We start from the raw sequence: 72,089 nt of genomic DNA on the forward strand, positions 1-72,089 counted from the left end.
ACATAAACAAGGTCAACGTCTCTTGCCAAAACCTTCTCTCTGACAAAATGGTAGTGGACCTCTATATGCTTCGTGCGAGCATGAAAAATTACGCTTGGAGTTGAATAATAGCACCACATCACCTTCTTCAAATATCTTGAACTTAGAGTTTTTGTCCATTTGAAGCTTCCTTCTCCATTGAAACACTTCTATTGTCCATGCATTAAACAAGCTCTTTTCATCCAACATTAGGAGGTTGTTTAATTACGTGCTTTTTAGATTCTTTCAAAGTCAGCCCCTCTGCTTTTTAGATTCTTCCAAAGTCATCCCCTCTGTTTACATCAATCTTAAGACTTGTGGCACTAGGAATTCCATGGACACCATTGCCTCCAACCCATACACCATACTAAAGGATGTCAGCCCTATGGTGTTCTTGTAAGTTGTTCTTAATTAACTTTATGTTCCAATCTGTGTAGTTTTTTCTCATGGTCTTGATAAGAATTCCTTTAGGATCCGATTAGTACTCTTCTTGACCATTGGCATGTGCTACGGGCAGTGCTAGTACATTGTTGACTTCTTGTGCTAGTGGCCTATGCTAGTACATTGTTTTCTTGTGTATTACCATGTGCTACTTTTTAGCTTCTTGATCACCTCATTTAAAAAAATGAGTTTCTTTGTCACAAGTTTGATCGGACATCCAAATCTTGTTATGATTACTTCATGGAGAAACTTCTTGTGCTAGTGGCCTATGCTAGTACATTGTTTTCTTGTGTATTACCATGTGCTACTTTTTAGCTTCTTGATCACCTCATTTAAAAAAATGAGTTTCTTTGTCACAAGTTTGATCGGACATCCAAATCTTGTTATGATTACTTCATGGAGAAATTTGGCTACAAAAGATGTCCTGCAATATTTCATTACCTTTGCTTCCACCCAATTAGTGCAATAGTCCATTGCCACCAAGATATACTTATTGCCTATACTATCCTTTGGGCTACTAGTTCGAACCGACCTAAATCTAGTCCTTATTTCTAGAATGGTTCAAGAGGCAATACCAGATTGTGTGGCATTCTATCTAAAGCATCTAGTTGTCATGTTCTTTGGCATGTCACATTCTTTTGCAAACTTGTGAGAATCCTTAATTGTTGTTGGCCACTATATTCCTATCTAGAACACTTTCTTGCTCATCGTTTCTCTTTAAAAATGCCCTCCCATTAACTCCTTTGGTGCACTTTAACACCCGCATCATGTCTGCCTCCTAGTGATTCTCTTGGGGTTGATTTAAGAACCTACTAAGGAGTTGTGTGACCAAATATCACCATGAACGAAGGATTAGATTATTCAAAAAATGAGTCTCTTAGTCACGAGTTACTAAACATCCAAATTTTATCATGATTCCTTCATATAAGAATTTACCTACAAATGATGCCTTTTAATCTTTCATTGCCTTTACTTCTACCAAATTAGTGCAATAGTCCATTATCACCAAGATATACTTGTTACCTATCCTTTAGGTTACTTGGTTTAAAAATGGACCTATAAAGTCTAGTCCTTGTTTCTAGAATGGTTCAAGAGAAATAGCTAGAGAAGTATACGGCACGAAAAAAGTTGCATATAGTTGTTCCTAATAAGAGCAATGGAGGAAAGACTCAATTGGTTGGTAAAGGCAAACATATGGACTGCACACTTGACCAGTTAGTAATTTTATTGCAAAAAATGACATTTACACTCGAGAACGTTGTTAGAAACTTTTACAAATCAATGGTAGATTGAGATCATAGTAGTATCACCCATTTTTTCCAAATATTTGCATAGAAAATATATCTAAAATTACTTTTGTTTTTCTTAAAGTATTAAAGAACTTCGATATGGACCTTACTTTGTAGCACATTTTGGAGGCTCATGGACCTTACTTTGTGAAAGAGAGAAGCTTAGACCTTACTTTGGGAAAGAGAAAAGCTTAGACATATGGACATAGAACAATCTCATTGGCAAGCTTGATGTGGTTTTTAAAAAGAAACATCACATGGAGATAGAATACAAGATGTTAATCCAATGAGGCAACTTATTTAGTGGTAGTAAAGAAGAATAGAAATTAGGTATAAACAAAAGGTGTTAAATCTACTCTTGATAAATCACATGCAGATCCAAGATATGTTGTTAATAATCACCATTTATAAATCAAGAGATAAATTTAGAGCTCAAGTATCATCACATGCAAATCTAAGAAATGTTATGAATAATCACCATTTATAAATCAAGTTCTAAATTTGGAGCTCAAGTAGCATCATAAAATCTTAGCTTTATGAAACTTATTCATCTAGGTAATTACATAAAGTTTAAACACTAATGGTATGTTGGTAAAAAACTTATATATCTAAAGGCAACTACATAAAGTTGAAGTGCCAAGATAATGATGAAGTTCTCTAAGGTCTTTCATCTCATATTCCATTGCTAATTGTTTCTTAATAGTATCTAAACTTTCCAAGTTGCTACAAATGAGTAAGAGATCATGAACATACAAAATGATGAGTACTTATCTTCATGCTTTATGTAGAGTAGAATATGCAGCCATGTTGTGAAAACCATGAGTTGTGAGAAACTTTTAAATTTCATTGTATCATGCCCTTGTTGGAGACCATGTTGTGACTTTTTAAACTTACATACATTGTTTAGAAAGGTGGTACCAACATAGCCATGGGACTATTGCATACACTTCCTCTGGTAATTCTCCATTCAAAAAAATAACTATTATTTAAACCTATTGTCCTCAAGCACTTTGCTTCATCTCTCAACATCGATCCACCGATCTTTGAGCAAAGCATTAATTGACTAGCCTCAATCTATTTGATCCTTGCCAATTTGTTAGCAAACTAATTAGGGTTCTGGCACTCTCACCACCTTAAGAAGATTCATCATCCTCAAGTATGTTGCCTCTTGCAACTATAGTACTTCTCCACAAACAAAAGGAAGATCCATCCATCTTGGCCTAGCATTACTACCACTATCAATAATAATCGTGACCTCTCTAAATCATTTGTTTTAATACACCCACACTAGGAATAAAAACTTCAATAGGTCTTCTTAACCTTCTAAATGGTATCTTCAATCTACCTGACCTTTCAAAGCTTGATCCTTAGCAACATTTTAAACTCAATAATAAATTTTAATGTACCAAATGATAGTTGTGATTGATTGCATTCTTCAACCCTTTAAACAAAGGTCTTTAAATGATAGTTGTGATTGATTGAATTCTCTGACCCCTTAAACAAGGGTTAGTAATACAAAATCCATGCCCTTAAATCATTTTCAATTTACATGTCTAGTTTGTCATCTGGCAAATAAACATATTCATACCAAATGTCCACTTGACAAAGGACCAATCCATTACCAATTGCTAATCTTTCAATTCTGGTAAAAATTAAGTTTCTTGGTCTTTATAGATCCACAAACTAACCATTTTGGCTACTATATCCTCTTGTTGTTGGGTCTCCACTCTCAAGCAACTTTCTCATACACAAAAACACCAATTTCTCACACAATCTCACTCTATGACAAGAGTTCTTGACTTTCCAAACTTTCACAAAGTTGTACATGGTAAACATACCTATAAAAATTATTATTTTTTTATGCATATGCGAGTTCACAACCATTAACTATTAAGGAATCCTATTGGCAGTTGCTTGCTAGCGTGTCAAAGGTCCAACCAACACACACACATATTTGGGCGTCTAATACACCTCAGCTGCCTAAAGTGCTTGTAGACGTTTTGGGCGGTCAGATAGATTAGGCTTCACTAATCCCTTTGTTCTGATCTACACATCGTCTCTGCTCTGTAGAGAAATGAGGACGCGCTTGTTGTAAAGCAACCACTGGAGGACACTTGGGCGCTGCTCGTTTGCCACCGCCTTCTTCCTAGCACATAGCATCCACTACCACTCGGTGGGCTGCGCTTGCTGGAACCAGATCTCCATGGACTCTGTGTGACTGCTTGCTACTGCAACCCCACTCCCTTGCAGTGAGATAGCCACCTGCAAGGTTGGCTACTGCGACAGAAGAAAATGTCCATGCACTCACCATTGGGCTCTTTCACCCAACTTGGCTCAAACCCACAAACCTAGCATTCCGAAGTGCCTTAGACTGGCACTCACTCAAAAAGTGACATTGTGTATCCTCGTGTTGCCAGCATACATTTTGCTTCATCATTAGGGCAGCTGTAACGGTGGTAGAGGCTAGTGTGCAGCAAGAGAGCCTCCCCAAATGAAGAGGGAGGGCTCCAATTTGTAGATTTGGGACTCCCATTAGTGAAAATGGAAAGAGCAGGCTATGATGACAAGTGGAGAGCCACACAATAGCTAAAGTGACGAGTGTGAGGCCACTTGTCTCACTTTGGTCCACTTTTTGTCACATGTCCCTATCTAAGAGATGGGTCCTTCCATAAACTTAATCTCTAAAAATATCCCAACTAGTAGCCCATTTGTCATAGGTACTTTGGCAACTCTTGGTATTTGCTCGATTCCAGACGTAATGACACGAACAGAATTTCCATTCGAGTCACGCCAAAAATAGCAACTCTCCTAAATTTTAGGAGTGTAATCCTTTGTATTTGAGGACAATGCCCCATTCTCAAAGCATGTACTTTCCAAATATTAAGATGCCATGGAGTCCACTAGACCCCTTTTATACTTGGAAATGTCCAGACTGATGATATAAAGTGGACCCCTCTCCAAAGAGAATACCAAAATCCTTGGTAGCTTGCAAGTACCGCAACACGCGGAGTGCTGCCTTCCAGTGAACGTCCAAAGGTGGCTACAAGAAAGCACTAAGAGTTCCCACCACAAATGCACAATCAGGCCATGTGTTGAGCAACCATATCAAGGAACCAACCAATTTCATGTACTCTGCCATTGGATCGGATCCAGAAGAGGAGATGCTAGGATCCATGGAGGAAGTGATGGGCTTACAATCTATCATCCTGAAAGCCTCTAATAACTTTGTAACATACCACTACTGAGAAATGAATATGCCATCTAAGCGCTGAAAATTCTCCAATGCAAGAAAGAAGTGAAGCAACACGAGATACGTCATCTCAAATTCCTTACCAAGGACAACCTTTGTCTAAGCAATGTGCGTTGTATTGTGATGATCAAGTCGTCCACATAGAGAATAACAAGGGTATATAACCCTTTCTCGAAAAGATGTAGAGATTTGTATCAGTCGCCGACCGCTTGAAACCCTTATGTTGAAAGAATGCATCAATCTTCTCATACCAAGCCCTAAGAGCTTGTTTTAAACCATACAAGGCTTCCTTTTTCAGCCTATAGACCATACCTTTGGAGCCAGGAGCCTAAAATCTCGGAGGCTATTCCACATAAACTTCCTCCTTTAGCTCCCCGTTGAGAAATGCCAACTTGACATCCATCTGAAAGATGGGCCAATGAGAGTGTGCAACAAGAGCAAGAACTGTCCATATGGTCGCCATTCGAGCAGTCGCTGCAAAAGTATCATCAAAATCCACACCAGTTTTCTGAGAATAGCCTTTGGCCACAAACCTGGCCTTGTGCTTATCCAGAGTCCAATCCGATCTGTACTTGGTCTTCTAGACACATTTGACACCAATCACCTTCCGCTTTGCCAGTCTAGGAACCAGCTCCCAAGTCTGATTCCGTTCAATAGAGTCAAACTATGGTTCCATGGCCTACTTCCAAGTCAGTTTGGAGAGCACCTTCCTAATATGAGTAGGTTCCTAGTCCTTCTGGATACGTGACATCAATGCATAATTGACACACACGTTCTCCAGAGGTGATGTCGTGGTATGCAGCCGCTCCGATCGACAAGGACTCCCTCCTGTAGGTGAAGACAACCGTGTTACCTCTGAGTCCTACAATGTTTGGTACAAGCAAGCAATTGGGAATACAAGATCTTCCCTCAGAAGTCGAACCCTGCTCCTGAGATGTAGCTTGCGCTGGAGCATCCACCGAAATCTCCTCCTCATCATTGTTGGATGATTCCTCCAGCCTGAGATGTTGGAGGATGTGCCGGTTCAATTCGAGGAAGAGGAACAAGAGGATCCAACGAGGAACCAAGGAGAGGCTGAGTCAAATCAGCCCCTGATGATGAAGAAACCCCCTCTGCACTGAAAGATGAAGTCTCATCAACCACCACATCTCTTCTAACGGTGATCTTCGAAATTGCACGATTGTAGAGCCGATAACCTTTGGATTCTAAGCTGTAACCAACCAAAATATGATGCTTGACTTAGCGTCCAGCTTCCCCCTATCACCATCGGGTACATGAACGAATGTATATGACCCAAAAACCCGAAAGTGTGAAACCAAGGGTTTTCTTCCTAGGTAGGCTTGAAAGGGGGTCTGTCTTGGAACAATAGGAGTAGGCGATTGAGAGAATGTGAACAGCAGTACCAATTGTCTCCGCCCAAAGCTTTTGAGGAAGACTCCGATGTTCCAACGTTGTCCGAGCCATCTCAATCACTGTTTGGTCCACCACGCTATTCTCTAAAGGAGTGCCTATGTTGGCAAACTCCCGTTGAATACCATGGAGGTCACAATACTGGTTAAACTAGGGAGAAGTAAACTCGCCTCCTTTGTTGGCTCGTAATGTCAAGACAGAGTGTCTCAATTGTTTCTCCACCAAGGTTCCACATGTTTCTCGAAAGTTTCATCTTGGATTTGGGAAAATAGGCCAGGTATACATGCTAAAATCATCAACCAAGAGAAAAACATAATTGGCAGAACCAAGAGACGGAGTGCACATCGTGCTGCACAAAAATAAACCACTCGCCATGCAGCCTTCTTTGGAAGTGTACTCGATGTTGTTTCCCTTTAAGACGAGTGACAAGGACCCTCACGTGTGCTAACATCTCACAACCCATCCACCGACTGCTCCCGAAAAGCCTTCCGCAAGGCCTACAAATGAAGATGTCTAAATCTAGCATGCCAAAGATCGCCTATGCGGGTACCTATGTGAGAGTACAGAGCTGTGAGTTTGTAGAGGCCATGGTCCTCTATGCCTTGCCATAGGATCCTGTCAATAAGAGGGTCACGAATGACCATAGAGTCCTCCATAAATTCCACCTTAGTGCCTGATTTGCAAATCTCATGTACAGAAAGGAGATGGAATCCTAAATCTGACACATATAGCACTCTCGAGGTGTACTTCCTCCATTGCTATCCGGAATGAGGGGCATTGTCCCTTCACCAAGAATGGGGACAGTAGAGGTATCTCCAATGGTAACTCCGCCGCGACGTTGCTGCAATGCATCAAGCCAATCCTTATGATAAGTCATGTGTTGTGTGGCACCGCTATCCAAAATCCACTACGGTGAGTGGGAACAAGAAGGAAAAGCCTATTCCACCACTGGATGGGGAGTATCGGACTCGAGATCAATCAGGGTGACGAAAGCTAACTCCTCCACAACTATGGCAGATGAGCTTGCCCCTTTGTCCTTTGACTTCCCTTCCATTCCGCATGCGACTCCGGCATTGTGGCCATAAGTGCCCCTGTTTGGAACAATAATCACAAACCTTCTGGTTGCCATAAGAATTAGGAGCTAAAAATCCCTTCGGTTTAGCATCCTTGGAGTCCTTAGAGGGAGGTGCCCCACCTTTGCCTTTGTAAGGCAGCCCCCCTCTCTATCCAATGAAAGCCTAGTTACCTTTCTTTGAAGAAGAATCCTTGAATCTGCTGTCCTGATCAAGGACCATAGGCACCAGCTCATCCCAAGTAATGGTTTTTATCCGTCCTAAGGTAAGAAGTGAAGAATAGAAGCTCTCATATTTTGGGGGCACCTGAGCAAGTAGCCAGATGGCCGTATCCTCACTGGAAATCTCCTTCCCGCACCCAAAAATCTCATATTACAGTGACTCCAGTTTATTGATGTGATCCCGCAGGGAAGTAGAATCAATGGGCAAAAGCTTCAACATTTGAAGCTCCAGGGAAACTCTCTTCATGGGTGTCTTCCGGTCATAGATGTCGGAGAGTTTCTTCCAAGCAACATGTGCATGGGTATCCCGTTTGATGTGAGCAATGACCGAGGCTTGAGAGTTCAGAAGGATGAATGACCGAGCATGGACTTTAAGCCAATCCAATAGAGCAACTTCGTGCGTAAGGGTATCCCTCGTGTCCTCGTCCTCTACAGCGTCCGGGTTAGGTTGGAGGACCGGGCAAGTGATGAACTCCAAAAGATCGTATGTCTCCAAGACTGCTTCCACCATGACTTTCCAGATGTCATAGTTTGTGCCATCCAACTTTGCATCTGAAGGAAAAGTCAGAAGAGTGGGTATCTAAACCGCCCGAGGTTGAATGAGTGCCATGATATACCCCCTTTGAAAAACACAGACACCAAAACAGCCCAAGAGCTGCTCTCTACACTCATATGGAGGGTGGGCAGGATAGGAAACGAGTGGAGAGGAGAAAAAAATGCAAAGAATGCAGATCTGCCCCTCCGAGATGAAAACGCAAGTGTGAAACACTGCAGGCAGCCGTCAGGTTTCACGTGAAAACGCAAAAAAAATCAGCACCAATCAGCCTCCAATCAGTGATCCCAAGTCTAGATGCCTCTGCTCTAATGCCATGTCAAAGGGTAGCGGAAAGATGTAGATGAATGACAAAACGCTGAAGCACCGAGTGAGATGAGAGAAAACAGCAAAACACTGATGCACTAATCCTCAAAAAAAAGATGGATACAACCAGCCCATAGGCGAGGAGTGGACTCCGTAGGCAGAGGGCTGAAGGGTGCTCACCAGATGACCAAAAAGCAATGATGAAAGTGATGGGGGAGGGCAGCAAATACATACTCTCCATATGAGCTGGCCAACTCCCTCGTAAACTCCTACACGACCTGAAAAATGGTGAAAGTAAGGCATAAATGCCAAAAAGGGTGGGCAGCCCACATCAGAGGCCCAAGAAAAAATAGGGGAAAATAGGGGGGGTGCTTGAGAAGGAGAAGGGCTCCCGTAGACACCAAAATAGTCACCAACAACAGGAGATGATATATGCTAACACTCATATGCTTGAAGAAGTAATATTACCTTAACTGACTCCCCTTGCTAGCCTCAACTAAAACAAAAGCACTTCATCATACAACACAAGATTCACAAACAAAAACCAAGACCAACAAAAAGTAGCTATACCCGGAAGGGTCAGACCTTGCTAACCCTTTTTCTTTGCATGGGAGAAAATCACTTGAATGAAGCTGAACCCAAGGTTGGCGTATCACCTATGACATTTAAGCACTTCCTTTCCGCCTGGTGCTTGGAGGTAATCTCTTCACAAGCAAGTAGCAATCTGGGGGTTCAATATCAATGTAATAATTCTTTATTTTTTCAGTCATTTCAAATCCAAACTTCTGGTAGAAAGCAATGGCTTCCTCATTGTTCGTTTGGACGTGTAAGTAAATATCTTCAATGGACATATCCAGCTGGCAAAGGTCCAAGATGTGCTTCATCAGCTTTGATCCTGCAGTCATCATAGGATAGGGTCAAGAACCAAATTATAGACATTATGTATTCATATAAGGAGAAAGGTGGGAAACGAATTGCAGTATCAAAACTTGAATTCTTACTGTATGTACTTTCTCTCTCCCTCATTGTATCATAGTAGCATTGTACACTAGCACTTATATGCCTGTTTTTTCTTTCAGCTCAAGTAGGTTTTTTTTTCCCCATGATTCAGGACTAGCATATAGGGACCTATATAAGGCGCTCTTTAGTCCCTTGAATAAATCATTTCATTCTTTCATCATTCAACAATGAAACAATGTAGTCTCCATGTGTGCTTGGGTCCTAGGACTTACACATCTTTAGCAAGAGCACTTCATTGTGCTACAGTCCAACAACAGAAGAAGTCATCTTCAGCCATCAGTCCCACATCCTCTCAGCAGATCTAGGTGTGCATATTGCTCCCAAAGTGGCTTCTATGTTCTCCTCAAACCGTATAAGGGTTCAGCTGACGTTTGGTCTAATTCGTCCTTGCATTTGGTATTCCACACTCAATCATCGTCAAGTAAGTTTCTTGTAAAGTTCTCCAAAGTAATAAAGCAAATACTCTTGCTTGTGGGAGGGGGCCCTTAAGTGGGTAGTTGGGACCCAATCTGGTGTCAACACTCTTATATCTACAGCCCTATCTCCTATGTGTAAAGATAAAAGTGGATTGCTTAAGCTCACTAAAAGAAAAGGTATAAAGAAGGCCTAGCTTCATGTTACACAATCATACCGGTTGCATGCTACAAACTAGACATGTACCATGAGGAGGCACCACAAGACATGGGAGACGGACATGTGGACTTTATGGAGGCAGCCATAGTGTAGTAGATGGCAGGTGGCCATCAAAAAACTTATGACTAATAGTCATGGATATTTTTGTGGCCTTTATGACCGGCAACAATAGAGTATTCTGTCATAGGCACTTGCCATGTGTCATTGCCCCAGTGTGTATTATGTCTAAAGATAAGGCTCTAAAGCCTATAAAAGGCACTATACACTTTGAAGCTAATGACATCAATCAATAGAAGATATTATTGAGTCATGCAATAACTCTCTCTTGCTTGAGTAGTCTGTGCACGCCTCTGCTGTATGCCCACCCACCTGCACGCCTCTGCCCGCCTCTGTGTGCACACCTGTAGGCTGCCTCGCTGCCCTGTGCGCAGGCCACCTCGCTGCTCTGCTCTGCCCGCCTCTCTGCTCCACCCACCTGCACGCCTCTGCCCGCCTCTGTGCGCACCTCTGTAGGCTGCCTCGCTGCCCTGTGCGCAGGCCACCTCGCTGCTCTGCTCTGCCCGCCGCTGTAGGCTGCCTCGCTGCCCCATGCGCAGGCCCTTGCTCCCTTTTTCCCACCCACCCTTGCTCATGGATATTTTTGTGGCCTTTATGACCGGCAACAATAGAGTAGCTGGTAAGTAGACATCATGAGCCTATAGCAGTAGCTACATTTACAGTGCAATATGGAAGATTGCCATATGTGAGTGGCCATGGACATGGACTCTTGGGTGATAGTCCATGGGTTGCGTGCTAAGCTCTTCGACCATAGACCACCAATTGTGGCAGGCCGAGGGATGTGTTGGTCATGGACCACCAATTGAGTTAGACCAAAATATGGCTTGATTGTATTGGATATTCAAAGCTTCGTATGTGTGACCCAACTCTTGTATGAGTTTATGTATCTAGTGTCCACATATGTGTGAAAGAGTCCTTAGATGGCTTAGTGTGCTTATGTGTGTGAACGACCTCTTCTAGTTGTTTTATGTGTGGATATGGCAAGCAATGATGTCATAGGCACTTGCCATGTGTCATTGTGTCATGTGCACAGTGTGTATCTACCGTGTGCTATACGCATGCAAGACTAGTTTCGAGGCTTGGGGAAGCTTGGAACTAGGCAGGCTGATTGACGAGCTGAGTTAGGGAAATACTAACGGGCGGGCACCCAAGTATGGACGGGCGGGCGTCCAAGTATGGACGCCCGATGACCAGCTAAGAGCCTATAAAAGGGTGGCCAAGGTTAGTTATTGGGATATAGAGAATCTCGCGAGTTTGTGAGAGCTCTATGGTCTTGGAGCCTGGATCTAGTGCAGACGTGCACCTGCTTTATGCACCCGAGGCCGGCAACAATCTGGAGGCCTGCGAGGGCAGCTTCGTGGCGGTATGGGACGTCGCGAGGAGGAGAGTCTATGATGTGGATGATTTGAGAGGAAGGAAAGCTCATTGGACAGAGTTAATGCAAGATTTTGATTTTGAGATCCGTTATCGGAAAGGGTCCATGAATAGTATTGCAGATGCGCTTAGTCGGATTAGAGAGGTGAATACTTTGTCGTTCATCGAGATTTCTACTGACTTATTTCAGCCATTGAGAGGGCTTTGCAGGACTGATAGTTATTTTGGTCCATTTTGGCAGAAGATCCAGGACGGGAGCTTATTGATTGACCAAGACTCGATGACTGAGCAGTCTACCATTCAGGCTGCAGGAGGCCAGTGGATGATTCGGAATGGTTTACTGTTCCGTAATGGCAAAATTTGTGTACCACAGATCTCGGACATTAGGTCCAAGATTCTGAAGGAGTGTCACGACGCCCCTTCTGCTGGACACCCTGGGGTACACAGGACACTATTGTTAGTGAAACACACTTTTTATTGACCGAAGATGAAAGGATATGTAGAAGATTATGTTCTCAAGTGTCAGATTTGTCAAGCAAATAAAGCTGAACGCTTTAGACAGGCTGGGTTGTTGCATCCTTTGCAAATCCCAGGTAATAAATGGGAAAGTATTTCCATGGATTTTATTACCGGATTGCCAAGAACACATCAAGGCCACGATTCTATTTGGGTTGTGGTAGATCGCTTGACAAAAATGGCTAGATTTTTACCGACCCGGAAGACTATTACAGCTACGCAATTAGCACGGCAGTTTATCGAGCAATTGTTTAGACTGTACGGGATACCGCAGGACATAGTCAGTGATAGGGACTCTAAGTTTACGAGTGATTTTTGGAAACTTGTTTTTGAGAAGTTAGAAACAACTTTGAATTTGAGTTCCTCTGATCATCCTCAATCTGATGGCCAGACTGAAAGAGTGAATCAAATTTTGGAGGATATGCTTCGAGCATATGTATCCAAAAGACAGAGTTCATGGGAGGATTATCTTCCTATGTTAGAATTTGCATATAACAATACTAAGCATACGAGTACAGGGTTTAGTCCTTTCATGCTTATGTATGGTTTTCAACCAAGATCACCTGTTACCGTAGGATTCTCAGGACTTCAGCATGATGCAGCACGTGATTTTTTGCAAGATATGCAGGAAATGTTACAAGTTGCGAAGGAATCTATTAGAAGTGCTCAAGACCGAGACAGGTTTTATTCTAATAGACATCGTTCACCGAGAGAGTTCTCTGAAGGAACGATGGTGTATTTGCGAGTTCCAAAAGATTCCGAGACTTTACGGACAGGTAGATCTCCGAAATTATCCCCTAGATACTGTGGACCATTTCATGTTACACGACGGATTGGTTCAGTTGCATATGAATTGGATTTGCCTTCTCATGTGAAAGTTCATCCTGTATTTCATGTCAGTAGACTTAAGGAAGTACTGGGTGGAGCAGATCAGTTAGTTACTCCTCAAGAAATTATAGATGTCGAGGACATGACATTTGTTCCGCACGAACCTGACAAGATTCTTGGATTTCGTGAACGCAGATTGCGTAATACGCTTATCACAGAATACAAGATCAAGTGGAAGCATTGTGTTGAGGAGGACGCTACATGGGAGACATTGACTACTCTTCAGAGAGATTACCTTGGCTTTTTAGTGAGCTCAAGAGTGAGCTCTTAGAGGAAGGGGAGTATGTCATGTGCACAGTGTGTATCTACCGTGTGCTATACGCATGCAAGACTAGTTTCGAGGCTTGGGGAAGCTTGGAACTAGGCAGGCTGATTGACGAGCTGAGTTAGGGAAATACTAACGGGCGGGCACCCAAGTATGGACGAGCGAGCGGCCAAGTGTGGACGCCCGATGACCGGCCAAGAGCCTATAAAAGGGTGGCCAAGGTTAGTTATTGGGATATAGAGAATCTCGCGAGTTTATGAGAGCTCTATGGTCTTGGAGCCTAGATCTAGTGCAGACGTGCACCTGCTTTATGCAGCCGAGGCCGGCAGCAATCTCGAGGCCCGCGAGGGCAGCTTCGTGGCGGTATGGGACGTCGCGAGGAGGAGATTGGTCGGTACGTCATCCTAGTTAGCTCAGCTCGTGGCTCGGTGGGGACAGCCAAGACTGTGGGCTTGCCCACGGCTGTCATGTTTGGGAGGTGAGTCAGGCCTGCACCCCCTTGCTTGTTTGTTCGTTCGTTTGTTTGCAAGATTCGAGTGTCGAACCATGATCGATCACGAGGGGATCCGTGGGGATTTGACACATTGCCCCAGTGTGTATTATGTCTAAAGATAAGGCTCTAAAGCCTATAAAAGGCACTATACACTTTAAAGCTAATGACATCAATCAATAGAAGATATTATTGAGTCATGCAATAACTCTCTCTCGCTTGAGTACTCTCTCTCTCTCTCTCTCTCTATATATATATAGTGTACCCCGTACTCCACTCACCTCCATAGCGTACCCCCCCCCCACCCCCCCTCACTATATTCACACCCTATAAGGGTTTCTGTTTACCTTCCAGTTCCAGTTTCATTTTCTAGGTGCCAGTAGTATCATCTTTATTTTTCATTTTCTGGTTTTTTATCCAGACATTGTATCAGATCCACCATGATGTAACTTTTTGGTCTCATAGGTCATTATGGCCTTTTGAAGACGTTAATATAACATTTCATTTCATTTCATCATCTCTCTCTCTCTCTCTCTCTCTCTCTCTCTCTCTCTCTATCTATCTATCTATCTATCTATCTATCTATCTATGCACGCCTCTGCTCTATGCCCACCCACCTGCACACCTCTGCAAGCTGCCTCGCTGCCCTGTGCGCGGGCCACCTCTCTGCTCTGCCCGCCTCTGTGCGCACCTCTGTAGGCTGCCTCGCTGCCCTGTGCGCAGGCCACCTCGCTGCTCTGCTCTGCCCGCCGTTGTAGGCTGCCTCGCTGCCCCGTGCGCGGGCCCTTGCTCCTTTTTTCCCACCCCACCCTTGCTCAGGCCCCCAAGGCAGCAACTAGTAGGGGAAAACATGTCGCAACCCCTGGAGGGGAAACAGGATGGTGAGACAACCTTTCACACCCCCACAAAGGCACCAAATGCCTACCGCAGAAGACTGAGGGAAGGAATCATGTCCCCTGACTCACGAAGGATTACGAAGATGGCCCGACAAGATGAGGCCCTTTATGAGGAGATACAGCTTCACATAAGGACAGAGATGAACACCATGCGACAGGAGCTTGAAAAGGAATGGACCGAGCATATGCATGCCCAAAGGAAAGTGATATACGAAACACTGAAGGAAGAGATATATGTCCAATTGACGGGAGAAATGCAAGCCCAAGTACGGGTTGAGATGGAATTAGCCCAAGCCTTGATGGACACGGAAATGAAAAAAGTGATGTAGAAATGGAAGGATGACATGCTCCGAGAGATTGGCACAACAGTTGCATCGTACGAAGGCACTTTGAAGACATGTATGGCTGACTGCGAAAAAGACATCACACACTTTGGAATCATGTAAGGCAAAAGTGGCTATAGGTGAGAAGGAAATGCATTCATGGGCTGAAATTGCCAGTGCCACAAAGAAACAAATTGAGGAAGTCAACCCGTGGATTGAAGTAGTAAAAAAACAGAAGGATACACCAATCAATAAAGTAGAGGTGATGAATGCTACATTGGAAGAGGAAGCCAAGAGACGGGCACGTGCCTTACATGTACGTGTAGTTGGGTGGGAAGATTTAGGGAAATCCCCAAGAGGATGCAAAAGCTCTTGCAACAAAAATTGGAGCCACTGATGTACCCATTACCGGAGCATGGCGAGTAGGCAGAGATGAAACCAAGGCGAAGATATTGATCATCAGGTTTGGTGACTTGGAGAAGAAGAAGGCCTTCCTCTCCAAAAGGATGGCCCTTAAGGGGGAAAAGATTTATTTGGATGAGGACCTTACACCGGCACAGATAGCACACCGGAAGGAACACATGCCGCGTGTGCTTGAGGCAAGAAAAGAGGGGAAATGGACGGTATACAGAGATGGCCGAGTCATCATTACGGAGAGGAGGCCCGCTTGACGGTGCGCCGCCTATGAGACCATGCGATTCACAGTGTGGAATTGCAACGGAGCCCTTAGAACAGATGCAGGATACTTTGAGGATACTTTCAGACACAGTGATATTGCTATGTATACGGATGTTATGAAAAATGGGGAAGAGACAAGGATAAAACTGAAACTGAAATGAGAGCATAACTAGAAGGAAACACAAACCATAGACATACCTTGAGATGAGTGTAGACAAGACACAAGATTGATACTTTCATTGATGTGACACCCACAATATATAGGTGAGAAGTACAAGATAGAGTAGACTGACTTATGGGACAATTATAGAGATGCCACATGGCACACACTTAAGACTAGACAAATGTAGACTAGAGAAATAGTACACCTAGTGTGCACTTATTTCCAACAACGGAGACCCATCAGTGCACAAACAAAGAGGATTCCTGACATACGGGGTTATAGATGGGAACACTGGAACTCTAAAGGGGGAGCGAGCACAATGGACTACTTGATGGGATCTCCTTCATTGATACCTGATGTGCAGGGTTTCACAATTTCCAGTAGGCCCATTGGCATAGCAGCCGATCATGCATACCCGAGTTTCACACTAGTAGGTAGATCCCTGAGAGATGGGCCAGCCACTCATCTACCTAGGTACCCGAGATATCAGTTTACACGTGAGACAATTGGGGTTTACCAAGATGCAGTATCCGATGGCTTGTTCGCTTTAGACCCGCATAGCCCTCTGGACGAGATCACAAGAGGATTGGCAGGTGTACTACATGCATCCGCCTCATATGCGTTTCCCTGCACTATGATCCCTTCCACCCACCCCCGCAGCACTGCCCCACAGAACAGTTGGTATGATGATGAGTGTCGTGAGACACGAGCACAGCTACAGCGTGAGATTGCCATTGGGTCTCACACGCATACACAAGCCACGATGATCTTTCGGCACCTTGTGCAGAGGAAGAAACGAGCCTATCTGGCTAAGCTAGAGGAGGAGATCTACCAACTCTTCCTGGGGAAGGACAGCAAGAGGGCATGGAAGATGTTTCAGGAGAGACAGCCTGGTACTCCGATTACTGCACCTGAGGCATGGCATACTTATGCTAGAGAGCTATATGATGCACCAGGACAGCCCCCCACCCCCCCTCCAGCTAGCATTACCTTTTTTACTATGCGGATGGTGCTAGATGTGATAGACAGGTTATAGAATGGAAAGCCACAGGATCATGATGGGCTAGTTGGAGAGCACTTCTCATATGCACGAGACACTTTGGCTCCGCTCATCGTACATGTGTTTAATCGTGCCATTTGTGAGGGTTTCCCGACAAGCTGGACAGAGCATATCATTGTACCACTCTTTAAGAGTGGGGACCCCATGGTACCAGGCAACTACAGGACGATCATGACTGGTCATTACTTGGCCAAACTATATGGCTCTATATTGGAGTCAAAGCTGAGCCGATGGGCAAAGAGGCATGGTCATCGAGCACATGGGCAGGCTGGCTTCAGGAGAGGATTTACTACCTTGGATCACATACTGACACTTCGGGCACTTATTGAAGAGGGCAGGGCACAGAAGAGAAGGATATACTGCTGCTTTGTGGACTTCCGCAAAGCCTTCGATACCGTACCATGTGCCAGGCTTATGCACAGATTGCATGACATTGAGGTAGCCGAGGATATGCAGTGGGGGATATATGCTTTGTATGAGTCTGTGATAGGCAGAGTCCGAGCTCCTGGGTGGCAGACTATCTGATAGGGTGACCAGCACGATAGGGGTGAAGCAAGGATGCCTGCTTCGCCCACCCTCTTTGGACTGTACATAGAATGCGGTCTCTGATTATGTAGACAGATTGGGAGGCCCAGGAACATGCTTGGCAAGGGTGTTGATACCCATCTTGTTATATGCTGATGATATTGTTCTAATCTCAGACTCTCCAGAGGGATTACAGAAACACCTAGATGCATTACAGGCTTTCTGTGCGGATAGAGATCTGACAGTGAACCTTGGGAAAACCAAGGTTATGGTGTTTAACACCACACAAGCATGGGTGACGAGATCAGAGCCTCAGTTCACTTTCCGAGGGGAGCCGGTACAGTACGTCAAGTCATATGTCTACTTGGGAGTTACTTTCACAGGACCACGTTTCTCCCTGAAGGAGGCAGCAGCAGCTAGATTACTCGAGGGCATGCAGCCTTGGGGGCACTTGAGAGGCAATGTGCACACATACAATTTCAGGAGCCACGCACCAAATTGTGGCTATTTGATACACTTGTCACACCGACCCTCCTGTACGGAGCTCCAATTTGGGGGCCAAGTATACATCACAGATCTCAGAGAGGGACAGATGAGGGATGGAGGCAAATGGAGAGACCACTGATTATGATGATTGCCCGCATGATTCGGAGCAAATCAATAGTACCACATCAGATTGTTCGGGATGAGCTGGGTGCCCCACCAGTAGTAGCCGAGGCCCTATTCCAGGCAGTTACCTTTTTACAGTGGCTATGGGAGCTCCCTCAACAGAGGTGCTCCCGATTGGCATTGACCTCATCCATACAATTGGCAAAGGATGGAGATACTCATTGTTGGTACGCTCATATGAGATGATGGTTTGACCTACATGGTTTGCGGATAGAGGCACTACCACCCTTTCAGTACAGTTTGGATTGTCCATTTTTGGATCTCACCCGCTCAGAGCAAAACCGCGTGATCAAGATGGATATCATCGATTCATCAGAGTGGACACAGAGAGGACATGGACTAGCCCCCTTGAGCCCTTAGGCACAAAAATGGCTCATTACAAGAGCCATTTTCTACACCTCTCACCAGATGATTTTACCACCCGCCCGGCGTACATGGATGTACACCTATCACATGGGATACGTTGTGCCATTGGACAAATCCGGACCTCTTCACACCAGCTGCGGATAGAGACAGAGCGATATGTGCATCAGATCCTGGATGACTGCATTTGTCAGCTATGCTACCAGGAGGTAGAGACAAATGAACACTACATTTGCCGATGTACAGTCTATTATGAGATCTGAGGGAGATATCACTGCCTGTTCCGAGAGGCTTTGGGACCATTACGCAAGATCATAAAGTTTGAGAATCAGAGATGCCTGGGATTGTTTCTACTTGAGCTCAGGAGACACAGAGAGACCCTCTTAAACCAATCCCGAATTACCCATTGTAGGGCTATCACAAAATTCCTTACAGCTTCTATTTTTCTATTGTTCATGTGTGGCATGTGGAGCCTGACATGACATACATGTATGGCTAGTGTAGCCTGACATGGTGTGTTTGTGTGGCATATGGAGCCTGACATGACAGTACATGTATGGCTGGTGTAGCCTGACATAATAGTACATGTGTGGCTAGTGGGGCCTGACATGGTGTACATGTATGGCCATGGAGCCTGACATGATGAAAGTCTCTGGGACTAGCTATCTTGGAGATCTTGTGTATTTATGTTCTGGGAAGGTTCCGGAAGGATCATGAGCCCTGGACATTTTATCGGATACAACTGAGCAGATGGGTGTTTCTTCCAATATAATTGCACTCGTGTGTGCATGACTTTTATTTTATCTTTGGATGACTTGTCTTGTTTGCCTGGACAATGCCTGAGATTTCTGCCTGTGCTGTCCATGGGGCCGGGAATGCCTAAAAACTCTGTGGACGTGTATGTGCACACCTGTTTGGGACTAACAAGTGGTCTATATGTGTTTTGCACAGGTGGTAAGTATTCCCAAAAACTCAATTTGCAGCTCTATGAGTTCACATGTTAACAATTATGGGTGTGGGTTCACACTCACTTATAAGTGACCGGACAACTTCATGCGCCTGCAGCCGCCTAATGGTACAGCCGCCTCCTCAAGTGCAGCCGGTACAACCGACAACAAATCTGCAGCCGACTGTCATGGTCCTGCCTTGAATCCAACGCAACTGTCAGTGCCACCTATCTCTTGACGAACGCCCCAGCTACATTTAACCGCATGATGATGCGTATTTTCCGGGATTTGATTGGAAAGTGTGTGTTCATATTTCTGGACGACATACTCATATTTTCAGCTACAGTTGAGCAGCATGACATTGATGTGGAGAAAGTCCTTAAGTTGCTGGAAAGCAACGAGCTCTACGTCAATGAAAAGAAGTCAAAATTTTATTACTTGGGATATATAATTAGTGCTGAAGGCATTCGACTTGATCCGGCTAAAGTGGCCGAGATTGTTAACAGGGAAGTACCTCAGACAACCTATGACATTAGATCATTTGTGGGTATATGCCAGGCATATTCCACCCACATCGACAAGTTTTCTGACCTCTTGGCAAATCTCACCGATCTGCTAAAGGGAGTGAAAACAAGAAGGCAAAAGATTCGAATGACTCCACGAGCGTTGGAGGCATTCCAGAACCTCAAGGTGGCTTTGTCAGAAGCGCCTTGTTTAGCACTTGCCTCGTGGGACGAACCATTTCAAGTGATCACCGATGTGAGTAACATCGCAATCGGAGGTGTATTGCAACAGAATGGTCATCTAGTAGCTTACATGTCTCGTAAGTTACTGCCCGTCGAGAAGAACTACTCAGTCTATGATCGTGAACTCCTAGCTGTAATACAGGCCTTGAAACATTGGAAACATTTCTTGTATGGCTGTGACTTCAAGGTTCGCACTGACCATCAGGCATTGCGCTGGATTCAGACGATGCCAAGTGCACAATGGAGTGATCGACAACACCGCTGGAGTTAGATATTCCAACAGTTCGGTGGTATGATTGAGTACCTTCCAGGAAAGGCCAATCCAGTGGCCGATGCTTTGAGCAGGAAGGGACAAGTGTCTATGGTTTAGACCACTAGACTTGACCTTGTTGGTACAGGACTAGAGGACATGAAGCACACGTACTCGTTTAGCAAATTTGTTATGCTTATTCCTTGCAGGGCCAATGTGACTGCCGAGGATGTTGCCCAGTTATTCATTCGGCATTGGTACCCGATTGCCGGGATTCCTAGAACCATAGTGTCAGACCGAGATGCCAAGTTTACCAGTCATTTTTGGAGGGCATTGTTTGATAATTTTGGTACTAAGCTGAATTTTTCCAGTGCATTCCACCCACAGACAGATGGCCAGACAGAGATATACAACCAGTTGACCTTTGATGTGCTGAAGTGTTATGTCCACGATCAGCAAGGTAAGTGGGAATCATATTTGCCTTTAGTTCAAGCTATTTTGAATGACTCTTTTTCTTCAGCTATTGACAGGACTCCATATGAGGCAGCGTTTGGAAGACCTTTCCAATCGTTGTTAACCAGGACTTCGTCTTCAGTACCGGAGACGAACAGAGTGACGGAGTCTTACCAAGAGATCCTAGAGTCAGTAAAAGACAAATTGGCTAAAGCGCAAGAGGCCTACACTCGACAGGCCAATAAAGACAGAAGGGATATGAAGTTTTCGGAAGGAGATTGGGTTTATCTTCGGATAATGAAGCAAAGATTGAAACAGGTGGGCAAGCGATGCCCAAAGTTGTCTTTCAGGAGCTTCGGACCTTTTCCCATCCGGAAAAAGATTAATGAGGTGTCTATGCAGTTAAAGCTACCTCCGAGTTGGACTATGCACGATGTATTTCATGTCAGTTGGTTAAAGCCATATGCAGGTCCACCCCCTTCAGAGGTCAAAGACGAAGCGGAACCAGACATTGTGGATGAAGCAGAAATTACGGTTCCAGAACAGATCCTTCTACACCGTTTCAAGCAAGTCTCAGGCCGAAGACTACGACAGGACCGAGGAACCCATGAAGCGGTATGGCTCAACAAAGAGTTTTTCGAAGACTATCCGGCGTTATTGACAGATTATTTGGAGGCTATGCAGCTTCCGTCAAGTTAAGCAGAAGGGGATGTCACGTGCATCCCGCACTTGGATGCCACGTAGACATTTCTGTACAGAAGGTGAAGGACATGGGATGGTGAACTGGTCCCATGTGAGCCCAGTCCGGGACGAGTCAGCCAGGGATCCATCTCAGTCATCCGAGGTCAGGTGTGCATTGTCCTGCACATGAGTCCAAGGTCAGGTGTGCACTGTCCTGCACATGAAACAGTGCCAGTCCGCGCTGTGAGCCTCCCTCTGGAATGATGTTAGTTGTTTTGTATGTTTGGTCTGCCACCAGATATAAGACAACTGTGTAGATGTAGGTAGGCAGCAGATCTGGACACAGGGAAGGCTTTGGGCCACCCAAAAATGGGGCTAAGCAGCCCCAGGACATGTCCACCAGCCCAAGGAAGGGCTGGGCAAGCTGTCGGCCAGCCCAAGGAGCGGCTGGGCAGGCTGTCGGCCAGCCCAAGAGGGCTTGGCCAAGCAGCCGACTGCCTCTTGGGCCAGCCCAGCAAGTTGGCTAGCCCTTAGGGCAGCCTGGACTGCAGGCGGCCAGTGCCCAGGCACTGCCCAGCAGCGTGCGCTGGACTGGACAGCAGCCCACAGGGGCAGCCAGGGCAGTCCAGTGTGAAACGTGGCACTTTTAGCATTTAATAGTCTTAAAACCAGTCGTGGAGGTACAATAAACCATCCGACTGCCCCTGATGAGAAGTATAAATAGTGGAGGCCATAATCCCAATGATTCATCTCATTATTCACCAAGAGCTCAAGCAAATCAAGGGCTAGACAAGCCAAGGGAATTGCTAAGCAAAGGGGTGGAGAACTAAAGGTCAAGGGCAGGATTTTCCAGCCAAGAAAAGGTCCAAGGTTGCTGTATTTTCTTTCAGATTTCTCATCATTCTAATAAAGCAAATACACCATCCGTGGTGGGGGCCCTAAAGAGGGTAATTGGGACCCAATACTGTGTCCTCTCCATCTCTCCCTCTCTCTCTCTATTTTCTGCACATCTCCTTTCAGTTTGTGCGTTAATTTCCGTTGCGAAAAGAGTGCTGAATTCTGAGTTTTGAAGTTACCGATTCTTCTCCGAAGCTTCCGCATATTACAGGAAATCAGCCCTAGATCTAGGCATCGTCGCCAACGTAGGTATGACGAGGAGGAGGATGTATTAGAACGTCGGGATGCCCGTCATGGCAAGAAGGCCAAAGAGTTCAAATCAGGGGACAAGGACATTAAATTTGAGAGCTATAATGGAAAGTTGGATACTACCAAGGCACTTGCTTTTATAAGTGTCAAATCCCCATAGGATCTCCTCGTAGAACGCTCCTAGTACGAGACTTGAAACCTGCAAACAAATCAAACAAACAAGAAGGGGGTGCAGGCCTGACTCACCTCCCAACCATGACAGCCGTGGGCAAGCCCACCAGACTGGGTTGTCCCCACCGAGCCACAAGCTGAGCTAACTAGATGGACGTACCGACCAATCTCTACCTCGTGACGTCCCATACCGCCACGAAGCTACCCTCGCGGGCCTTGAGACTGCTGCCAGCCTTGGCTACATGAAGCAGGTGCACGTCTGCACTAGATCCAAGCTCCAGACCATAGAGCTCTCACAAAACATGCGAGACTCTATATGACTAATGACTAACCTTGGCCACCCTTTTATAGGCTCTTGGCCGGTCATCGAACATCCACACTTGGGCGCCTGCCCGTCCATACTTGGGTGCCCGCCCGTTAGTCTATCCCTAACTCAGCTCGCCAATCAGCCTGCCTAGCTACAAGCTTCCCCAAACCTCGAAGCTAGTCTTATGTGTGTGTAGCACACGACGGTAGACACACACTGAGCACATGACATACTCCCCTTTCTCTAAGAGTTCACTCCTGAGCTCACTAAAAAGCCAGGGTAATCTCTCTCAAGAGTAGTCAATGTCTCCCATGTAGCATCCTCCTCAACACGATCCTTCCACTTGATCTTGTATTCCGTGTGATAAGCGTATTACGTAATCTTCTTTCACGAAATCCAAGAATCTTTTCAGGTTCATGTGGAACAAATGTCATGTCTTCGACATCTATGATTTCTTGAGGAGTAACTAACTTGTCTGTTCCACCCAGTACTTCCTTAAGTCTACTGACATGAAATACAGGATGAACTTTCACATGAGAAGACAAAACCAATTCATATGCAACTAAACCAATCCGTCGTGTAATACGAAATGGTCCACAGTATCTAGGGGATAATTTCGGAGATCGACCTGTTCGTAGAGTCTCGCAATCTTTCGGAACTCGCAAATACACCATCGTTCCTTCAGAGAACTCTCTGGGTGAACGATGTCTATTAGAATAAAATTTGTCTCGGTCTTGAACACTTCTAATAGATTCCTTCACAACTTGTAACATTTCTTGCATATCTTGCAAAAAATTACGTACTGCATCATGCTGAAGTCTTGAGAATCCCACTTTAACATGTGATCTAGGTTGAAAACCATACATAAGCATGAAAGGACTAAAACCTGTACTCGTATGCTTTGTACTGTTATATGCAAATTCTAACATAGGAAGATAATCTTCCCATGAATTTTGTCTTTTGGATACATATGCTCGAAGCATATCCTCCAAAATCTGATTCACTCTTTCAGTCTGGCCATCAGATTGAGGATGATCTGAAGAACTCAAATTCAAAGTTGTTTCCAACTTCTCAAAAATAAGTTTCCAAAAATCACTCGTAAACTTAGTCCCTATCACTGACTATGTGCTGCGGTAACCCGTACAGTCTAAACAATTGCTCGATAAACTGCCGTGCTAATTGCGTAGTTATAATAGTCTTCCGGGTCGGTAAAAATCTAGCCATTTTTGTCAAGCGATCTACAACAACCCAAATAGAATCATGGCCTTGATGTGTTCTTGGCAATCCAATAATAAAATCCATAGAAATACTTTCCTATTTATTACCTGGGATTTGCAAAGGATGCAACAACCCAACCTGTCTAAAGCGTTTACCATAATTTACTTGATAAACTTGACACTTGAGAACATAATCTTCTGCATACCCTTTCATCTTTGGCCAATAAAAAGTATATTTCACTAACGATAGTGTCCTGTGTACCCCAGGGTGTCCAGCAGAAGGGGCGTCGTGACACTCCTTAAGAATCTTGGACCTAATGTCCGAGATCTGTGGTACACAAATTTTGTCATTACGGAATAGTAAACCATTTCGAATCATCCACTGGCCTCCTGCAGCCTGAATGGTAGACTGCTCAGTCATTGAGTCTTGGTCAATCAATGAGCTCCTGTCCTGGATCTTCTGCCAAAATGAACCAAAATAACTATCAGTCCTGGATCTTCTGCCAAAATGGACCAAAATAACTATCAATCCTGCAAAGCTCTCTCAATAACTAAAATAAGTCAGTAGAAATCTCGGTGAACGACAAAGTATTCACCTCTCTAATTCGACTAAGCGCATCTGCATTAACTCAGCCCAACGAGCTTTCCTTCCTCTCAAATCATTCGCATCACACACATACTTGATTGACTGATGATCAGTCAATACCACAAACTTGGGGCCATATAAATAATGTCTCCAAACCTTGAGAGCGTGAATCACAGCATAAAGCTCTTTCTCAATGGTTGACCAACGAGATTGAGTGTCGTCTAGCTTTTTACTTTCAAAAGCAACAAGTCTACCATCGTGAAATAAAACAGCCCCGATGGCATAGTCACTGGCATTAGTTTCAAGAACATAAGGCCGACTAGGATCGGGTAATGCTAAGATAGGTACTTCCTTGACTTTATCTTTCAAAAGTTTGAAGGCCATATCCAAATCGTTATTCCAAGTGATAGGCTGATTTGACTTACGTCGGTATCGGTAGTGTGAGCTGAGAGTACTCCCGCACAGATTTCCGCCGAAGAAAAACAACAAAACCGAGAAAAGAACGAAGTTGTTTCATTGTTCGTGGTATAGGCCAGTCCAGAACCTTCTGAACTCGGTCATAGTCAATGCTCAATCCATCTCTAGTGATCTTGTATCCCAAGTAAATGATGTCTGTCATAAAAACTCACATTTACTTAACTTAGCATATAGTCGATTCTGTCTTAAAATAGATAAGACAATCATGGGAATCGCTCTTCAACAGGGCAATATTAATTGAAATCGCTCGCTGAAGCTTTCGCTCCCCCCTGCTCGCGCTGCCGCCTGCACGCACACCCCGCTCCCCGCCCTCGCGTCTGCTCCCCCCGCCTCTGCCCCTTCTCTTTAGCGCACGCCGCCCCCCTGCCCATCTCCTTCGCGCCCCCCTGCTCCCTCCCCTTCCTCCGCGACCAGCCCTCTCCGCCTGCCTCCGCCTTCTCCTCTCCCCCTTTTCGCGGGTTTTCCTCCGCCCCCCCTGCCCCTTCGCCTGCCTCCGCCCTCTCCCCTCAGCCTTTTCGGTTTTTCCTTCGCCCTCTCCCCTTCCTCCGCGACCCGCCCCCTCCACCTGCCTCCGCCCTCTCCCCCCCCTCCCTTTCGCATTTCCTCCGCCCCCCCTGCCCTTTCGCCGCCTCTGCCTTCCGCCCCTCCCCGCTCCGTCTTTTGTGCAGCTCAGTTCTTGCAAGACACTCCGTTTTCGCTTCACCTTCGACTAAGCTTCAGACACTGATGGAGACTCCTCCCGCCCCACCTCAGAGGGACTCTTCCACAGCCCCCTCGCCCGCCCCTGAGGATACCCCCATCAAGCTTTCTTTTTCGCCAGAAGAGGAAGCAAGTCTCGCCGCAGAGGTGTAACACCTCCAGGCACATTCCACCATCTGCCGTATAGTCGGCACTCGCCCCAGCAGAGGGGAGATCCAGGATCTTCTCCAGGCCCGCCTTCTTGCAGATGTGGGCAAGATCCTGGACATTCAGCTACTGGGCCGCGGACACTACCAGATTGAGTTCGAGACAGCCCAGAGCGTGGCCCAGGTCCTAGCCATGAGTCCCCTTGACATCAAGGGCGCTCGGGCCTTCTTCAGACCTTGGCAGCATGGCTTTGACCTAGCAGCGGCTAAGCAGGGAGAGCGCCTATTCCATATCACAGTTTGCTTCCGTGGACTCCGCCGCCGCGAGTACCTTCCGCTCCTTTCTAGGATAGGAGCATTGGTGGGCTCGGTGCTTGAGACTGGCCCCACAGCAGCTTCAGTGGTGGCTAGAGCAGCTGGCCTGCCTTCGGTCAGAGTTTTGGTTCCTAACATCTCCTCCCTTCCGAAGGTCATTCAGCGACCTAGAATAGGGGGGGATGGATCGATCAGAGAGTGGAGTTCTCGGGGCTCCCGAACCAGTGTTTTATATACAGGCAGGTCGGCCACCTGGCCAAGGCCTGACCTCGCAGGAGACCCCGACCTTCACCGCAGCAGCAGGCCCCCGATGGCCCGCCCACAGATGCGGCTCGGCAGGCAGCCTCCGGGACGCCTGCTCAACCCACAGAGACCTCGGATTGGCAGCCTGGACAGGGGCGCCGTAGAGGGAGACAGCCACAGCAGCATGCCCAGAGACCGATGCAGCAGCAGTCACAGTCTCAGCATCACTGGGTTCTAGTGAGGAACAGCTTTGCTCCCCTCCAGGAGGAGACCCCAACGCAGACTAAGGATCAGGAGATGCCAGCACCCCCTCCTTCGCCCCCACCCCCCCCTCCCCCGTCCCCCCCTCCCGCCTCGCTTCCACCTTCGCCTCCTCCCGTTCCCGCTCCCGTTTTATCAGCGGCTCCTTCCCCACCCCCTTCTCCCTCCCCCCCCCTCCCCCCCTCCCCCTCCGCTCGCCTCAGCTCCTCGGGAGGCCCTGGCAGTACCCTGGCGCTCACCTGCTGTCCGGCGGGCACTGAGCACCGACCTTGCTCGAGCACCGCAGAGGAGACCTACCATGCCGATTCGGGCTTCACGGATATCCTCTATCCGCAGTCGGCTAAGTAGTCTCGACACTAGACAATGCTCAGAGGCTTTTGACTACTCCTTCACACGGCTTTTTGGAGCGGAGTGCCCCCATGAGCCAACACCCATCAGAGTTCATGTGGTGATACCTCCGGCCCGAGGGGAGGAGGCACTTGATTCAGTGGTGGCCTTCTCCTTCCCTCTCTATGGCACTAGCGACCGGGATTGGACTCTGGATCTCGCTCTTAGCATTCTGAAGACTCAGGCAGTTGAGTTTTCTCACCATGTGAGCGATCTGGAGGTGACAGACGTGATAGGCCGACTCTGGGAGCTGGCTCATTTCTTTGATTCCGGGAATGCGGATGCCTCCAGGGTTCACCACTTGGTGGTTCGCATAGTGGCAGACCTAGCACGCGACCCTGGATATGTATGTATACACGAGGTTGCTCTCTTTGAGCGGGAGGCAGTCGCCATGGGACACAGCCACTGGCGCCTGATCCGAGATTCTTGCAGCACACAGATTCGTAGCCGTTCGGATGGGGACTATTCTCCATCCAAGCCGCTTGCGAAGGCCCGCCGTATTGCTGAGACAGCCTCCACCTCAGCAGGTCATCCATGAGGATCATCTCATGGAATGTACAGGGCCTTGGCGGCGCACACTATGTACGTTATCGTGGTTGCTTGAGGCACGAGCTTCACAGATGCCTGGTTGGGGGCAGTATTGATATTCTGATGATGCAGGAGCACCATTTGAGTGAGAGCAGGATTCGGAGATATGGTTCCGTGATGCCTGGCAGATGGGACACATTTTGGTCTGCAGGGTTTGGCCCCTTGGGTGGGCAGGGAGGAGTATGTATGGTCATTGCGGATGTATGGCGGTAGGCCATTGTGGATCGCGGGGTCATTGTGCCTGGTAGAGCACAGTATGTTATTCTGAGGATGCACGATGAGCTCTTTGGCGTGCTCAATGTCTATGCGCCCAACCATGCTAGTGCCAGAGCAGAGTTATGGACCCTTGTTATAGATGCCTTGCCCGAGGCCGCACATTGGTGTGTCGGAGGAGACTTCAACATGCTTGAGGACCCAGCTCATAGGGTGGGAGGCAGTCATGTTACAGTGCACGGCACGAAGCTTGCAGCTTGGGAGCGATTTTGCATGACACTGCGGATCACTGATGCATGGCAGCATGAGGCTTTCTCCCGCTCTCAGGACAGTCTTAGTTTTCTCGGTCGGATCGCCGGCAGGGAGGGACTAATGTATCACGGATTGATCGCTTCTATGTGGGCGACGCGTTCGGGGAGCGTGGGGGCTCCGTTGGCATTCTCGCTGGCACTTCTTTTTAAGACCATGCGCCAGTTATTTTGACACTTGAGGAGAGGGCATGGGAGACCAGCTTGCAGTTGAGGATCCCAAAGAGGATACTTACAGATTCCAGTCTTTCTGAGGACATTGAGAGGATATGGCATGATAGCCAGAGCTCTGACCTGGATGCAGCAGGCCAGTGTGCCCAGGGACTCATCGAGCTCAGCTCTTTTTTGCACGTTGTAGCCTTGACACGGCTGGGAGAGACACGAGAGCGCGAACGTCGCTTGAGACGTAGCCTTGCTTCGCTCCAACGCCTTCAGGAGCAGCAGCCTACATGTGAGTGGGTGGCGTCCCAGCTCAGCCAGGCACGCCAGGAGGTTAGAGAGGCAGAGGAGCAGAGACATGAGTTCTACTATCATCACCAGGCCTCACAGTGGACGCAGCTTGGTGATAGAGTGACTCGGGAGTTCTTTGAGATTACCGGACACCGCCATGCTCAAGCACGTGTACGCTAGCTCAGGAGACAGGACGGCTCGTTAGCCACTGAGCCCGGGGAGATTAGAGCCATTGCCACTGAGTTCTATAGAGATCTGCTTTCAGCGGAGCCAACCACGGAGGCACGTCATGCTTGCAGACACACTGTGTGGGCCCATGTGCAGAGGAGGGTCACAGATCGTATGCGCACAGTTCTGGGTGAGCCTCTTTAAGAGGATGAGCTTGTTGGGGCTTTGAGGGTCCTTCCGCGCCATAGTTGCCCTGGGGAGGACGGATTGACGCCTGCCTTTTTTATGCACTATTGGGACATTTTGGGGCAAGGCCTCCGCAGGGGCTTTCAGTATGTTTTGGACACTGGGGTGATGCCACAGAGCTTTTCAGAGGGCTTGATCTTTCTTATCCCCAAGGGGGAGGGAGTGTCTGATGATATTCGGCAGTGGAGACCTATTACGATCGTCAATACTGTCTACAAGGTTCTGGCCAAGGCCTTGAGTTTGAGGATCCAGCCCTTCCTTGGGGATTTGATTCATGCTACCCAGACAAGATTCGTCAAGGAGCGCAGTATCCTTGACAACGTTTTCACCTTCTGGGAGGCGACGGCCCGAGCTGAATTTCTCGACGAGGACCTGGTCGTGATGCTTCTCGATTTTGAGAAGGCATACGATAGAGTCGATTGGGGTTTCCTAGAGGGCACTATGCTTCGCCTGGGTTTTGAGCCAGTCTGGATTCGAGGAGTGGCGGCTCTATATTCCACAGCTCGTAGCCAGGTGCTGATGGCAGGAGGACGGGGGCCGAGTTTTGAGTTGACCAGATCAGTCCGTCAAGGGTGCCCTCTCGCCCCGTTTCTTTTTCTCTTCTTTGTTGAGGCTATGAGCATGTATCTGACAGCAGAGGAGGTTGGTTTGAGAGGACTCCAGCTCCCAGTCCGGGGTGAGGACCTGCTCGATTCGGAGTTTGCTGATGCCACGGGATTATTTTTGCATGGCCAGGAGGCCAATCTTCAGAGGGCAGAGCAATCGCTACAGGTTTTTGGTGCAGCTTCGGGAGCTTTGATCAATTGGCGCAAGACAGTGGCCTTTTGGATCAGTAGCACTCCCACTCCGGCATGGAGCCCAGACCCGGGTTTTAGATGGATTTCTCCCGGCACAGCAGTGCGGTATTTGGGATGCCAGATTGGACTTGATTTGTCTCCTGAGCAGCAGATCACCTCGCTTCTTCTGAGCATTCGGAAGAAGCTTTTGTATTGGAGTACAGCTCAGCTATCCTTGGCTGGGAGGGTGGTGGTGACAAATCAGGTGCTTTTAGCGACCATGTGGTACATCATGTCTTGCTGGATCTTCTCGAGCTCTTGCATCAGCCAGGTACAGAGGCTGATCATGAACTTTCTTTGGTCTGGGCCGGACGGTCAGCCAGCCCGGGCTAAGGTTGCTTGGGCACTTATTACTCTTCCGCTGGCCCAGGGGGGCTTGGGCATTATAGATACAGTTGATCAGAGTAGAGCCTTATTGGGGAAGCTTATTGTTCGGGGGCTGCTTCCAAGCGCTGAGCCTCGGAAGGAGCTGCTTTTTCAGCGACTGCAGGCTAGGGCTCCTCCAGCAGGGGGCACTTGGGCACCAAAGATGCGATGGATCTTCATAGAGATGAGGAGGACAGGCCTCAGTAGAGGATGGGAGGACAGATTTGCCTTGAGCATCCTGCGAGCTTAGGAGCTGCTGAGACTGGGGCTTTCTCAGAGACCTACTTGTGATGAGGAGCGGGCCAGACAGCCGCTCATCTGGAGCCCCGCGGTACGCACTGAGCAGGGTCATATGCTAGGTTCTCGGCCTCGTCTAGCCTGGGGACCATTGTCGGCAAGCCCAGCACGCAGTTTTGGAGACTAGCAGGCCTTCTGCAGTCTCCCAGAGGAGGTCTAGGTGGAGAGGCTAAGTCACTTCAGAGGGGGGCTGATTATGAGGGATGACATTCAGGAGGCACTCACTGAGGAGTGGTTCACGCCTTTCGAGCCAACGGCCCCACGGTGGATGGGAGCCTTTACACAGTTGGAGATCCTGATTGTTGTCAGAGCTTGCACTGAGGATGGTAGATGCCTCTACTATGAGATCCAGGATGAGGGCAGACTTCAGAGAGTGGAGGCGGAGTCGCCTTTGGTTGCAGAGTGCATCTTTCAGAGGATACGGGTAGTGGCCGCCGCTTCCCGGAAGTGGCATATTGATCCAGACCCTGCAGATGTGGACTCTGATTGGCGCATTTGGGCATATGCTGCACGCCCGGCTCCAGTGGGACCCTGGCGAGTACGAGTGGCATGATCCTTATGCGTCCCCCGAGGCCACAGAGATTACCTTTTTCCAGTACACTGTTCGGTTGGGGAGGCATATTTTGAATGTGAGGAGGATGGTCTCTCGAGCCACATCGGAGCATTGGCGGCTACAGGGACTCTCACAGGAGTTCCTGGAGGATTTTTGGGCCAGGCTCTGGGCTAGTCGACAGGCACGCAGGATCTCAACTTTCCAGTGGCTGGTTGCCCACAGGGGCTCTGCAGTTGGCACCTGGCTTATCTACAGTGGTCTTCCGACGGCCTGCGTCCGATGCGGCCACCCATTGGAGACACAGAGACACTACCTATGGGACTGTCCACAGGCGCAGCAGATTTGGCTGAGGATGCTGCGCATTTTGGTCCCCCCCTCTCCAGAGGGCATGTATACGTGGGGTGCCGCTGCTTGGTCGACTTCGTCAGGGCCTGCTCTGGGATACGAGACGGAGCAGGACAGCCAAGCCATCAGATTCATTAGGGGCCAGCCTCGCCTTGTTCCTTCACCAGATTTCTCGTCCGCCAACTGGACACAAGAGAGAGATCTACGATGGGAGCTCCTCGGCAGCCTCACCATCTGGTTCACCTGGAGAGCCTGGTGTTTCAGGGCCTTTGAGGGGAGACTGGAGCCACCAGCAGAGACTCTTCGGGGGATTTGGCAGGAGCTGATCCACACCCTGCGAGGACAATATGACCGCATCCGGGGCGACTCGGGGATGCAGCGATCTTGTGGCGCCAGGCCTTCCACACCACTTGGCGCAGCGGCCCCTTCTACACCACTACACGCGGGTACCCCCCGCTGGCATTACCGGCCACCTGTTTGGCTTTTCCCTCGTACTATTGTATGATATAGCTCTCAGTTATTTGTACTGATATTTGTACCTTTTTGCACCTAGGGAGAGTCTCCCTAGCTGCCTTGATTGGATCTCTGCTCTGCCTTCTTATGAGCAGGAGAGTTTTTTTGTAGCCCAGCGGGCGTTTCTTTAACTAATGAAAGGATCTTTTCTCAGAAAAAAAAAAAAAAGATAAGACAATCATGAGGTGTCTTACATGATCCTCAAGACTACAACTATATATCAAAATATCATCCAGGAACACAACCACAAATTTTCCCAAATGTTCACGAAAAAGATTGTTCATCATTTGCTGGAAAGTGACTGGAGCATTGGTTAATCCAAAAGGTAATACGAGAAACTCGTAATGGCCATACCTAGTCCGAAAGGTGGTTCTTTCGACATGCATGTCATGAATACGTATCTAGTGATAGCCAGTACGTAAATCTATCTTCGTGAAATATTTCGCTCCTGCTAACCGGTCAATCAAGTTATCTAATCTAGGGAGAGGATAACGGTTCTTAATTGTCAGCGTGTTCAATCTCTTGTAATCTATACACATTCTCCAGGTGTTGTTGTCATGGCCCTGTGAAATAGGAGCAGGACAAGTGTGGGCATGGTGGTTGCAGAGTCAGAATATTTTATGATTCACATGGGGGGGTGCCCGGACAGTGTTTAAGATGTGTGGATATCCCTAGGTGTGAAGGGGGGAACTAAAAACATTAAGTTTTAATGTTTATTGGAGTTTGCCCCTAGGCCTTAGTGGCCCTAGGAACTTATTAAAGTTGGGGCTCTAGGGATTAATTTGGGGAGGAGTTTTCTCTCTCTTCTCTCTCTCTCTTCCCTTTTTGGGGAATCGTGTAGCAAAAGTGGGAGTTCCTTCATGCGCATGAGGAGAAGCGTGGAAAAGCTCAAGAGGAGGAAGGCTGCTGTTTTGCTGTGTGCTGTTGCTGTTTTTCTGAGTGGAATCAGCCGTACAGCACTGTACGGCCAGAACTGGGCAAACATTCTCTCTCTTTCTCCTCTGTTGCTGGCTGCGCACAGAAACTGCTGCTGGAAACTCTGCGCACAGGCCAGTACAGGCTGTACCAGCAAGTACACAGGCCGTACAGCCCTGTACGACAGCCGTACAGTGTACGTACAGGGCTGACGCATGCTTTTCTGAATTCTGTAGCTTCAGGCGGCGCTTGTCAGGTGGCTGGACAGACCTGAATACACAGGTTCAGGTTGGTACAGGAGTGGACAGCAGGCTGTTTGTGCAAGTACAACGCTTGGCACGTATCCCGAGGCGGTACAGACGGGTACAGTGCTGATTTTCAGATCTGTATTTTCAAGGACAGCATAGGAGTGAGCATCAGGAGGAGGATACAGGCAAGTGCAAGCACACGTGTGAAGCAGGGTTGTGGATTCAAGTGCCTGCAAGCACAGATTGGTGCTGTTGATCAGAATGCTTTGATCTTCTTTGACACAGGTGCTAGAGCCAACTTCATTTCACCAGATTTGGCTGGCCGATTGGGGATTCGCGCAGAGGAGATGGGGCCGTTACATGAGGCTAATATGGCTTGTCCAGGGTATGCAGAACCTGTTACTCCTATTATTGGGAAGCTTCGGCTTCATTTGCAGGGTTATGTGGACAGCGAGGAGTTCTTCATCATGCCTTTGGATGGCTGTGATGTTTTGTTGGGGATGCCATGGTGCCACAGGGTACATGCGGTGGTGGATACTTACAATAGGAAAATTACTCTAACTCATAGAGGAAAAGAGCATGTATTGGATGTAAAACTCAAAGGGGAATCTGTTCCTATTGTATCCGCTTCGGCGATTTCATCAGTAATGAAAAAGCATCTTTCCGCGTACTTGATTTATGTAAAGGATGCACAGGATGATGAGTCTAAGTCTAATTTGTCAATGTTAGATAAGGACAGGGCTGATTTCTTAAGTGGGTTTCAAGACTGTTTTTCCGAGTCATTGCCAGGAGAATTACCTCCTGAGAGGCCAGAAGATCATGCCATAGATCTGATTCCTGGTAGTACTCCACCGAATAGACCGCCGTACCGTGTTAGTGCAGCCCAACAAGAAGAGATTATGAGTCAGGTGCAGGAGCTTCTAAATAAGGGGTTGATTCAGCCTAGCTCATCACCCTTTTGCTCACCTGTGCTCTTAGTGCAGAAGAAGGATGGTTCTTGGCGCATGTGTATTGATTACAGGGCGCTGAACAAGAATACCATCAAGAATCGATTCCCCATACCGAGGATCGATGACATCTTGGACCGCTTACAGGGCTCCACAGTTTTTAGTCGTATTGACTTGAAAAGCGGGTATCATCAGATACGCATTAGACCCGAGGATGTGCATAAGACAGCATTCCAAACCACATTTGGGTTGTATGAGTTCTTGGTTATGCCCTTTGGTTTGACAAATGCGCCTGCCACATTTAACAGAATGATGGACAGGATTTTCAGGCCTCATAGAGAGTTTGTGGGCACATTCTTTGATGATATGATTGTGCATTCACGAACTGAGGAAGAGCATAGAAGGCATTTGGCCATTGTGTTTGCAGAACTCAGAAACCATAGATTGGTGGTTAATGGCAAGAAGAGTGAGTTTTTCTTGCAGGAGATACATTTCTTGGGGCATATTGTGTCTGGTCATGGAGTCCGTATGGATCCAGCAAAGGTTGAAGCAATACTTAACTGGCCAGCTTTGAGGACCGTGCATGATGTACGCAGCTTTCTAGGATTGTGTTCCTATTACAGGCGTTACATACGGCACTTCGCTGAAATTGCTTCGCCTCTTCATGCTTTGACGAAGAAAGCAACTCCGTTTAGATGGGCTGATCGGGAAATTACAGCATTCAAAAAGCTCAAAGAAAAGCTTACTTCGGACCCAGTATTGGTGTTACCGGACCTCCGAAAGGCTTTTGTTGTCCAGTGTGATGCATGTGGAAGTAGCATTGGTGCAGTTCTCATGCAAGAGGGACATGTTATAGCCTATGAGAGTAGAGTTTTGCAAGATGCTGAGAAGCATTTACAGGTGTATGAGAAAGAGATGTTGGCTGTAATTCACGCTCTTTCTACATGGAAACACTACTTGCTTGGGGCTGATTTCACTGTGCAGACAGATCATTAGACCTTGCGTTACTTCCTCACGCAGACTAAGCTTTCAGAGAAGCATATGCGTTGGGCGAACTTTTTGTCAATGTTTCACTTCCAGATTGTACATGTGGAAGGCAAAAAGAATGTAGTGGCAGATGCTTTGTCACGCAAGCCACAGGTCTCTGCAGTTTCACTTGCTTATCATCATGAGCTTGATGAAATGAAAGAGCAGTATGCCCATGATGAGGACTTTGAAAGGTTGTATGATCAAATGTCTGAGGGTCAGCGGCATGAGCATTACACTCTCAGAGATGGGTTTTTATTGATGCATGGCAGACTGTGTGTTACCAGGCCATTGCGACTCAAGGTTATGATTGAAAGTCATGCTCCACCGTATGCAGGTCATAGAGGTATTGACGCCACGGTCAAAGCAGTGGAGACTTTCTTTTATTGGCCAACCTTGAGAAGAGATGTTGATGCCTTTGTGAGGCAATGCATCGTATGTCAGAAGGTAAAGTTTGACCGTCAGAAGACACCTGGGTTATTACAGCCTTTACCTATTACGGATAGACCTTGGGAGAGCATTGCCATGGATTTTGTATTTGATCTTCCACGGACACAAACGGGAAATGATGGCATCTGGACTATCATATGCAGGTTCAGTAAGCAGGCTCATTTCATTCCCGTGAGGAAGACAATTAAAGTGGATCATATGGTGAAGTTGTTCATGGCGAACATCTTCGCTTGCCTACGTCTATCATTAGTGACCGTGATCCACGGATGACGAGTTTGTTTTGGAGAGGGTTGTTTGACAACATGGGTACAACTCTCAAGTTTTCATCGTTATTTCATCCACAGACAGATGGTCAGTCAGAAGAGGCTAACTCGACAGTGTTGGATCTTCTCAAGTGTTATGTGTCAGAGCACAAGCAACAATGGGAAAAGTATCTTCCTTGGGTGGAGTTTGCATATAACAACACTGTACATAGCTCGACAGGCAAGGCGCCTTTTGAGATTGTAGAAGGAGGGAAGAAGGTACCACCCATTTTGCATACAAAGGATAAGATCTTTGAGGCTGATCAGTATGTGGAGAGCTTGGATGAAGCTTATCGGAGAGTTAAGTTGGCCCTCCAGAAAACTCAGCAGAAGCAAAAGAAAGCCACAGACCGTCACAGACGTGACTTACAGTTTGCATTGGGTGATTGGGTTCTTTTGCGCTTTGAAAAGGCTAGACTCAAGAAGATGAAGGGTAAAGAGCGCTTATTCCCTAAGTTGAGTATGCGATATTATGGGCCTTTTCAGGTTTTGGAAAAGATTGGTGAGGTAACCTATCGTTTGAAGTTACCAGATCACTGGAGGATTCACAATGCTTTTCACGTGAGTCTTCTTAGACCTTTCTGTGGGGATGTGCCTGAGGATGTATCAGATGAGGCTCAGCCGAAAGTTGAGGAACTTGATGAGGTTCTGATTCCAGAGCAGATACTGGCACATAAAGAAAGGAAGGTACGAGGTAAAGTTTCCCGTCGCTATCTTGTGAAGTTCAAGAACTATTCACCGATGGATGCGAAGTGGATGGAGGAAGGTGACTTAACAGATTCACCTCAGGTTTTGCAGCTTTATCTCGATGCCTTTGAGTTAGAGCCGACTCTTATTGTGGCTCATTCAGGTTCAGCAGAGCATGGGTCTGGAGCATTACCTGATGCTCAAGAGGGGGGTAGCACCTCCACTCCCTTGATACAGACAGGCTCAGATGACATCTAGAGGTCGCTTGGTGCAGTTTTTATCTCACCCGAAGGTACTGAGGCTGACAGTACATCTGTTTATGGGACTTCTATGATATATGTGTACTAGTCACATGGAGATTTTTGTGGATATGTATGGTTCACAGTGGTATACAACTTGGACTACTACTATGCCATTGGTTTGCAGTGAATATTGATACATGTGTATGGCTCAGAGAGATTGGGACGCTGATCTTGCCATATTGTATATTTCACTTTGGATATTTTGATGCATCACCAGAATGCAATCGAGGACGCTTGCCATTTTTCAAGAGGGGGGTATGTCATGGCCCTGTGAAAATGGAGCAAGACCAGTGTGGGCATGGTGGTTGCAGAGTCAGAATATTTTATGATTCACATGGGGGGGTGCCCGGACAGTGTTTAAGATGTGTGGATATCCCTAGGTGTGAAGGGGGGAACTAAAAACATTAAGTTTTAATGTTTATTGGAGTTTGCCCCTAGGCCTTAGTGGCCCTAGGAACTTATTAAAGTTGGGGCTCTAGGGATTAATTTGGGGAGGAGTTTTCTCTCTCTTCTCTCTCTCTCTTCCCTTTTTGGGGAATCGTGTAGCAAAAGTGGGAGTTCCTTCATGCGCATGAGGAGAAGCGTGGAAAAGCTCAAGAGGAGGAAGGCTGCTGTTTTGCTGTGTGCTGTTGCTGTTTTTCTGAGTGGAATCAACCGTACAGCACTTTACGGCTAGAACTGGGCAAACATTCTCTCTCTTTCTCCTCTGTTGCTGGCTGTGCACAGAAACTGCTGCTGGAAACTCTGCACACAGGCCAGTACAGGCTGTACCAGCAAGTACACAGGCCGTACAGCCCTGTACGACAGCCGTACAGTGTACGGACAGGGCTGACGCATGCTTTTCTGAATTCTGTAGCTTCAGGCGGCGCTTGTCAGGTGGCTGGACAGACCTGAATACACAGGTTCAGGTTGGTACAGGAGTGGACAGCAGGCTGTTTGTGCAAGTACAACGCCTGGCACGTATCCCGAGGCGGTACAGACGGGTACAGTGCTGATTTTCAGATCTGTATTTTCAAGAACAGCATAGGAGTGAGCATCAGGAGGAGGATACAGGCAAGTGCAAGCACACGTGTGAAGCGGGGTTGTGGATTCAAGTGCCTGCAAGCACAGATTGGTGCTGTTGCTTCCTCCAGTGTTGTTTCACGAGCTGAACTTGGTAAGTTCTGTTTCTGTTCATCTATCTCTCTTTCTACTGCTTGATGTCTGTCGCAGATATGTGTTATCTGGCCCCTTGTGAGAGGAGGGGTATGGCAGATTGACAAGGGATTAAGACAGAGATTGGACAGCACATGTATGTTTGAGCTGAGAAGATGTATCATGCACTTGAGTTATGCCAGATGTATGCCCATGGCTGGCCTGCTTAGTGATCTTGGCTGATCAGAGGGAGGCACAGTGTGTTGTTTGAAGACACAGATCTGTGTGCATAGATCCTCTGTGCTTAGAAGGATTTGTGGGCCGTCAGATTGGACTTACAGGTGTAATCTCTTGGCTGGTCTTTGTGTTGTACTCAGCCATCCATATTATTTTAATTGAATAAAGAAATACCGCAAGGGGCGCCAAGCTTTGGGGCCAACAGGTGTCGTTGTGTTTTCAGATTTGGGCACTCTAGCTCCAATCTGTGTTTTGTTTCTCATCTAGACTACAAGTGGACGGGTGATTGCTCCTACCGCACTCTGGTTTTTCTATCAGAGGCCGGTTTCAGTTGTCCTTCTTTCTCCTAAGCAACACAGGTGCACTCCAAGGTGATTTACTTGGACGGATCTGGCCTATCCTCAAATAATCTTCGAGTTGTTTAGCCAACTCATCTTCCTCAACTTGGCTCATCCTGTAAGGTGGAATACTGACAGGATGAGCACCAGGGATCAAATCAATACGATGATCTACTGCCCTTTCAAGAGGTAAACCCGATGGCAGTTCCTTAGGAAATACATCTTGAAACAAATCAAGTATCTTCTGTAATTCTTTGCTTTCAAATACACTTAATTCATTGACATCCATAGAAGGTATAAGAAATGAAGAAAGTGGAATCAATACACAATGGAAAGCAATATACAAAGAAGAATCCATTATATTTCCAAAACCAACAGTATTTACAAGAGGTCCCTAAGAGGGATGTATACAATCACCTAAAATACTATACTGGGTGTTCCTATGTTGAAAAGAAAAAATATGACTAGACCAATCTATCTGGACTTGAAGAGTCTTAAACCACTCAATCCGTAATAACAAGTCTACATGTTCTAGGTGCATAACATAGCATTCCAGAGTATCTTTGTAGTCCTGAATCTGGATTGGTAGCATCTCCACCTTCCGATCCCATACTTGCCGACCCGTAGGTAGGCGTACCTCATAGGTATGATCGTTGGGTGATGTATCAAGACTCTATTTCTGCACAAGTTTGTAGTTAACAAAGTTGTGTGAGCTACCAGGGTCTAGAAGAATGTGGATTCTATGGCCGTTCACTTTTCCATAAACTCGGAGAAGATCATGCAAGCCAAAAACTTTAGAGTTGAACAGACAATCAGAACATGTACTAGGACGAGAAAGTACAATAACTGACGTACCTGTCAAAGATAACTGGTTAGCTGTCTTTGGCTTGGGTCCTGCGTTGGTCTTTGCACCCTTTTGCTTCGGGCACTCATTATGCATGTGTCCTTTTTCTTCGCAGATGAAACAACGTCCCTCCTTCTTGAGCTTCAAAGCCTTAAGGAGTCGTTTCTTCTTTGCTGGTGTCGAACTTGAATTCTTCGAAGGTTGGTCCGAAGACTTTCCTTCAGTCGTGTTAGCCATTGGTGCAGAGAACTTTCTTTTATGCTTATTCCCCTCCTCAGTAACGGGTTTAGACTTGGAAGAGACCATTGTATCATCATAGATACGAGCTGAATGAATGGCCTCGTCCAAAGTTTTGCATTTGTTATTTTTAACCTGTAAACGGTATGAGTCGGGTAAACCGGCTACAAAGAACCCCAAAAGAGTTGTGGGATCCATCTTCGTAGCTTTCCTCTGCAAGTCCCGAAACTTCTGGAGGTAGACCTCCTAAGTGAGGTGCTGCGAGGTCATGGTCAAAGCGGTAAACCGGGCAACAACATCATAATCATCCTCTTTCTTGAGGAATTCCTTCTTGAAGATGTCTTCGAATTGTGTCCAAGTCGTTGGCTTAGGGTTGAGTTCCTTCCACCAAAGCAAAGCTTTGCTTGAGAGGAAACCTGCTGCTAACTGGATCTTTTGTCCATCATCATATGGATGAAACTGAAAATGGACTTGCCACTTATGTAGCCAAGTGTCCACGATCTCCTTGGTATGCTGCTTTTGCTCGCCCCCGAACTGTTCCGGAGTAATGTTGGGGCCTAAAGCAAAGGCCAAGATATCCATACCCGAAAGAGTAGATAGGGTAGTGGTCAAAAGAGAGATGGAGTTCTGCAAAGCTTGCATCTGGACGGCGATTTGTGACTGACGTTCCGAAGAAGAAGCTTCGAGAGCAACTTTGAACTCTTGGAAATCTAATTTTGACACATAATCGTCAAAAAGATCGGCATCAGTATCTTCTGGCCGGCAAGCCTTCGCGTTCAATAAGGGGCTCCAACTCGGATTCTTGGGTCGACATCTTGAAGAGAGCAAGCGGAGAGAAAATTCGATCTTGCACAAGAAAAGTGCGAGAGAACTTGAGAGCTTGAGAGCTTGAAAACTTAAGAGATGTGTGGCAAGAAGCCCACTTAAGGGGTTTATATAATCTTCCCCAAAAGCAACTTCAGCTTTTGCTTTTGTGTGTGTGTGTGTGTGTGTGTGTGTGTGTGTGTGTGTTATATATATTATATATATATATATATATATATATATATATATATATATATATTGTTTTCTTTTAAAAAAACATCTTTAAGCCTTAGGGGGGATCTTTAAACTCTTTAAAAAAAAGTTTAATCCAAAAAAAAAAACGAAAGCAGCCCAAATCGGCGTGAATGCTTTTACTGTTTTTTTTTTCTTCTCCCCTCGTGGATTTAGCGCTGCGGCCTTGCCTTGCTGCCGTCACCTACCGTGCTGCCGGTGCCTGCGCTTCTGCCAGCGCCGCCTTCGCTCAGGTGACCGTGGGCTGCCTGCGCCAGCCTACGCCTGGGCTTGGCCGGCTACCAACCTTGCCTGGGCGCCTGCCTGCGTAGGCCTGGGCGCCTGCCTGCGTAGGCCTGGGCGCCTGCCTACGTAGACCTGGGCACCTTTACGCCTGGCCGTCTGTACACTTGCGCCAGCAACAGCCGGTAGCCCGCGACCAGCACCACCAACGATCACTTCTCGCGCTCTCTCTCTCTCATTCAAACAAAAGCGAACATGCTTTTTTTCTCTCTCTCTCACAACTGTTCATGCGACTGCACAAACACATCCAGCCTTCTTCTTGCAAAGCAAAACAACCCTGCTAAACCACCTACATTCTCATCATGGGTTTCTTTGATGAAAAAAACAACATACTATCTAAAAAAACAGCAGCATGCATAAACAAAACAGCAAGCTTCTTGAACACATACCTTTCTTCGACCTCATCTTCTCTACCTACCGACTTGCTTGTTCACGAGGCACGCTCTGATACCACTGTCAAATCCCCATAGGATCTCCTCGTAGAACGCTCCTAGTACGAGACTCGAAACCTGCAAACAAATCAAACAAACAAGAAGGGAGTGCAGGCCTGACTCACCTCCCAACCATGACAGCCGTGGGCAAGCCCACCAGACTTGGTTGTCCCCACTGAGCCACGAGCTGAGCTAACTAGATGGACGTACCGACCAATCTCTACCTCGTGACGTCCCATACCGCCACGAAGCTACCCTCGCGAACCTTGAGACTGCTGCCGGCCTCAGCTGCATGAAGCAGGTGCACGTCTGCACTAGATCTAGGCTCCAGACCATAGAGCTCTCACAAAACATGCGAGACTCTATATGACTAATGACTAACCTTAGCCACCCTTTTATAGGCTCTTGGCCGGTCATCGGGCGTTCACACTTGGGCGCCCGCCCGTCCATACTTGGGTGTCCGCCCGTTAGTCTATCCCTAACTCAGCTCGCCAATCAGCCTGCCTAGATCCAAGCTTCCCCAAACCTCGAAGCTAGTCTTGTGTGCATGTAGCACACGGTAGACACACACTGAGCACATGACAATAAGACAGTTTGAAATAGCCTTTTGCAATGAGGAATTTACCGAGAAATCTATGCTCAGGCATGTGGATATGCATCTTAAAGAGACTGCAAGTGATTGGTGGATGGCAAAGCTTTTGGATAGGACAGCTGCCCGTACATGGAATGCTTTCAAAGAGCAATTTTATGATCAGTTCCTTCCTCACTTTGAGAAGGATGTACGAAAGGAATGGGATTGGCTAACATAGGATGAAGGCGAATCCGTTTCTTCTTATGTTTCAAAGTTTTGGCGGATTCTTCTCAAGGTCACACCTTTCATGACGATTAGTGAGGACGAGAAGAAAAGAAAGTTTGAGTCATTCAAAAGAGTCTTGCAGTGTACCCCCACAACACTTTACAGGAGCTCATATACTCCGCAATTATTTCTGAGGAGTTGCATGGCAAGGGAGCATCAAAAAGACAAGAATTCAGCTCATACAAAGGAAAATTCAAAGCTAGAAATGAGGAGAAAAAGGGTGAACAGCCACCTAAGTTTATGTCTCATGAGTCCAAGGATGCAAAAGGAGGCTCAGAAAAGAAGCCGTGGGGTAAAAAGGATGATCCTATGCTGTCCAGACAATATATCTTTGATTGCATGAGAGAGGGGAAGTGAGCAAAGATCACATGAAAGCTCAATGCCCCCAAAATCTCAAAAAGAATAATGTGCAGGATGCCAAACCAAGTGTGAATGTTATACCCGATGTTCAGGCCGATGTTCAGGGTAACACTGCACATGAACCAAAGAGCAGGATTTTATGCAAGGTGTGTGGTTAGCACGGAGTATGTGGTAAGAGTTATGGTATACAAGGATTATGGTATACAGGTCTATGGATTCCTGGACTTCTTTTCTAGGGATTTGGATCTATCCTCAGGTTTATGGATTATTCTTTTTGGCTCCCTTTATTTGGGATGCATTGGACTTATGAAACTCATGGTTCACATACCCTGTGTAGTGTTCTCTTGTCCTAAGTGCTCTCTTGAAGATTGTTTCTACCATGTGTGGGTGGAACAATAGAGAGCAGATGGAAGGGAACATGGGCACTTCAAAGGGTAGTGACAAGCACAACATACCCTATGTAGTGTTCTCTTGTCCTACGTGCTCTCTTGAAGATTGTTTCTACCATGTGTGGGTGGAACAATAGAGAGCAGAATCCAGATGGAAGGGAACATGGGCACTTGAGAGGGTAGTGTGAGTTGGTGGCCGAAATGCCTATAAACTATGTGTAGCAGAAATGCTTATGGAACACCAGGCTATCTATGCTTGCGAGTGATTGTTTTATCTTGTTGCTTGAGCCCATCTCTCATCCAAGGTGTGTGGTCAGAGTACCAACACGGAGTGCAAGTGGTAAAGTGGACATGACGCCTAGTTGGCACAAAGCTTATGTCTATGCCCAAGGTCATGTGGACTAATGCCTTGTTGACAGGAGACTTATTTTGTCTCGCCCATTTACTTGGGACATGATTATGATATCTGGACTTATGGAACTGTTTTGTCTCACCCATTTCTTTGGGACATGGATTCTTCAGTTATATTGGATTTTTGAGACTGTTTCATCTCGCCCACTTGATGGGACATGATTATATCTTGAATATATAGCTTGAAGCTTAAAGTTGTGGACAACTTTTAAGAAGCTAGGGAGGATGTCACCAGCCTGGATATTTCCCAATATGAAAGGGGTCTGGTGGACTCCAGGATGTCTAAATATTTGGAAAGTACAAGCTTTGGGAATGGGGGATTATCCTAGAATACAAAGGACCATACTCCTAAAATTTAGGAGAGTTGCTATTTTTGGCCCCCGACTCCAATGGAAATTCTGTTCGCGTCATTACATCTGGAATTGAGCAAATACCAAGAGTTGGCAAAGTGTCTATGACAGAATGTCTACCAGTTGGGATATTTTTAGAGATAAAGTTTATGGAAGGACCCATCTCTTAGATTGGGACATGTGACAACCAAAGTGAGACAAGTGGCCTGACACTTGTTAGAAAGTGGATCAAAGTGAGACAAGTGGCCTCACACTTGTCACTTCAGCTATTGTGTGGCTCTCCACTTGTCATTGTAGCCTTCTCTTGCCATTTTAGCTCATGGGAGGCCCAAATCTATAAAGTGGAGCCCTCTCTCTTCATTAATAGAGGCTCTCTTGCTGCACACTGGCCTCTACCACCGTTACAGGCTACCCTAATGATGGCTACTCTCTCTCTCTTGAAGGCTGCCCATGAAGAATACCGGCTATTGGGGACTGTTTTGGAGGCTTCCATTGCGAAGAAATACTATTTAATCATTTATTATGATTTCCAGCAATTGTACTGGCTATACCAGTCCTTGTACTTGTTGTACTTGCTGTGCCACCCATTGTACCAACTGTACCAGCTTCTGTACTTGTTGTATCAGCCACTGTACCTGTTGTACTAGTCACTGTACATGCTATACCAGCATTTATACTTGTTGTACTTGCTGTACCAGCCACCGTACCGACTATACCAACCACTATACCTGTTGTACCAACCATTGTATCGGCTGTACCAGCCATTGTACCGGCTGAATGGAGAGTTGTACTTGCTGTACCAACTCTATTGCATGAAGACCTGTGGATTTTGGGGAAGAATCAGTAACCACACGGAGGTATATGGATTATGTTGTTGGCTCGACATTTCTACAGCCTATGTTCTGGCTCAGTTGCCTTGTGTTGGGCTATGTTATGGCATTTGTATATGGATAATCCGGCATCTCCCGTGGGGAGAGTAAGGCCCTCAAAGCTTGTACATGATATTATTCTCCTTGGGTAATAAAATACTCCAAGGGGGGGGGGGGGGGGGTCGGCCCATTCCGGCCTCTATGTGGTGTCACATGTGCAAGATCCATTTTCAACATTTGTGGATGTTTTGTCCAGCTTTTATGTTTTATGCAAAGTGATAATGGATATGTGTTAAGGCTGTGGCCATGTTTAAGTGTTTTAATATACATTGACGGTATCAACAAGTGTGTCAAAGGCCCTAGTCCCCCGGGCACCACCGCGAGTTACAACTCCCATCATTGGGAAGCTTCGGATGCAGATTTAGGGATATTTGGATCATGAAGACTTCCTCGTGGCACCACTTATAGGATGTGATGTGTTACTTGGGATGCCTGGGCATTACCGTTTGGATCCCAAGATTTTGCGACATTCAGGATGTGTGTTGATTATAGGGCCCTTAACAAGATTACTATCAAGAACAGGTTTCCGATTCCCCGAATCGATGATATTCTTGATAAATTGAGAGAGCTGCTTGTTTCAGTCGCATTGATCTTAAGAATGGTTACCATCAAATTCGAGTGGTACCTCAAGATGTGCACAAAACGGCTTTTCGAATATCATTTGGATTATATGAGTATTTGGCTGTGCCATTTGGACTTACGAATGCTCCCGCCACTTTCAATAGAATGATCGACAGAATTTTTAGACCTCACTGCAAGTTCATAGAAACTTTCTTTGATGATATTATCATTTCCTCAAAGAGTGAGGCTGAACATAAAGAACATCTTGCCATTGTTTTTGAAGAGCTAAAGAAACATAAGCTTTTCATCAATGGGAAGAAGAGTGAATTCTTCTTGTCAGAAATTCACTATTTAGGACATATTGTTTCCAAGGATGGAGTACGCATGGATCCTGCAAAGATTCAAGCAATCAAGGATTGGCCAGAACTGCAGAACGTGCATCAAGTTAGGAGCTTTATTGGTTTATGCTCGTACTATCGTCAATTCATTCGACACTTTGCTTTCTTAGCTTCACCGTTACATAATCTAACGAAGAAGAAAGTAGCATTCCGTTGGTTAGAACCCGAAAAAACAGCTTTTCAGAAGTTAAAGGATGCCATCATATCAGGGCCAGTTCTTATTATTCCAGATTTGATAGGACTTTTGTGGTCAAGTGCGATGCATGTGGATATTGCTTGGGGACTGTTTTGAACCAAGAGGGACATGCAGTGGTTTTTGAAAGCCGCCGCTTGCAACATGCGAAATTGTATTTGCAGGTTTATGAGAAGTGTTCTTAGCCGTTATTCATGCCCTTCAAACATGGAAGCATTATCTTTTGGGGGGCTGAATTTATGGTAAAAACAGACCACCAGAGTTTACAGCACTTTCTTACACAGCCTAAACTCTCAAAAAAGCATCTAAGGTGGGCGAACTTCTTGTCCATGTTTCATTTTTAGATTTTGCATACCCCGAGCAAGAAGAATTTGGTGGCGGATGCTTTGTCACGCAGGCCACAAGTGCATGCTGTAACTACCGCCTACCACCAGGGCTTATCAGGGATGCCAGAAATGTATGCTTTGGACACAAATTTTCAGCTTATTTGGGCTGATTTGAATCATGGTACTGCTGTCCCATCTTATTCGATTAGAGATGGGTTTTATATGATGCAGAATCGTATTTGTGTAGTGCGTGAATTACGCCAAAAGGTTATGGAAGAGAGTCATGCTCCGCCATTGCTGGTCATCATGGTATTCTGGCTACTACACAGGCTTTGGAAAGATATTTCTTTTGGCCCTCTACGCAGGGATATTGAAGCTTATGTGCGAAAGTGCATAGTGTGTCAGAAAGTCAAGTTTGATAGACACAAGACACATGGTTTGCTTCAGCCTTTACCCATTCCACAGGAACCATGGGAAAGCATTCCTATGGATTTCATTATGGATCTTCCGAAATCGGCACATGGAAATGATGCTATATGGACTATTATAGATCGTTTTAGCAAACAGGAACACTTTATTCTTGTGCGGAAAACAATCAAGCCTGAGCACATGGCAAAGTTGTTCTTAGCTCAGATTTTCAAACATCATGGCATGCCCAAGTCTATTGTGGGGGATAGAGATCCTCGGACTACCAGTTTATTTTGGCGGGCATTGTTTGATAATATGGGCACAAAGTTGAGTTTTTCATCAGCCTATCATCCTCAGACGGATGGTCAGAGTGAAATAGCAAATTCAGTTGTGCTTGATTTGCTCAAATGTTATGTATCTGAGCAGAAGTCAGATTGGGAAAAGTATTTGCCATTGGTTGAATTTGCATACAATAACACAGTGCATTCTTCAACTAATAAGGCTCCATTTGAGATAGTCTATGGCAAGGTGGTGCTTCCACCTATCTTACGAACAAAAGCACATGAGTATGTCCGTGATTTGGATGCTATGGATGCAAAATGGATGGACAAGGATTATTTTGCAGATTATCCGGAACTTCTGAAGGCCTACTTGGAAGCTTTTCAGTTGCGGTCAACTGCTTAAAAGCTGGGGGGGAATGTCAACTACTTGGAAGCTTTTCAGTTGCGGTCAACTGCTTAGAAGCTGGGGGGAATGTCACAAAATTCCTTACAACTTCTATTTTTCTACTGTTCATGTGTGGCAGGTGGAGCCTGACATGACATACATGTATGGCTGGTGTAGCCTGACATGGTGTGTCTATGTGGCACATGGAGCCTAACATGACAGTACATGTATGGCTGGTGTAGCCTGACATGATAGTACATGTGTGGCTTGTGGAGCCTGACATGGTGTACATGTATGGCCATGGAGCCTGACATGATGAAAGTCTCTGGGACTAGCTATCTTGGAGATCTTGTGTATTTATGTTCTGGGAAGGTTCCGGAAGGATCATGAGCCCTGGACATTTTATCGGATACAACTGAGCAGATGGGTGTTTCTTCCTATATAATTGCACTCGTGTGTGCATGACTTTTATTTTATCTTTGGATGACTTGTCTTGTTTACTTGGACAATGCCTGAGATTTCTACCTGTGTTGTACATGGGGCCGGGGACGCTTGGACACCCTGTGGACGTGTATGTGCACACCTGTTTGGGACTGACAGGTGGTCTATATGTGTTTTGCAGGTGGTAAGTATTCCCAAAAACTCAATTTACAGCTTTATGAGTTCACATGTTAATAATTATGGGTGCAAGTTCACACTCACTTATAAGTTCTCCGAACACTATAAGTGACCGGAGAACTTATAAGTGAGTACACATTGAGCAAGACTTATTTAATACACGTGGCGGCCAAAGACCGGGCACTAGACATTATTTGGACCCCCTTCATGTAGGCGCCCCTTTCTAGACCAGAAAAGCACACGTATGGGCTATTTTCAGCAGGGGAGCCTCCATTATTGACAAAAACTCCAGATTGAGGGGTGCTTTTCAGGAGTGCATGAGGGCTGGTCGGCTGGTTTTCAGCCTGTTGGCAAGTTTCTACAGCCATCCATCGCAACTAAAGTTCACCGGATGCATGGGAGAAGCTGGCCGACTCTTGCTGCATGTTCTCCACTGCTGGGCGGCTGATCTACAGCTTGAATAGAGGCTGGACAGAGGTTAAAAACAGGGAGGAAGAGCTGGTCATGGGCTTCTAGACAGTTTTCCTTCCGACCAGAGGTTTGCAGGCTTGTGCACAACTGCTGGTCGCTTTCTTCTGTGGCTATTGAGGGCTGGTTGACTGCTGAAAACAGCCTCTGAGGGCTGGTAGATTTACCCTATGAGCCAGACAGAAAGAAGATGAAGATGTTGAGTTGTCCCGGGCTGATGTGGGAGTGCTATGGGCTGTCCATAGTTGTCCTGCATGTGCTTGAAGCCGGGAATGCTCACTTGTGCTGAGAATTGTCAGCAAATTCTGATTATGTGATGTATTCTTGTTTTCATATTGTATTGGAAGAAACAAGTGCAGCCAGTGGTGAACCTTGGGCACCTGCATAAGTTGTATTGGAAGCAAACTCCTTTTTGGTAATCTAACCATAAAGAGGGAGGGGGGGGGGTCAGCCCATCTTCTGGACCCTAGTGCGGTGTAATGTGCAAAGTTGTCATCTTATTTTATCTGCCATGCATATGTGTATTTTCAGATTTCATGATTGATTAGATTTTTCCATGTTCAGTTGCCCCTTCCGTTTACAAGGGCCCCCTCTTGCAAGCAAGAGTATTTGCTTTATTTCTTCTTCTGGAGAACTATAAACAAGCTGAATTGAGTCCACAAGACTGAGCGGACAAACTAACTGACTGACCGCCAAACGCAAGGACGAAGCGACCAAACGTTGGGCAGAATTGTGCATAGGCTTTAGGCATCTGTGAAGGTATCTTCGAGGGTAAAACACTGGCCCGAGGACTAAGGGAAGGTGTGCTACAAACTCCTGAGGAGACTGAACTTCTATGCCTTGGGCTACAAGTATGCACAGGCACATGCCTAAGCATACATGCTTGACTGCTGATGCTGAACTCTGATTTTTTGTGAATGAATATATGGGACTGAACTGATCTGGCCTTTATATACGCTTCCGGGGAGCAAGTCAGCTGCCCCTACAGCCTGTCGGCTGGCATGAAATGCTCACGACTAGCACTAAATGCCAGTCAACTGTAGCAACTGAAACCCGACTAGTCGGTTGAGATACATGCGTCGGCTGCTGCATCTCCTGGCCGACTGAGCCTTAAGACCCCGAAGGGTCTAGCCGACTGGTCTAATAAGCAAACCAAGGGATCTTGACTACACCTTGCAAGGTTAGCCACCACATGGGCTGCCTTGGGGCTGGCCGTAGGGCTGGCCCCCTTCTAGATGATATGCAACTACATGCTCATAATGCAATCTACTACTATGGCTGACCTCTACATGATCTTGAATGATGAATGCTTGCTGAATTCTCCACAGTGGGTTAAGAGGATTGACCTAACACTCTAAGGCTGGGAAATTGACCTACGAAGCTCGTGCCTGACATGTCCTGGACTAGGCTCACAAAGGGGGTCACGGAATACGACAAATAAACCCTAAAAGGTACTACTTCTGTACATGAATCTTGCACTGTTGATGAACCAGTTTGTCACCGTGTACCACAGTGCATGGGTGCACGTGACAGTTGATGGCCACAACAATGAAAACTTTGATGACCCTCCTGCAAACAGGCTCTAAGAGTTTATATCTAGAGCCAACGATTTTGAAGATGAAGATGAAGACTTTGACCTGGTACACGCCTAGAAGCTAGGCTTTTGTTGTAAGAGGTCTCTACCTTGACACATGCCTTGAAGCTTTCGCCTTAGAGTTTTCCGAAAGTGAAGACAATGCAAGGTCTAGATCCTTGCCTGCATCCAGAGCTATCGTGTGAGTGTCATGGGTTCTTTGCCTAGGGAGTCCTCCCAAAATCTGAGTTAAATAATACCTATGTTTTTCCTTTATATGTTTGTACTGCCTTCACTTATAAAGGGCTCCGTGTTTTTATCCATGTTAGGAGCTGGGGAGGGGGGGGGGGACGAAGTTGGCCTTGCTACTTCCGTCACTTGCTGATTGGAGGATTAGCATGGCACAGGAGGTGCGCATGGCTAGATCGCTCCCTTGCAGCATGTGATGAAGATTAGAAGGGAGCTACTTCCTTTGCGTGTTGGGTCTCAACACCTTCGCTCCGAAGGGAGGTTTGTTGGGTATTCAGAGCTTCATATGTGTAAACCAACCCTTGTATGTGTTTATGTGTCCATGTATGTGAAACAACCCTTGAATGGCTTAGTGTGTTTATGTGTGTGAACAACCTCTTATAGCCGTTTTATGTGTGAATGTGAGTATAGTCTCTCTCTCTCTCTCTCTCTCTCTCTCTCTCTCTCCACCACACAGCATGGATATCTTTCATCCTCCATGGCTGCTTGTTGGCCTGTGCTAACCCTAATCTCCCACATACTGTGGTTTGTGGTAGTACACAACAACCAAGTCAAGATTTGGACTCCTTGATTATAAAGTCGTCAGTGGTGACTAGATCAAGCGATGGCTTCATCATGGTTTTGCCAGCTGCAACACAATCAAGAGTGGCTTGTCCTTTTGCGGGATATGCATTTCTCGAGGCAACTAATTAGAAGCTGGCCGGGGGGGGGGGGGGGGGATGTTACAAACCTCCTTGATTATGGCATGTTTACATTGGAAATATGGATTAGGGTTTATTGGACAGCTTTAGCGTGGTCATATGTATGAATTCTTGTCTACTTACCGTACAGACTGTACAGACAGCCGTACTGTTTGGGCAACACGTGCTTCACACGCATGGACTGAATTGCTGAATTCTTTTCTTTACCTGCTGTTTGGAGACATTGCAAGTGTACAAAAGCTGGTCTAAGCTGTGTTTACAGCCCGAGACTGGTTTGTGTGGACCTGGTCGAGACTGGTCTAGGCTGTTGTTTACAGCCCGAGAGTGGAAGGGGTTCCTGCCTGGACAAAGAAAGGTCGTGCTACCTGTAAAGACTCTGGAAGCATTGGAGGGTTGTGGCAGGCAATCATGATGTTACATGCGGAAGCTTACAGACAGGATTATTCTTCGGATAACGAATATTCAGCACCTTGGTTCCTAACATAGCGGAAGTAAGAATGCAAGAGAGAGAGAGAGAGAGAGAGAGAGAGAGAGAGAGAGAGAATAAGGCACAGTACACACGATTGGGTCCCAAATACCCTCTACAAGGCCCCCACCAAGGATGGTGTTTGCTTTATTGAATGATGAGAAAAAGACCAAATCTGTAGATCTTGTCTTGGCTGTAGACTTTCAGCCTGTAGATGATCTGGTTCTTAACCTTCAATCTTCACCTTTGCTTGAGGCTCCCTTTGGCTGTCCTGGACCTTGGAGTTCTTCAACGCTTAGTCATTTGAGCATCTCATAATTCACGTTCTAGCCTATGCTTTTATAGCACTTTCAGATGCTGGTCGGTGGACTCTTACAGGGGTCAGCCTGTTTTAATAATCCCCAGTGCCCATGACCTGTTTTACTGCCATTAACTAGGCGCCTTGTTGCCCATAATGCTGGCTGCCTTGGAGATGCTGTCCAAGCTGCTGTCTGGCAGCCATTGTGCCCTGGCCACACTGTCTAGACTGCCTACGAGCTGGCCGACAGGCTGTCCAGGCCCTTCTAGGCCTGGCTTACAGCATGCCCAGCCATGGGTTGGCTGTAGGGCCTGGCCATGGGCCTCCTTGGCCCTTAGGGTGGCCTACAAGGCCTACCCCCTTTGTATGCAAGCATCTTAACCCTTTTTCTAGGGTGGCCCACCAGGCTGCCCCTTCCATCTACATGCTCTACTGCTCACATGCCTAGTGTCTAGCTACAAGCCGAACACCCAAAACACCTATCATCATTCCAGAGGGTGATCACAGTACGGACTGACTGTGCTTCATGTGCGGGACCTGCACACCTAACAAAGACCACACCTAACAAAGACCATGTCCAGGACTTGTACACCTACATCAAAATAACATGTTAGAACCTTCTCCCTCACAAAGTGATAATGCACCTCAATGTGCTTTGTTCTAGCATGGTTGGATGCTTCGAGTGGAACACTGACTGACTCATCCCGGACTGGGGCTCACAAGGGACCAATTTCCACCCCAGGTCCTTCACCTGCTTGCACAGATATGTCCACGTGGCATGCAAGTGCGGGATGCCCATGACACATGAACATAAGTGAGTATGCAAACTGTGTGACCCGTTGTCACATTTTCAGGACTACTCCTTGGTTCCATGAACGGCTGTCACAGGAACTTGGCAAAGTCATGACCAGCTGTCATGGCTATGTGAGTATGCCAACCATGTTATCGGCTCTCACAAGCATGTGAATACTCTTTGAATTCAAGGCTGGCTGCCATCAGAATCATCACCTTGTTTTGTTACCATAGATTGGATGTACTTGAAAAATCTGGTGCACACGGGTTGAGGCTTCTCTAGGGCACCCGCATCTTGTACAAGGACATACTCCTTTCGGTAATACAAATATCTTGGGGGGGGAGGGGGGGAGAGGGGGCGCTCATCTGGTGTGATCGTGCAAAGCTGAAATTCTGATTTTGTCTCTTAATTGTGCCACGTTTCATTGTACATGTAGGGCCCACATAATATGTGGGCCTATTTGCTTTAGGCACTTATCTATTTCCACATTTATAATTTCCAGTTTACACGCGAGACATATGGTATATTTTTTGGTATCATAGACCCATTGGGCCATTGTGTATATAGAAGACATTAGTAACTGTTGGGTCTTTGTAAGACGTTAAGTAAAATCCTCTCTCTCTCTCTCTCTCTCTCTCTCTCTCTCTCTCTCTCTCTCTCTCATATACATCCATCCCGATTCCCTACACACAGCCACCCACTCACATACACACGCGTGCGCGCACAATGAATGCGTGTATGACACATGTTACACAAGTGCAGCTCCGTAATAGGAAATGTCTAAAAACGTCTTCTGAAAAAAACATTTATTGTGTTGCAGACTTACTCTATGGCACCAGTATGAGACATACCAATACCCAACCTTCTATAGGGAGCCAAAACACCCAGCGTCATGATGTACAATCGCACCAAATTAGCATCCTTTCGTTCAATGCGGCAAGCAATAGACCCAACACAAATGTCTCCATAGTATGCTGTTATTGTGTCAAACAGGTAGAACCATCAAATGTTAGCATCTCATGCCATTTGAACAAGTATCAAACCGTGATTTAAATCAGAGATCAACTTGCATAAAGCACAACATATCCTTCCCTGGGTGCAGGCTGCCATAGCAAGCCATGCCTATCTATGACATTAAGTGGGGATTAAGATCTGCCCCCCTTGCTGCCAGGATAGGCTGCACCAAGTGGAGATTCAGATGCCCATGGCCATCTAAGCCCGAGAACTGGATGGAAAAGCCTGCTCCACAATAAGCTCAGCCAGCATTATGACGCTGAAAGCTCACCCTTCGGAGCTAGTAAAATCTGTAGTTGCGCTAAGGTGAAAGCTTATGTGTAAGGACATAACCAGCTTGGATTCAGCCATTTTACCAAAGAATGTCAAAATGCTTGCATTGGACAAGAACTGCAGGAGGCCGGGTCTGAAGATTTAAGATAACAACAAAACCCCTACTGCTCCAACTCCACCTCTGAATCCTTTGTGGCAGGTGTGGAAGGCACATTGGTTCTCCATTGTAGGAGACACGGTCTAAAGACTGAGAGAGCATATCGGCTCTCCAACTCCACCTATCATTTGAGCTGTGTGTGTGTGAATTTACCTAGTGCTTGCTGACACCAAAATCTCTTTGTCCTTTGGCAAGCGATTGTCGACTAATCCATCATCATCGGGGCCAAGGTGATGATGTTGGCAAGTATTTGGGAAAGAGGCAGTCCCTTGTATGGTACTAAGATGTGTGTGTGGGGCAAAAAACAGGGAGAAAGAGGTCATATACAGAAGACATGGCAAGGGGCATACCCAGTTTAGTGAAGTCGCCGGAGGAGAGGACGTCGCGGTAGTATCTGCCGTCGTACCTGACCGGGAAGATGGCCAGGTTGAGCTTGGTGAGCTGCATCAGGTTCTTGTCTCTCACATTGTCGAATGAGACAGGCACGTCATGCGCCCGCCCCATTCTATCGATCAGGCCGTGGCCTCGCTAACCTTGCAAATCGCAATCCGCACCAACTTCGGTTTTGCTTTGTACATATCCCGTGTGCTTTGCTTTCTACTCAAAAGTCTTGACTCGTGAGTAGAGTAGTTTTTTTTGGCTTTTTGCCTCGACTCTTCACTTCCTCTTCTATAGTTTTTTAATCGCTCTATTATAATAGTTTGATAATTTCCAAATAAGATAATCTAACCACTAAATATATATTATGTCCCTGTTATACTATACTAGTACTCAACTTGCGTGTTGTTGTGGTATGTAAAAGACATTAAGAAGCAAAACACAAGAATGGAAGCTGGAATATAAAGGGTCAAATCAGGAATGGAAGCCAGAATACAAAGGGTCAAATCGATGAGATTTTTTTTTCTTATTTTTTAGAAATCCAAGATTTCTTTTTTCTCTCCTCTCCTTGTGCCTTGGTTGTCCATGGTTAATATGTAATAGACGGCATTAGTTGATAAGTTATACTTGCAAAGGTCTGGTGAGCATATCCTATGGTTGAAAAGTCTAATGAAATCTACTTCAATTCGCAACTCTATCTTCCAAATTTGCATGGTACACGTGTAGCTCTCTCTCTCTCTCTCTTCTCTCTCTCTCTCTCTCTCTCTCTCTCTCTCTCTCTCTCTCTCTCTCTCTCTCTCGACGTGTTCCAGTCTCTCCCAAAAACACATTGACAAGAGAAAGCAAGACAAGCAAAACATGTCATGAAAGCTTACCTATATGCCGCAATAGATGTGACCCTCTCTTCTTTCAGATAGCTCTACGTTGGCGTACTTCTCCCGATCCCTTGTCACACCGGCTCAGTTTTAGTCCCTTGGGCAGCCAAAACATGACGTGGGAGCTTACCAATATGTTGCATGGATGCAACCTTCTCTTCTTTCAAGAGCTCTATGCTGACATACTTCTCTCGATCCATTGTCACACTGGCTCGATTGTAGTCCCTTGGGTAGCATGGATGCAACCTTCTCTTCTTTCAAGAGCTCTATGCTGACATACTTCTCTCGATCCATTGTCACACCAGCTCGATTGTTGTCCCTTGGGTAGCCAATACTCCTCTCTCTCTCACTTATGATAGCTACACAAGCATAGAGATAGAGTAGAGAAGCAAGAGCAAGACTCAATTATACAATGGGAGATTGCTGTGTTGGATTATGAGGGAAAATTGGCTTATATACAAGGCCATAAGTATTCACACACACTTAAATTGTGGTCAGTCGGGCATCCAAGGCTCATAAGTGGCCTATTTCTTATACAATGCTTAATCTCATAATAATACATGCATGAAGTACATTCATATGAAATTCATCCCAGCTTTCTACCACATGCTCTTAGAGCAAAAATCACCATAAGTATTATGTTAAACCATTACGGGTGCCCGTAGATCTGGACAATAATGTTGCTCATAGCTTGATTGTATATCCTTTTGGTGTGTCCATCAATCGACTTGCAAGGCTAATGGAGAACTTCTTCATTGCTCAGAGAGTGGAATGTAGGGCTCTATGGTGAAGATATTTTATTTAGGGGCCCCCATTTTATTGGCTAGGTTTTGGGTTATCAAATAGAGTAGGAACTTGTAACATGAAAGACAACTTATTGTGCTTGCACCCTACACGATGAGGTAAGGGTTTGGTAGGGCAAGGAAGCACAATATACCCCAAATACTTTAAGTGCAATGAAGATACATGCAATGGGTTATATCACATAGACCATGATTTCCCACACCATGCCTTCCTCCCCCCCAAAAAATAATCTAGAGATGTACGGAAGGATGTCGATGGGAGGTCGATGCTGAGGCTATGGTGCTTATGAGCTTTGTAGTTCTTCCACCAGTGGGTGACTTTAATTGTGATATCATGTGGTCAAATATTGATCTTTTCACCTTGGCCATGACTTGTGGATGTGCCTTGATGATGTTAGCACTCCCCTTGGTCAATATGTTACATTTTTACAAGACCCTTTTGTGGCATGAAAAATTAGTTGAGTTTTTTTTTGGATTCTTGGCACGCATGAAGAAGTTAGAAAGCCATGTCAATGCACTTTTAAGCTACATGTGTACCACCTTATGGCATGAAAAACTAGAGTTTAGTTTTCATGGCATGAAAAATATGAGTTTTTCACAATGAACCAACTCCCTTCTTTTGGTGATATTTGCATAATCCCGTGTTAGTACAACACATTAGTGATGATTTATTAATGTTTGGATGCTAAACATTAGGTGTCAATATGATGAACCAAGGTGCTATAAAACTTCTTCCCCTTTTGATTTAATTTTGACATCAAGTACGTAATATAAAAGTGGTTAATCAGTGTTAGGATGTAAACATCAAGCTCAAGTGTGGAGTGAAAAACTAGGGTAGTTTTTCACAATGCTAAGGCTTCCTCCTTTTTAATTGTTGATCTTGACATTAAGTAAAAAGTCATAGATCTTTATTTTTTGTGTTTCTTCCTTGGTTAATGTTGATGTCAAAAACCATGGTAGTTTTTCACGGTGGTGTAAAAAAACCAAAGTTTTTAATGGTATTAAATTCTTAAGAAAATGGTTAATTGATATTGTGAATTATTCACCTAGCACATTTTTATGTTTTCTTATTGGCATAAAAGATTGATTTAGTTTTTCACGGCCTTGAAAACACGTGATTTTTTCATGGCATAAAAATTTCACGAAGGTCACTTTGGGTGGATCCAAGTTGATGATGAGGTAGGGAGAGGTGAGTATGGTTTGCACCTGACCATCATCTTCATCTTGCTTTTTATGATGATTTTCATGCTAGTAGTTTTTCATGTCATGAAAAACTCTAAATTTTAACGGTCGTTGGTAAAAAATGTTGCTGTTGATGATTTTCTTGGTGGTGGTAAAAATGTTGTTGTTGGTGTAGATTTTCCCATTCAATGGTACAATTTAAGTTATTATCCATCCCATGTATCAAAGCACCATAAAGACTTTGATAGGTTCTTATGTGCACACCTGAGTTATATACTTGTGGATAGCTTCTACAATTGGCTCAAAAAGAGGGTTGATGTACACAATGTGAGTAGTCAACTCCATTATGGATGGGATAAGTAATGATGTTGAAGCATGAAGCTGCCCCTCATCAAGTGGTGTGAGGAAGTAGGCAAGTTTACATGTTGGTTTCCCTCATCAAATGGTGAGGCAATAGGTAAGTTTACCTGTTGGTTGACCTTGTTGAGTTGAGTGCAAGCAGGTTCTTATGGTTCCTTTCATTTTTGGGAGAGAATTCTTGTCGACTACTTGCTGCTACTTTGGCCCTATGCACCACTTAAGACTTATGTGTTATTAACACTAAGATTGGTGGTGAGGCTTTGTTTATGTTGATTTCTTTAGGCAGCCATATATGAAGGAATTCCCTTCATGATATCCTTGAACATGTAGGGGGCACCCATCTTTTTTAAACCGTGGTTCTTGTGGATTGCATGTTGGTGCTTTGGCCTCCACACCATATGATAATTTTGTGTTCTTTAGGAGGAGGAGGATGAGCCATGCCACATTGATTCCTCTCTTTCCATACCCAAGACAAAGGGACAATCGAAACTGCCCCCCATGTACAAGCTGGGACACTACTTCCAATGAGATGAAATGAATGTCATGTTACTTGTTGTGTACAAAGGAACAACAATCTTTGCAATCTTGGATGATAGTGCTAGCGTTAACAGAATCACCAAAGGGTTGTTGGGAGGCTTAGGGAAGTCCACTACTTGTAGGCTCGTGTGTGGTGGTCAAGTTTGTGGGAACACCACTAAACCATTAGGTATCCTCCAAGATACAAAGATTAAGACATTTGGTATAAGCTTCCACCATCATACATTCATGGTGAGGGATTTCTAGAGAAGAGGGTCATACACCATGATCCCCGAAAGACCTTACATGAGAGATGCAAAGATGGTTCACAATTGGGAAACCAATCACAACTATATACACAAAGGCAAGCATCCCTCGAAAATAGGCCTAAAAAAAGAAAGACTCGTCCCATGGCTTGAGGCATTCTCGCCAACACAACTACTCGGACCACTTTATTCAATATTTGTAGAGCATGCAACATATAATCTCATGCCATGTCGATTAATATCTATAAATCTTATAGTAAGATAATTGATGGTGAAGACAAGGACTCAAAATATGAGCCCCTTCTGGAGCCTTACCACTCCAAGGATTGGGTTCACCTTCTGGAAACCATGGACACTCTTCTACACAAAAGATTGGGACAAGATTTTGCACGATTGGAAAATACATAAATTATATCCATGTTCATGCTAAACGCATTTGGAATGGAACTAGCAGTGGAACCTACTCGGCTTGAGAAATTCCCCACTTAACTATGTGGCCATCTTGGTTTTGACAATGGGGCTAGTCATAATTTTTTTCCTTAGGAGACAGGACCACATTAGACCACCCACCCCTCAGACCAACGCAACTATACCCACACAACAGTAAAACAATTCCCAATCCTTAATTGTTGGTTGTTTTGAAGCTAAATTTTATATTAGAACTAAACCTATATCTTGTAAGTTTTATGACCCCTGCCATGTGCAATAAAAGAGAGCATCATCCTCAAAAGGGGATGGATTGCTAACAGTGATATGTAGTTAGTTGGTGAAAAAGAACTACAACACTCGAGCTGTTAGCAATCCATCCTCAAAAGGGGATGGATTGCTAACAGTGATATGTAGTTAGTTGGTGAAAAAGAACTACAACACTCGAGCTTCCCCATGGGATTTCCCATGAGATGAGTATTGTACACTTGGTGGATGAGGACACCCTAAACCTATCAACATCCTAAGCCTTGTCTTTCCAAACTCAGGCAACCTCTAACACCGCAAACAGTTTTGAAGTGATCAGTCTGGGGGACATATTATCTTGCAAACCATTTTGAAGTGATCAGTCTGGGGGACATATTATCTTGCGGACCATTCTGAAGTGATCAGAATGGGAATGTATTATCTTGCGGACCATTATGAAGTGATTAGAATGGGGACGTATTATCTTGTGGACCATTCTGAAGTGATCAGAATGGGGACGTATTATCTTGTGGACCATTCTGAAGTGATCAGAATGGGGACGTATTATCTTATGGACCATTCTGAAGTGATCAGAATGGGGACGTATTATCTTGTGGACCATTCTGAAGTGATTAGAATGGGGACGTATTATCTTGTGGACCATTCTGAAGTGATCAGTCTGGGGGGATGTATTATGTTGTGGATAACCATTCTAAAGTGATTAGAATGGGGACGTATTATCTTGCAGATAACCAGTCTGAAGTGATTAGCATGGGGACGTATTATCTTGTGGATAACCATTCTGAAGTGATCAGTCTTGGGGATGTATTATCTTGTGAATAACCATTCTGAAGTGATCAGTCTTGGGGATGTATTATCTTGTGGATAACCATTCTAAAGTGATCAAAATGGGGGCGTAATATCTTGCGGCTAACCATTTTGAAGTGATCAAAATGGGGACGTATTATCTTGCAGATAACCATTCTGAAGTGTGGGGATGTATTATCTTGCAGATTACCATTCTGAAGTGATCAGTCTGGGGACGTATTATCTTGTAGATAACCATCCATTCTAAAGTGTGGGGATGCATTATCTTGCAGATTACCATTCTAAAGTGATCAGTCTGGGGACGTATTATCTTGCGAATAACCATTCTAAAGTGATCAGTCTGGGGACGTATTATCTTGCGAATAACCATTCTAAAGTGATCAGAATGGGGACGTATTATCTTGCGGATAACCATTGCAAATTGATCAGTCTGGGGACGTATTATCTTGCGGATAACCATTCTAAAGTGATCAGAATGGGGACGTATTATCTTGCGGATAACCATTGCAAATTGATCAGTCTGGGGACATATTATCATGCAGATTACCATTCCAAATTGATAAGTTCAAGGACGTATTATCATGTGAATAACCATTCCAAATTGATCAGTCTGGGGATGTATTATATTGTGGATAACCATTCCAAATTGATTAGTCTGGGGACGTATTATCTTGTGGATAACCATTCCGAAGTGATCTTAGGACGTATTATCTTGTGGATAACCATTTCGAAGTGATCAAGGGAACCTCTTATCTTGCAGGTAACCATTCCACGTATTATCTTGTGGATAACCATTCCGAAATCTGGGACGTATTATCTTGTGGTGGATAACCATTTCAAAGTGATCTGGGGATGTATTATCTTATGGAAAACCATTCCGAAGTGGTCTGGGGATGTATTATCTTAGAGTGATCAATCTGGACACGTATTATCTAGGGACGTATTATCTTGAAGTGATTAGTTTGGGGATGTATTATCTAGACACGTATTATTTGGGGACGTATTATCTTGAAGTGATTAGTCTAGGGATGTATTATCTTGTGGATAACCATTCCCAAGTGATCAGTCTAGGAACGTATTATCTTATGGTAAGAGATATTCAAATTGCATGGTTTACCTAAAAGGATTATCACATGGATATAAAGTTTACTTCTCAGCTTTGGACTACTCTTTTTGAGGGGATTGGAACTCAATTAAACTTTAGCATAGCCTATCATCCAGAAACAGATGGCTAGACAGAAAGAGTAAATCAAGCCATTCAAGACATAGCAAATGTTGGATGACATGGATCGACCAATGAAAGTTTTCCAGAAGGAGATCAAAGCTCTCCAAGATAGACAAAAGCATTACAGGAATGCTAGAAGAACTCAATGATTATTCAAAGAAGGAGATATGGTCTTTTTAAGGGTGCATCTAAAAAGAAGCTATATATTTTTAGGAAAGTACAAAAAGCTAAGCCCTCTCGCTCGGTGGACCTTACGTCATTACCAAAAGAATCAATGATCAAGCCTATGAGCTATAATTGCTACCCCCTCATTTAAAAACCCATAATGTTTTCCATGTAAGCCTTTTGAAAGCCTATGTACCTAGTCTTGACCATATTCTAGATGATGAGCAAATTGTTATGCCATCCCAAAGCACTCTGGAAGTTCAACGAGATGTGTGTGAGGGGGGTGTGTATATGTGTGTGTACACACACACACACACACACACACACATACACATACACATATATATGTATACATATATGTATGTATACATACGTACACACACACACACACACAAACACCCTCCCCTCACACACACGCACACGTATGTATGTATGATACCTCACGTACCCTTTCTTCTTTCAAGGTCATAAGCTATCTATGAAGATCTCCCAATCGAGAGCCAATCCTTGACTATCCGATTATACGAATACATTCATGGATTTGGGGGTCTTACCTATATTTTGCTTGGAAAGTGCATGATTAATCGGGTCTACCCTACTGCCCACTTTCTAGATTTAGAATACGGGTCATCTATGAGGTTTTTTAATTACTCTTAACGTTGTTAATATAGATGCATCACATAACAATGTTCATTAATTTAATTTCCTTCACTGGTTCCTTGATCCCTTAATGCCACCAAATCATTTAAAAATAATACATTTATAATCATGAACTTGAATTATGGCAAGAGAATTATAACACAATCTAGAAAACATCCCTTGGCACACTGAGTTACATACAATCTAGGCATTGCGACCATCGTGGTGATAAAAAATCACATATTAGTAAGGTGAAATGTCCCCTCACTCACCTGCACTAACATGAAACCTATCAAGCTCGAGTTTACAATCCCAGAAGGAACCCTCACACCTTGCCCTGTGTGGTGGTGGGTTAACCATCATAGGTAGTTTCCCCAACTTTGTAGATGCTCAAGAGTTGGTTGCACTAGGTGGGGAAATCCCCACTTGCCCCAGACTGATCACTTTAGAATTGTTATTTGCATCAAATGCCAATTTTGGGTTTAGCATGGAGTTAATCTAGAAGGAAGACTTGTGAAAAAGTCCATGCTGATATGTTCCAAATTCATTTGAGGAATATCTAGAGGGTGTAGCTTGCATGGAATCTTTACCCTTTTAGCCTTGTTCCTCTGACAAGCTAAGCATTATGTGACATACTTGAGTACATCCTTCTTCAATCCTATCCAAAAGAAACTCCTTTGGAAAATATTAAGCATCTTCACATATCCTGGATGTTCGGCTAATGTGCAACATGAGCTTCATGTAGGATTCCATACTTTAACTCTTTAATGTTTGGTATGCACATCCTTAGTTGATAGAATAAGCATCCATCACTAAGAGTATAATCTTTGATTATCTTCCTCTCTTTCTCAGAGTGAGTTGTTTAAAGGATTTGATCCTTTGACTCTTTAATGTTTGGTATGCACATACTTAGTTGATAGAATAAGAATCCATCACTAAGAGAATAATATCCTCCTCTCTTTCTCATAGTAAGTTGTTTGGGTCATGAGTGGTAAAATATGCCCATATTACTCATCTAAGGCTATTTTGTCCTTCATTTCCGTAATGCTAAGTAAAGGGTTACTTAGCATAGAGATATCGGTATCCGACATTATTGGCATACAAAGTTGTATTCTCTAATTTCACCATTCCAAGAATGTTGTAATGCAATGTGACTAAAAAAATAACATATAGCTCATGTGTCTTTTATCTAAAAAGTTATTCCTTGGAGGTTATCAATTTTTCCCACATAGTAGTGGCGAGTTCCAATGGCCCTTTACCTTTCTTTATAGAAGGTGTTTTTGATTTTTGTTTTCAAGACTCTTAAAAATGTTTTTCTATGCTACTTATCTTTGGGCCGTATGCTACCACAAGAGTCTTACACACACACACACACACACTCACTCACTCATGTATGTATACATACATATACATATATATATATATATATATATATATATATATATATATATATATATATATATATATGTATATACATATACATATAGGTATGTATGCACTATTAGTACACATACTAAATGAAGATACACAAAAGAAAAATTGTATAAAACCTACAGTTTCATACCTCACCCATGGTTGTTATGGATGTGTGTGAATGTATGTGTCTATATCAATAAACATATGAGTGTGTCTATGTTAACAAAGATCTGTGTATGCATGTGCACGCACACATGTGGGGTGTGTGTGTGTGTGTATTTAATTGTGTTTGTGCATGTGTCTATATTAACAAAGATATGATTGTATCTATGTTAACAAAGATGTGTGTGTGTGTATGTATATGTTTCCTTGTATTTATCTATGTGTGTATATTAACAAAAGTATGAGTGCGTCTATGTTAACAAATATTTGTGTGTGTGTGTGTGTGTGTGTGTGTGCGTTTTCTTATATTTGTCTATGTGTTGCACACCCATGTGTGTGTGTGTGTGTTAATAAAGATGTGTGCTCATGTGTGTGTCTCTCTATGACATTAAAGATTCAAAGAAATCTTAATAAAATTTATATATTAAAATTAAAAAATTAAATTAAAAAAATGAATGAGACAAGGATGACACCTGGAAACTTGAAAGGCAGTGTGAGGAGCGAACGATAGAGGCACAAGGGTAGGCATTACTACGGATAGATGAGTTCATTCCATAGGTTCCACCAACTTTGAATAACTCGACAATAGCTTTAAATGGGCGCCTAGGAGCACCAGGAGAGACTCGATTAGAGTAGCTTTGAATGGGTGTCACGGGACCAGTCCAGGGAGTACACCAACATACTCAAGAGAAAACAAAACTAGAGTCCATGAGAGCCATGTGTCTATGACAATAGAGAAAGTGGCAATGGGAGTACAAGGCCATGGGGTTTCATAAAAAAGTGTCTCCACATATGCAAACAACCTATTCTAATGATAAAGGATCTCAAATCCCTAAGCTAATAGATTCCATAAAAAGAGTCTTCACATATGGAAACAACCTATTCCAAAGCAATAAAATTATAAATTTTACATGAATTTAAAATAATACATTTTAATAAACATTGGACAAATTGAGTCACAGCCTACTTAATGTAATTGTTGAGACTTGGCTATCAAATATGTTCCCATCAAAGCTCCTAAAAGAATAGGAGGTCCTACATAAAAACATAACATATTATGAATGCTTAGAAAATACAAACATTGATAAGAGTAACCCAAATTATATTTAATAAACTTACCAATGGTTACTCTTTAATCCTTTTTCTACCATAATTCAACAATGGAAATACCTGCATAGAGTGGTAGATGTGGAAGCAACAAGGATCAACACATAGGTGCTTGTTACGTTTTGGACATTCTTGTTGGCTTTGATCCTTGCACTTCCTTTCCCCCCTCAAAAAGCAATCGCCTTACAATTTGCAGCACATATGACACAATACTTACTAGCTTCATCATACATCCCCATAAGCATGTGTCCTCCCATAAAGATCCCATAAAGACGTCACTTTGGCCAATGCCTTCTAGTTACGTAGGAGTGTTGCAAATGCATTATCTACAAGTTGCTCGTGTAGCCTCAACATGAATTAGAAAATGGCTCACCTTCTGGACATTCTTGTTGGCTTTGATCCTTGCACTTCTTTTCCCTCAAAAAGCAATCTCTTACAATTTGCAGCACATATGACACAATACTTACTAGCTTCATCATGCATCCTCATAAGCATATGTCCTCCCCCATAAAGACATCACTTTGGCCAATGCCTTCTAGTTACATAGAAGTGTTACAAATGCATTATCTACAAGCTGCTCATGTAGCCTCAACATGAATTAGAAAATGGCTCAACTTCTGCTTACCATGAAAGTTGGTAAAGGATATAATGTACTATTAGGCTCCATCTCTATAGCATTTTTGCTCTCCCACTTTGGTGATGAAACATTGCTTCGTCCACACCATCAACATAATCTAAGACTGGTCCCTCTACTTCCAAAAGCTTATCATTCTCAAGATCCATACCTTCCTCTACACTTGCATGCTCATCTTTAAGTTTGTTGCCAAGGGGGGGAAGTTCAAGAAATTGATGCACCAACTTCTAATCAGCTAGAAGACATAATAAATTAGCAATCAATGAATCTAAGCTTATGCCTAAATGGGTTAGCAGCACTTGCAAGATAGCAAATTGTCTACTCCTTTTTGCAGAGTAGAACCATATTCATGCTAAAACCATCTCTTCAGGAGATATTGTTGAGTTTTCATTTCTTAGTTCTCTACATGATATGTAGATGAACCTGAGTCTTTTGAAGATGTTAGATATATGGTAGTATTGTATTGTGAGGCCATGTACTTATGCCATGGGCACTTCTTTCTAGACCTTCAAGTGGTGATGGGAAGCAAGTTGATGCTAAAGGTACCAACAAGAGTAAGGTCATAGGTGAAGATTGCATCAATGACTTGAAGAGCAAAGGGTTGTGCTTCAAGTGTGGTGATAAATGGAACAAGGATCATTGGATGGTTTACCAAGATAAGAAAATGACAGTAATGATCCTCACACCGAATATTACAATGAAGGCACAAAAGAGGATGTGGATGAATATGAGGAATGTTTTGAGGATGCCAATGATGTGGAGGATGTAGAGAATGAGGGTGAATTTGTTAGTATACACACTCAATGCTTGCCTGTCAACATGTAGCTCACATCTATGTTTGGTGCACATTTGTAAAGCCCCCCCATTACGAGGAGAAGCAATTGGTGCACATGTCTTAGTGGGAACCTCAACTTAAATGTTGATAGGGTCATTATTGTGACCATTGATGGTTAGGGGTTCGAGCGTTAGTTGGGGCTCGAGGCAGCACCTCGGCACAGCTGGGGGGTCCGAGGGGGGCCAACAGCCCCTTTGGTAGGGGTTTGGGGGTGGGAGCCCCTAGCCCAACGGTATGGGATTATTATTAGTGGGCAATGGTTGGTTGGCTGCGTTTTGAGGCAGTGACTATGTCTATGCCACATAGGCACCTATGTTGTATACGTGTCTACAACACCACCTGCAACACCATATAATATAGACATAGTTATCACACAAGCTAAGGCATTTAATGCTTGTGAGTATCCACACCCTCCTCTACACTTATTATATCCTCCATCCAGAGTTTGTCTAGATCACCATCTAAGTGCACAAGTGGACAACACCATCACATTGTACCTATCTCTCAATTTTAAATTCTCTCCATTTTCGATTTACTGCACTTTGTTTTGTTAACTATGTCTCCACTGTGTGCTATATTTTTATAGAATTTCCTTTTGATCTGGGTGGATCAAAGAAGAGGCAATATGACTATGATGATGGGCTACCATTACCTATGTGTGCTCGTGATGACAAGATGGCCACTTTGTGCAATATTTCTAGTGATGCCTATGCAGGTTATAAGGGAGTAAGTACATCTAGATGAAGATTGGCGTGCCCCAAGTCCTGACTCTTGATGTTTGTAGAGCTTTTGGTTCATTGCTGTGGATGAGGAAGCTATGCCTGGCTCATGGCCCTAGGGGTGGAGGCTAATGGAAGACTATTATTCACATTCAAGTATAAGAAATGGAGCTACATTGAGCACACTTCTCTAGGTATTATGGTTAAAGCTAGTAAGGACGGGTGTGACCATCCTCAACACTATTTATCATGGGGTCTTAAAGACCCTTGTCAGGGGATACCAATGGATGGCATTGATCTAAATCACGATGCCTTTTTTGGGCCATCGGGTAAAGTAAACTCGTACAAGTAAACTACGTTGTACAAGTAAACTACATCATGGGATGAGAATGAATTTGGGTTTAGGACTTAGAAAAATTTGGAACAAGATGTTATGTGCAAAAGAGGATTTGAACTTAAGACCCTTGGGTCTCCAATGGGATCATCTTACCACGACACTATACCTTCAATCAATGGAAGCATGTGGTGTCAAGCCATTATATTACTTCGTGATGTGCCTACATAGTTTACTTGGCCGAGTTTACTTTGAAGATGGATGGTCAAGATTCTTGCGTGCAATCTTCAATGCTCACGGTAGCCGTGGATCTCACCTGACACAAGGGTCTTTAAGACCCCATGGTCAATAGTGACATGGTGTGACCATGGACTGGGCTTCTTCTTCTTTGGGAGACAATATTTCATCCAATGAAGACTAGTCTGTTGTGCTGAAAGCCTAACTATGTTGTATGGTATGTGGTAATGTATAAGGAATGAGGTGTCCTTCATGTGTACGTGGATAAGTGTGAAGTCTGTTTTTAGTCCTATCTATTACATATTAACCATGGACAACCAAGGTGCAAGGAGAGGAGAGAAAAAAGAAATCCTCGATTTTTAAAGAATAAGAGGAAAAAATCCATTCGATTGACCCTTTGTATTCTGGCTTCCATTCCTACGTTTCGCTTCTTAATGTCTTTTACATGCCGCAACAACACGCGGGTTAAGTACTAGTGAAGTCTTAAGAGCGCCCCACTTGCATACACACCATATGGCTACACAAAGGGGTTGCTTAGCAGGTTTGGAAGTGTGTGAGGCTACATCTTAGGGCCATTTTTCCATTATGTTGTAAACTTGTGCACGTGAAAGCAAAGTTAATTGGGTCAAGGGAAAGCCCACTAAGAGAGTTGTTTAAGTAAGGGAAATCCCAATAAGAGAGTTGTTTAAGTAAGGGAAAGCCCAATAAGAGAGTTGTTCACGTAAGGGATAGACAAGCACATTGTTGAGATTGCGCGAGCATTGATGGAAGAGAAGAATATGCCGCATAGCTATTGGGCTGAGGCTGTTTCTACACTAGTTTATATCATGAACATGACTCCAACTGCAGCCATACATGATGTAACTCCAGAGGAGAGGTTTACTAGGCAGAAAACCTGATTTGTCTCATCTGGATGCATTGCATATGTGCATGTGCCAGATGAGCTGAGAATTAAGCTGGATCCAAAAGCTAAAACATGTGTGTTTATTGGGTATTCCCTTGAGCAAAAGGGATACAAGTGTTATAACCCTGCTACACGTGAGTTGAGGGTAAGCAGGGATGTTGTTTTTGATGAGATGATCAGCTGGTATGCTGCTGTGAAAAAGAAGTTGTTGGGGTTGATGTGAGTGGAAATGTGGTTGCACAGAATGCAAGTCAGCAATCATAGTCTTTAGTGGACCAGGAGAGTCCTCATCTAGTGGTTCAGTTGATAGACCATGGAGTGGCAGGCTGTGTCATAATACCAGTCCTACTGCAAATGTGATTAGTACATCACATAAAGGCAAAGAGAAAGTGGTTGAGCCCCTTAGTATACTTAACATTTTTGTAGGGCATTCTCATGTTAATGGAGAGTCTAGTGGCTCAGAGATGAGCTTTGATGAGGATCTCGGGATACCAACTATGAGAACAATGGTGTAAAGAAGACTATGGAAGCCATGACTGCAAAGTTGCGAAGATCTAGGAGAGTGAAGAATCGTGTGTAGAGGTTTACCTATGATGGTTATGTGGCACATCACTATGCATACATGGCAAAAGTTGTACAGGTTGTAGAGCCCACATGCATTGATGAGGCTGTTGGAAATGTGTGTTGGGAGAAAGCTATGGATGAGGCGATGGATGCACTATATGAAAATGAGACTTGGGATTTAGTGCAATTGCCTGAAGGCAAGAAAGCCATTGTATGCAAGTGGGTGTACAAAGTAAAACATAACAGTGATTGATGGAAGCATAAGCAGGTACACGGCTAGATTGGTAGCCAAAGGATATGCGCAGACATATGGCATTGATTATGAGGAAACTTTCAGCCCGGTTGCCAAGATGGCAACAGTGAGAGTTGTGATAGCAGTGGCTATGTCAAAGCAATGGTCTTTACATCAGATGGATGTAAAGAATGCATTCTTGCATCAGATGGATGTAAAGAATGCATTCTTGCATGGGGATTTGCAAGAAGAGGTGTATATGTTGTAGCCACCTGGTTATGAGGATGTGAGTCACCCCGAGCATGTTTGTAAGTTGAAGAAAGCCTTGTATGGCTTAAAACAAGCACCAAGAGCATGGTCTGACAAGATTTCTGAATATCTTGTCACTATTGGCTTTCATGTAGCCAATGTAGATTTCTCGCTGTATGTGAGACACAGTGATAGAGGGGTTGTGCTTGTTGTCGTCTATGTAGATGACCTGATCATTACGAGGGACCATGATGCAGAGATCTTTGATGTAAAGATCTTGCTTAGACAGAAGTTTGAGATGAAGGATCTGGGGGAGCTCAGATATTTATTGGGCATTGAGGTGATTAGGTCACCACATGGTATTGGATTACTGCAGAGACAGTATGGCTTGGACATGTTGTCCAAGTATGGTATGATAGGCTCTAAGCCTATCTCAGTGCCATTGGATCAGAATGGCAAGTTGAGTGCAGATTCAGGAGAGATTTTGGGTGGAGGATCCTACTATGTATAGGCGCATAGTAGGAAGCTTGATCTACATGACGATCACCAGGCCAGATTTGAGCTATGCTGCTGGGTTGTGTTGGAATTAGGGTTGCAGGAAAGCACACAAAGCTTGGAGAAGAAGAAGCAAGAATGCACACAACACAAAGTGTGTTAGATTGTATCAATGTACAAAAGATAAGATAGCCCTAGAAGGATGGGCGTATATACAAGCCGGGGGAAAAAACCTCCTAAAGAGGGAAAAAGTGCCCCGACGGTCCTAAGTGTGTTCACACACATCACTGCCTATGTATATGGCAACAAAAGATAAGATAGCCCTAGAGGGATGGGCGTATATACAAGCCGGGGGAAAAAACCTCCTAAAGAGGGAAAAAGTGCCCCAACGGTCCTAAGTGTGTTCACACACATCACTGCCTATGTATATGGCAACAAATCCCCCCTGGGAGTGATGGTGTGAACGAGAGCTGGCACTCATGTATAGGGGAGTGCCATGCCCGAAGTAGATCAATCCACAAAGGGGAGCAAGCCCAAAGCTTTACGGAAAGCTTCGAACTTCTCATGAGGAAGTGCCTTTGTGAAAAGATCGGCGAGGTTGTCCTGTGTTGGCACATAGGCCAAGCTGATCTCTCCTACTGAGAGTCTCTCCCTGACATAGTGATAATGCACCTCAATGTGCTTTGTGCGAGCATGAAAAACTGGGTTTCTCGCAACTGCCAATGCGCTCTGACTGTGTCAGTGTAGATAGAGGTGGCAGACTCCTGTCCCCAACACCCAAATCAGCCATAAGCCGTCTGAGCCACACACACTCAACCGTAACTGTGAAAGCTGCCCTGTACTCAGCTTCACAACTCGAAGTGGCCACAGTAGGTTGTTTCTTGCTCAACCAAGATATGCATGAGCTACCGAGCATGAAACAAAAACCACTTGTGGACACTCTTGTGTCAACCAGCCCAATCTGAGTCCGAAAAAGCATGTAAATCTGGCGGCAACGATCCCCCCTTGGGATAAAACAACCCAAGATGTATGGTGCCACTCAAGTAGCGAAAGATGCGTTTAACTGCCTTCCAATGCTGAGACCCTGGGCTATGCATAAACCTGCTCACCTGTGAGACTACAAACTGAATGTCCGGCCTCGTAATGCATACATAAATGAGACAACCAACAGCTGTCTGATAGAGTGTGACATCAAAGTGATCTCCAGCATCATGAAGACTCAACTTCAAACCTGTCTCCATTGGAGTAGCAATAGGCTTGCAGTCTTCAAGGCCAAATCTCCGCAACAATGTCTCAATATACTTTGTTTGACACAAAGCAATACCTCCATCACACTGCTTAAATTGTATCCCCAAATAATGATGCAAATGCCCCAAATCTGATATCTCAAAAGAGGCATTCAAATCAGCCTTAAAATCAGCAATATGACTCTCATTTGGTCCTGTGAGCAGCATGTCATCGACATAGAGAGCAATGATTAGATGTACACCATCCACACGTTTAACGTATAAAGTGCTTTCTGTTGGACTATTCTCAAACCCATGTGCAATCAAATATGCATGTGCTTTCTGTTGGACTATTCTGAAACCCATGTGCTTTCTGTTGGACTATTCTGAAACCCATGTGCAGTCAAATATGCATGTATCTTTTCATACCAAGCTCGTGGAGCTTGCTTTAAACCATATAAAGCCTTTTTCAACCTGCACACTTTGTTTTCGTGCCCTCTTTGAACAAAACCACGAGGCTGCGATACATACACCTCCTCATGCAAATCTCCATTCAAGAACGCAGTCTTTATGTCCAGCTGATGTACATTCCAACCATTATGAGCTGCCAATGTACAAATGCTACGAATGGTAGTCATACGACAAGTGGGAGCAAAGGTCTCATCAAAATCAATGCCCTTTTCTTGAGCATAACCCTTTGTAACAAGTCTAGCCTTATAGCGATCAACACTGCCATTTGGCTTTCGTTTCAACTTAAAAACCCACTTACATCCAATG

General features: G+C 45.0%; 1 protein-coding gene across 1 annotated transcript; it reads right to left on the reverse strand.

Annotated features, from left to right (window-relative positions):
* Positions 1–9,008: 9,008 nt before the first annotated feature.
* Positions 9,009–54,910, reverse strand: LOC147615841 (Acyl-CoA N-acyltransferases (NAT) superfamily protein). The gene is made up of 3 exons (XM_086777988.1): positions 54,640–54,910; positions 53,697–53,819; positions 9,009–9,456 (listed from the first exon to the last, which is right to left on the reverse strand). Exons 1-3 carry the CDS (start codon positions 54,791–54,793, stop codon positions 9,227–9,229), a joined length of 507 nt encoding a protein of 168 aa, XP_086634114.1. The 5' UTR covers positions 54,794–54,910; the 3' UTR covers positions 9,009–9,226.
* Between the last annotated feature and the right edge of the window lie 17,179 nt (positions 54,911–72,089).

This window comes from Cibotium barometz, chromosome 39 (assembly GCF_041138505.1).
Source record: "Cibotium barometz isolate CiBa-2024 chromosome 39, ASM4113850v1, whole genome shotgun sequence".
NCBI classification, from domain to species: Eukaryota; Viridiplantae; Streptophyta; class Polypodiopsida; order Cyatheales; family Cibotiaceae; genus Cibotium; species Cibotium barometz.

Coding starts and splice junctions, on each gene's coding strand:
- LOC147615841 (XM_086777988.1), bottom strand. CDS start 54,793: ATGGGGCGGGCGCATGACGTGCCTGTCTCATTCGACAATGTGAGAGAC. Junction 53,820..54,639: donor CGGCGACTTCACTAAACTGG/GTATGCCCCTTG, acceptor ACACAATAACAG/CATACTATGGAGACATTTGT. Junction 9,457..53,696: donor CTATAGAAGGTTGGGTATTG/GTATGTCTCATA, acceptor TGATGACTGCAG/GATCAAAGCTGATGAAGCAC.